Here is a 62287-nt window from a genome sequence, read left to right as displayed (position 1 = left end):
TCACGGTGTAGAATTCAACTTCCTGGTATTTTCCGGAAGAAACGAATTTTCCTGTCTACAAAAACCCAGGTGTTAGAATATGGACACAGATGGGTGGCGGGGGGTAGGGTGGGGTGGGGAGAAGGGGGTTCAAACCACAGGAATGTGTTCTCTCACAGGCCCACAGGCTAGAAGTCTGAGATCAAGGTGCTGAGTGGACAGGGCCTTTCTGAGGCCTTTCTCCTTGGTTTTGTAGGCAGCCATCTTGGCCCTCTGTTTTCACATGGTCCCTACAGAAGGACACCAGTCATCCAGTCATATGGGATTAGGGTCTCCCTGTATGACCTTATTTTAACCATTATTTCTGTAAAGGTCTGATCTCCAAATACACTCACATTCTGAGGTCCTTGGGTTCAGGCTTAAACATGAATTTCAGGGCCACACAATTCAGCCCATGGCACAACTCAGAAGTCTACCCACATATGAATGGATCGTCAAAGATAAGCTGTGGTCCGTCTCTCCAGTGAGGTACAATATAGCCAAAAAGTAGCGAACTAACACCCACAATGACAGGGGTGCGTATCCCAGACACAAAAGAAACTATTCCATAGGGTACCGTTTGTGGGAAATTCTCAAAACAGGCAAGACCAAACAATAATGAAATCAGAACTGAGATGATCTCTGAGGGTGGAGAGGTGCCAGCACCTTCCAGGGTGATGGGAATCTCCTACAAGTCCATCGGAGCCGTGGAGGACACCAGCAGGTGTAAAAGGCAACCCAACTGTACATCTATAAGATCTGTACCCTTTAATGAAATCTGGAGAGGAACAAAGCAAGGTTTGTTCACTCCATCTCAGTTCTATCCAAAGCACTTTTCTCTCTTTAAAAATCGCCTTGTTGGGGCACCTGGGTGGCTCAGTGGGTTAAAGCCTCTGCCTTCGGCTCAGGTCATGATCTCAGGGTCCTGGGATAGAGCCCTGCATCGGGCTCTCTGCTCGGCTGGGAGCCTGCTTCCCCCCTCTCCCCACCGCCTGCCTCTCTGCTTACTTGTGATCTCTATCTGTCAAATAAATAAATAAAATCTTAAAAAAAAAATCACCTTGTTCGTTGTGGATTTTGTCTGCCTGGTTTGGTCTCAGGGCAGGAAGGGACACTGTTGGTTTATCATCCCGCCATGTGCCCAGACTAGGCACCGGGTCTGGAATAGAGTCGGTGCGCAGCCAGTGGTTGTAGGACACTATCTACCTAAGTTTTCTAGTCACAGATGACCACATGAGAATGTGGACAAAGCTGACAGATGACGGCAGGATGTGGGGCATCGTCACGACTTAAAAAAGGGAAACAGGTGCTGACCATCCATTTTGGTGATTCTGGGATGCACTGCATTTTTTCTATAGCTTGCCTTTCTTCAAAAACTCCAAACATGGGGCGCCTGGGTGGCTCAGTGGGTTGGGCGACTGCCTTCGGTTTGGGTCCTGGGATCGAGCCCCACGTTGGGCTCCCTGCTTGGTGGAGAGCCTGCTTCTCCCTCTGCCTACTCGTGCTCTCTAGCTCTCTGTTAAATAAAGAAATATTAAAAAAAAATACAATAAGGGGCACCTGGGTGGCTCAGTGGGTTAAAGCCTCTGCTGTTGGCTCAGGTCATGAGCCCAGGGTTCTGGGATCGAGCCCCACATCAGGCTCTCTGCTCAGTAGGGAGCTTGCTTCCCCCTTCTCTCTCTCTGCCTGCCTCTCTGCCTACTTGTGATCTGACTGTCAAATAAATAAACAAAATCTAAAAAACAAAACAAAACACATCCCCACGGTTGTGCAGCCATCCCCACCATCCGTCTCCAGAACTTTCTCATCTTCCCAAGCAGAACTTCTGCCCCATGAAACACCCGACTGCCCATCCCCCTCCCCCAACCCTGGCTCCCACCACCTGCTTCCTGTCTCCGGGTAACTTGACTCTAGAGAGCCCCTATAAGTGGAATCCTGCAGTTTTTGTCCTTTGTGACTGGCTTGGTTCACTGAGCACAGTGGCCTTAAGGTTCTTCGGGGTCTTAGCAGGTGTCCGAAAGTCCTTCCTTTTTAAGGCTGAATAACGGTCCATTGGCTGGATGGACCACGTTTTGTGCGCCCATTCATCTGTCAACAGACACTGGGGCTGCTTCTGCTTTTTGCCAAAGTGATCGCTGCTACTTTGGGCACAGGTACAAATATCCGTGTGTGTCCCTGCTTTCAACTCCTTTGAGGGTGTGCCCAGAAGTGGGATCGCTGGATCACGTGCTGATTCTGTGTGGAGTTTTGTGTAGCAACTTCCCTGCTGTTTCCCACGGCATGACATAATGACAAATGACATAATGACATAAACATGCAAGGCACCGCTATAACCCTTTTGTGTGCCTCCCAGATCCCCCTCTGCGACTTCCCCAGACATAACCACTAGGAGAGCGTTGCTTGCCGTGTCTTCTTCCTGTTCAAGTTTTTCCCCCGCTCCCGCATTTGTGAGTCCATAAACCTCATGTGCTCTAGGCCTTTAAAAATATTTGGTTAGTGCTATCTTACTGCACATAGCTATCTGCAACCTGCTTTTCTCTCTCAAGCATGTTTGCAGGGGTTTTTTCATTGTTTTGTGGGTTTTTTTTAAGTTTTAAAGATTATTTATTTATTTATTTGACAGACAGAGATCACAGGTAGGCAGAGAGGCAGTCAGAGAGAGAGAGAGGAGGAAGCAGGCTCTCCGCTGAGCGGAGAGTCCGACGCGGGGCTCGATCCCAGGATCCTGGGATCATGACCTGAGCCGAAGGCAGAGGCTTTAACCCACTGAGCCACCCAGGCGCCCCAATAAATAAAATCTTTAAATTAAAAAAAATTGAGAGAAGGGACTCGGGTCCCCCTACACCAGTGCTCACGGGGCCATTGCTCACAATAGCACATGGAAACCACCAAGAGTTCCCTGATGGACACAGGAACGTGTGGTGTGTTGGACAATGAGGTGTTATTCAGCCTAAAAGATAATGAAGGTCTGGCACTTGCCACAACATGGATGAATGTCGAAAACATGCTAAGTGAGGGGCGCCTGGGTCCCTCAGTCGGTTAAGTGCCCAACTCTTGATTTTGGCTCAGGTCATGATCTCGGGGTCCTGGGATTGATCCCCGCATTTGGCTCCGTGCTCAGCGGGGGCATCTGCTTGAGAATCTCTCCCCCCCCCTCCCTCTGTCCCTTCCCCTGCTCTAATAAATTTAAGACTTCATTAAATGTAAGATTTAATAAATAAAGCCATAAAAAAAGCAAAACCATGCTCAGTGAAAGAAACCAGATACAGAAGGACGAACACAGGATTCCAATGGGAGGTGCCCGGAGAACACAAGCTCGGACAGAAAGGAGAGTAGAGGGGGTTGGTGGATAAGGAGTTAGTGTTTAACGACTCTGTCTGGGATAAAAATGTGCTGGAAAGTGCAGTGAGGGTTGCACAACAATGTGAATGCAGTTGAATGGGAACTGAATAATACACTTTTTTTTTTTTAAAGATTTTATTTATTTATTTGACAGAGCGAGATCACAAGTAGGCAGAGAGGCAGGCAGAGAGAGAGAGAGAGAGAGGAGGAAACAGGCTCCCTGCTGAGCAGAGAGCCCGATGCGGGACTCGATCCCAGGACCCTGAGATCATGACCTGAGCCAAAGGCAGCGGCTTAACCCACTGAGCCACTCAGGCGCCCTGAATAATACACTTTAAATGCTTTATAAAAAAACAAGCAAACAAAAACCACGTTAAAAAAAAAACCCAAACCCAGCCATGACTCTTGATTGAATAAATTAGATGAGGGGTTACAAAAATGAGCATCTAAATCTATTCTTTCAGCTGATTTACTAACAGCCATTCTGTTGGAGACAGGAGCTTTCTCACCAGCGGGCACCACCAGCTTCTCATTAAATATAGTTCTTGCCAGAAAGGCCTGCTTTCCCCCCTTTTAATGATTTCGAAGTACATGATCCTGTTTAACAGTCACCTCAAATGGTAACGAGACTCTGAGCCACCCGTGGATTTCATTGACTAGAGGCACACTAAAATCTACTACAACCCGTGTTCTTGTCAATTCTCCAAGTCCACGAGGTTTTTCTTCCTGGGAAAAGACTGAGTTGAACTCTGATGGAAGATTCCCTGCCAGGCAGCCCAAGAGGTAGAAGTTGCTGGAAGCCATGTCTCCTCCCTCAGCCCCAGGAGTGCCACAGGAGTGTGGTCCACAGCCTGGCTCAGACTGGTGCTCTTGGGGTACACGAAGGCAGATGTACCTGACAGGCAACCACACCCTTAGGCCACCCCGGAGGGACAGGCCACTGCCCAGCTCAGACCCCATCGCCAAGCCAGAGCACAAAACAGTTTCTATGCCTCACGCTAAAGTGAATCTTCAGGGGCGCCTGGGTGGCTCAGTGGGTTAAAGCCTCTGCCTTCGGCTCAGGTCATGATCCCAGGGTCCTGGGATCGAGCCCCGAATCAGGCTCTCTGATCAGCCGGGAGCCTGCTTCCCCCATCCCCCGCCTGCCTCTCTGCCTACTTATGATTTCTGTCTGTCATAAATCAATAAAATCTTAAAAAAAAAAAAAGTGAATCTTCACATTGTTCTTGGTATTGAGTTGTATACCTGAAGCAAAGACTTCAGCTGGAAAAGTATGATAATAAGGGAATTCAGCAGGTTGGCTAGATTAAAAAAAAGTAACAACAAAAAAACCCCACACAGTATACAAAGTCAATAATCAATACAAGGGGTGCCTGGGTGGCTCAGTGGGTTAACACTCTGCTTCGGCTCAGGTCATGATCTCAGGGTCCTGGGATTGAGCCCCCATGTTGGGCTCTCTGCATAGCGGGGAGCCTGCTTCCCCCTCCCCCTCTGGCTACTTGTCTGACTACTTGTGATCTCTGTCTGTCCAATAAATAAAAAATAATAATCAATACAAAGGGTGCTCAGGTGGCTCATTCGTTAACCGTCTACCTTCTGCTCAGGTCATGATCCCAGAGTCCTGGGATCGAGCCCCGCATCGGGCTCCATGCTCAGCAGGCAGCCTGCTTCTCCCTCTCCCCCTGCTCGTGTTCCCCCTCTCACTGTATCTCTGTCAAATAAATAAATTTAAAAAAAATAAAAATCAATACAAGTCAATCTTTCTATAGAGGCAAAGGACTACTACTTAGAAAATAACATCCTTCCCCTCCCCACCCCTCAAAAAAAAAAACCACCCAAAAAAGAAATCCCATTTATGTTGATGATGGAAGGATTAAATACCTAGGAATCAAGTTAAGAAATCTGCAGTATCGGGGCGCCTGGGTGGCTCAGTGGGTTAAGCCGCTGCCTTCGGCTCGGGTCATGATCTCAGAGTCCTGAGATCGAGTCCCGCATCGGGCTCTCTGCTCAGCAGGGAGCCTGCTTCCCTCTCTCTGCCTGCCTCTCCATCTACTTGTGATTTCTCTCTGTCAAATAAATAAATAAAATCTTTAAAAAAAAAAAAAGAAAAGAAAAGAAAGAAAGAATTGCTAAATTAAAAAAAAAAGAAATCTGCAGTATCAGGGCGCCTGGATAGCTCGGCTGGATAAGTGCCAGGGGGCTTGATTTCGGCTCAGGTCATGATCTGGGATCCTGAGTTCCAACCCCACCTCAGGCTCTGCACTTAGCGCAGAGGCGGCTTCGGATTCTTTCCCTCTTTCCTCCCCCTGCCCCTCCCACAACATACTCTCTCTCTCAAATAAATAAAATCTTAAAAAAAAAACAAAACAAAACCTTAAAAAAGGATCTGCAGTATCTATGTTAAGACTGAAATGTTGAGGGACCAAAATATCTGTAACCAGGGCAGACCCTATTTTTAGAAAGACAGGCTTGTCATTAGCTCAGTCTCCCCCAGAAGTCTGTACATTTAATGGGATCACTATAAAAATACCCAAAGGTTTTTAGAAGATATGCTAAATCTAAATTTTTTTTTTTTTAAGATTTTATTTACTTATTTGACAGAGAGAGACTCGGCGAGAGAGGGAACACAAGCAGGGGGAGTGGGAGAGGGAGAAGCAGACTCCCTGCTGAGCACGGAGCCTGAAGCAGGGCTCAATCCTGCGACCCTGGGATCATGACCTGAGCCAAAGGCATATGCTCAACTGTATGAGCCTCCCAGGTGCCCCAAATAAAATCTTAAAAAAAAAAAAAAAAGCAAAAAGAGTAGTAAAAGGGATGTGGGTTCATTTATCAAAATAAAAGCTGTATATGTTCAGGACTGGTTTCCTATTAGACCTCGACAGAATGAAGATAGAACCAGACCAGGGGCCCAGCAAGACATTCACAGGTAGAATAGCCTTTGAAGTGTAGTTCCAGTCAACGTTACTGTTCGTAGCAGGAAAAAATAAAATGCACACGCTGTACTTGGGCAGAGGAGGACTTCGGGAGGTAAGGATTCTATTGTCTTGATCAAAGGGTTTAGGAATGGGGAAAAAGGTTTAACATACTTCACTCTACTCACAATATACTTCTTTTTCCTTTTTTTAAGAAGGGGACAGAGGGAGAAAGAGAATCCTGAAGCAGACTCCCCACTCAGTGTGTCCTGACACGGGGCTCAATCCCAGGACCCTGAGATCAGGAGCTCAGCCAAGATCAAGAGGCAGATGCTTAACCAACTGAGCCACCCAGGCGCCCCTCACAATATACTTTCTAAATTAATTTTTAGTGTAAAAAAAGAAAAAAAAGAAAATTAGGTGGTCAAACTGAAGGTCTGACAGGAAATAAAATCTGATGGGGGAACTTAACCAAGCTGTTGTATTCACCATGTGCATTTGTTACCTGGTCAGTAAATAAGCTGAGGTGTTTATTTTCATCCTTACAGAAACAACATTAAAAACGAGGGACCTGGGGCACCTGGGTGGCTCAGTGGGTTAAACCTCTGCCTTCAGCTCGTGTCATGATCTCAGGGTCCTGGGATTGAGCCCCACATCAGGCTCTCTGCTCAGCAGGGAGCCTGCTTTGCCCCCCACCCCCGCCTGCCTCTCTGCCTACTTGTGATCTCTGTCAAATAAATAAGTACAATCTTTAAAAAAAAAGGGGGGGCAAACAAAACAAAATAAAACAAATAACGAGGGGCCATAGAAATACGGAAGAAAGCACTAGTTTCTGATCTGGGGGTAGGGAGGACCTTTACACTTTGCCTCTGAATAACAGAAAAGCAGACACATGTAAATCTAATCCCTAAAAATAAGATTCCTATACGGCAAAGATAGGACAACTCGATCCAAGTAACAAGCAAGGGGGAAAATCAAATGCCCAAAAGGCAATCAGCAAAGACCAACTCACGAGGCATCAGGGACAGGGAACACCTTCCAGTGGCCACCCGACACCTGAAAATGTTCAATCGCTCTTTAAAATGCTAACAAGCTTCTCTCTAGGTCACTGACGAGGACTAAAGAAGTAAAAGCCAGGGTAGGCTAAAGGGAAGTTCGCACTGTTCGCAATGTTTGCACGTTAAAACCTCTAGACGGGTAGGTTGGTCCCACGATCTGAAGTAGAAACAGGAAACACACTCAATGATCAGGCGCCCCCAGGTGTTTCCCTGGAGGAGACAGAAAAGCGCGCCCAGGGATGTTCAGCGCAGCGCTGTTTACAACAGGAAGGAAGCATCTAGGCCCTGAGCAGGAAGGTAGTTTTAAGTTTTACAGTTGAACTGGGTTTGGTCCTTCACTCTTATGAGCAGAGACTGTCACTCACTGAGGGGAAAGTGACAGCTAAAGGGCCACCAGGGGTGCCATTTACCGGTAGTGGTGGTAGGAGGGGCGTTCCTTACCCTAGCAGTGGTTCCCGGTGTCGTAAGCGCCGCTGACTAACCCTTCTTTGTCCCCTTCTGCTTTGTTGGCGTTTTTTGTTTTTTTTTTTTTAAAGATTTTATTTATTTATTTGACAGAGAGAGATCACAGTAGGCAGAGAGGCAGGCAGAGAGAGAGGAAGGGAAGCAGGCCCCCTGCTGAGCAGAGAGCCCGATGCGGGACTCAATCCCAGGACCCTGAGATCATGACCCGAGCCTAAGGCAGCGGCTTAACCCACTGAGCCACCCAGGCGCCCTTGTTGGCGTTTTATAGCAAGTCCTTTCCCAAAGACAAACCAAAGGAAAGGTCTGTCTTAGAATTGGGTAGGAGTGAATTAGGCTGAATGCCCAGGAAGCCTACCTAAAAAATTTAGTTTGTCTGTGGGCACCAGACCAGGGCTCCAAGCCACTCTTCTCCTTTCCTCCACCATCCACTACACAGGGCTTCTATCCTCATAGTCACAAGATGGCTGCTGTGCCACCAGGCATCCCCTTCCATTCCAGAGCAAAGAAAGGCTATGCTTGGGAAGGCCAATGAAGACTGCTCCCTTAAAAGGCTTTCCTGGAAGCCACACTAACAAATTCCACTTGCGTCTCCTTGGCCATACCTGTTGCAAGTTGACCCCCACCCCAAGCACGGACACTGCACCCTGGGAGTGATCTAACTTCCGCCTGACCACTCTGTGGAGTCCCCTTCAGCCCCAAGGAGCCCATGCACACCCAGATGCGGCTGCGAGTCAGCCGGAATCCCCTCGGAAATCACAAGTCACCAGCCAGGGTGGTTTATAGGAGAGATTTATTTGAAGAAATATTACAACATATAAAAACTACATAAAGTCTTAATTTCCACTCATACAGTGGTAGATTTGATACAACGCAGAATAAAAAACTTTTAAAATCCAGAATGCACAAAGTACGGCACACTTTGATCACTAAGTCATTAGTCGATAAGCAAACCTCACAGAACAGCTTCATGTCAGCCAAGGCCACAAACACCGTGAACGACACATTTGAACCGACAGATTGACATGTTAAAAATACAACATCAGTGCATGTTGGGGATCCCTGGTGCCAGAAACGAGGGCGACAGGAGGGCAAGACTAGTCCTTAGCAGACTCCTCTTCCTTGGTTTTAACTGAAGGGACATAAAAAGGGAAGTCACTGCAGAGGACACATGCGATGGACGCTAAGCAACACAGCAAACGGGCCGAAACCAAGGGCTATGACAGCAGCCAGGTGTCCCTGCTGATGGCGCACCACACAGGCAGCGGCAGCAGCTCGGAAGGGACATTCAGTGAGACTGCTCCCAGGGACTCCCAGGGATTCCCAGGCTGCCCTGGCCAGCGTCTGAGCCAGGCCACGGGGAGGCCCGAGGAAAGGGCCCAGAGCCAATCACACGGCCCCGCACCGTACCTGAGGCACTCTCTCGAGCTTTGGCCAACATACAGCGCTTGATCTCCAAGCCAATGGCTTTGGCCAGAGGCGGCGGCACAGCGTTACCCACCTGCAGGAGGGAAGGAGGGAGATGCCTGGCTTGGCACGACGGGGGTCAGCACCTGCCTCTTGTCAGAACAGTGACGAGGGCACGAAAGCCCAGGTCTCCTGCTCACATGGGCTTCCGAAGCCCTTCTACCATGATGGCTCTGGGACCCTCCAACCAGCCCATCTTCACACCTGAAACCCCACAGAAAAGGGGCCTTTAAAGGGCTTCAGAAAAACTCAGCCAGATGCGGATGCACCGTGCTCCACTTCCGGCCAAGAGGGGTTGTTTCTAGACAGCAGGACTTGGGTGGTGGGGGGAGGCAGGAGGTTTCTGCTAGAAGCGCAGGCGCTGTTGGCTTTGTGAGCAATGCACAGGCGTTTCTTAGACGAAAATCCATTTAAGAAACAGCTAGCTCAACACCCTGAGCATCAGTGAGGGACAGCGGGTTCCTTCCCACCCTTACTTAGCAAGTGTGGGTTTCCACCACTGCACGTTTCCTCCCTCTCCCTCACTGAATTTCAGTGCCCCGAACTTTCCTTTGGGCTAAACCTGCCTCAGAGCTGTAAACAGCAACCAACGTGCTCAACGAACAACAGCCTGGCCTGCGAGCACCCTGGGCCCTAGGGTCCCTCCGTCCTGGCATCCCCTGCTGCTCGGTGTCCCCTCAGAAGGGACCATGTGAGTCCTGCTCTCCACTCACATACCCTGCCCCCTGGTCAGACTGGCAGGCCTATGCCATCAGGGCCACGTGGTGTCATTCGGTCCCTGCTCAAGGCCAGAGGAAAAGCAGGTCCGGTCCCACTCCCCACTCCCCACTGACCTGCCGGTGCTTATCGAGGATGTTGCCGAACAGCCGGTAGGTGTCCGGGAAGCCCTGGGAGCGGGCACACTCCCGCACACTCACGACGCGGTGCTGCTCGGGGTGGAGAACGCGGCCCTGGGGGCGAGAGGTGAGGTGGGGAAGGGGAACAAGCCTGGGCCCACCCGCCCCATCGGAAACTCCAGCCTTAGGCTTGATGGCCGAGCCGGTCTCCGTCAGCACAGAGGCGGAGAGGAGCGCCAGCCTCCCTTGGGCCGCCCCCGCCCGCGAGCCCATGCCTCTGTCCCCTCCCAGCATGACCCGGGCACCCAGCCCTACCTGCTTGCCCATGGGCTCAGGGTTGGTGACAGTCGTGCTGAAGAAGCCGTCCCACTCCAGCCGTCCGTAGAGGCCGGCCCAGTGGTTGTGCCTGTTCCCGGTGTGGGGCAAGCACCAGGGGATGAGGGTGTTGAACTGTCTAGCTGCAGAGTCGCAGGCTTTGCCCGCTGGAAGAGAGGGCCGCGCGATGAGACTGCGGTTATGGAACGGGAGGGACAGAGCAGCGACAGTCCCCAGACACACAGCGTGCACTCAGCACCTATTTACAGCAGGGACGCCCAGGGCGGGGCTGTCTGTGCCTTGCCCAGGTCCGTGAGCGGCAGTCCCTGGCATCTCTGGCCGGGAGCCCCCAGACTGCTGCAGGCCATCAGAAGCTAAGGGGGCTGAGGGGTTGTGGTTCAAGGTCAAGGTAAACCCAAGGGAAGTCCCACCCTGGGCACCGGCAGGGTCCCGACCTTCCACGCAGGAGCAGACCCCGCGGAGGGCCCCGGTGCTGCTGCAGCCATTCTTCTTGTCGTGGTACGTGTAGCGCAGCTTCCTGGCCATGGTGCCGTCGGAGAGCCGCACCTCGATATTCGGCAGGTCGCGCCAGTCGGAGCCGGGCGCCAGAGGGATGTGCCGCATGCGGGCCGCCACCAACGCACTCATGTCCTGAAAAAGCGCAGCAGGGCCCAGCTGTCACTTCAGTCAGGGAGCATGAAGCACCCGTGGGAGACTGGATGCCATGATTCTCAGCGCTGGAAACACCACAGTGCCCGGGAACCCCCGAGGGGTCTGTATCCCTTCGTGGGAGAAAAACGGTAGCCCAAATCAACAGCCTGGGGACTGCACGTGCCATGGAGGTAGCAAAGCAGGGACGTGGAACAGCATGGGGGAGAACAGGTGAGGGACAGCTTAGGGCAAGCTGAGAGGGCTTCTGTGAGGTGGTGACAGGTGAGCAGGCCCCCGCATGATCAGAGAACCACCCAGAGGAAGAGCTGGTGTATCTGGGAGAACACACAGAACATGGGCAGAAGAGACGAGGTCAGTCCGAGGGGGCAGTGGTCGAGCCCTGCTGCAGGGCGCATGGACGGCAGGGGCAGGAAGAAAAGCAGGAGGCAGGAGAGGAGGGTGGGAACCAGCTGAGAGGACACGGATCTGGGCTGAACTGGAAGGGGTCAGGCTCAGACCCCGCCTCCCACCCCAAGCCCTCGCTGGGCTCCAAGCACACGTTCCACTCTCATGAGGCCACTGGTCCAACCAGGCTGGCCCTGCTCTGGCAGGGCGCTGTTACCTTACAGATGTGGTCCCTGAGGATGGGCTGGTACTGTGCGCCCCTGAGCTGCCTCTGGAACCAGGACTGAGGCTCCCCGTTGTACAAGATCTCAATGGACGAAGCTCCGTTCCGGACCTCAGGGAGGTCAGACATGGTGTCCCGCACGGTGATGGTCCGGAACGGGCCTGAGCTTAACCTGCAACAGCACAGCAGACCACTGACAACCTGGGAACCCAGGCCACGACTGTCCCTCACGTTATTGGTGCTATTTCCTGGGGGCTGGCACTGCCCCCTCCAGGGAGGACAACCTAGCTCAGAAGTCAGAGCTGCCCAAGGCCGCGAGCATACGAAGAGGATAAGCTGTACTACGAGTTCTGCTCCCGATGACAGCCAGGTCCGGCGGCTGCCCCGCGTGCAGCCCTCATCCCGAGGTCAGAGCAAGACCAGAGGAGATGAAGCGCTCGTGCGGGAGGCCGGCACCTCGCTGCCTGCGCTAACACATTCTCAGCTCAGGCCTCTTCAAAGACCCGCCAACACCCCACCGGCCAGGGAACAAGCACCGCGACACGGCGGGGCACGCGGGCTCCCACCTGGTGATGTTGCTGACGAACTTCTTGTCGTCCACCACGACGCTCAGCTGGCAGGCCCGCGGCGCGAACACGTGCAGCGGCTCTGGGAACAGGGGAAGCTGCTCTCCGGGGGCCGCAGCCAGGATGATGGCCCGCCTCCGCGTCTGGGCCACGCCGTACTGACCAGCCTGCAGAGCACGTGGGACACGCACACTCAGGCGGGCGCCTCCAACCAGCCCCTACTTAACTCAGCAGGTTTGCTCCCAACAAGAGTTAAGTAGGACCAGACGAAAGACAGGAGAGACCATGCCAAGGCCATTAGTCCCTGAAGACGGACGGGAGTAAAGCGTGCCAGCAACTACAGCCAGCTTTTCCGAGAGCTCTGCACAGGGTCCCGTGATCTCCACGCTCTGAGTTTGGTGGGTGAGCCCACGACCCACGGACGCTGGACACGGGGGGTGCGGGCCGGGGGCAGCCCAGCGCCTCGCTCATGCAGGCACTACCTCACTGCCTCCCAGCCAGACTTTCTCCCCATTTTTGAGCACTGCTTCGGCGGTCGTTATGCCGTCAGTTACTGAACAGGTACACACAGACTAGCCGCTTTTCAGATCAAGCGTAGTTCCCTCTGATCACCCACAGCCTCTGTCCGCGCAGACAAAGCTGCCCATCGCTCACTGGAGCACGACCTCTCCCTGCCCCTGCGGTTTGTACGCGCGCTCGTTCACCCGAGAGACCGCTGCGAGTGCTGGCGGTTTAGCTCTGCACTTCCAGCTTACCCACCCCCTACGGGGATCTAACTGCTCCCCAGAGCTCTGGGCTGGCCACCACCCTTCCCTCTCAAGAGAAAGGGGCTGGAGACACTCGCCCCCCGCCAAGGGCACCAGAGGACGCGACTCTCAAGGCCCTAAGAAGGAAGTGGACTTCCTTGGCGTGCCGGATCCGTGTCCCAACCGCCACCTTGCCCGCGCTCAGTGGCACGGGTCACCGTGTTACAGGCCTGTCCCGTTCAACTCTGCTTTCATTAGAAACCATCTGCCGCTGCCGCCGGGGACCCCCACGTGCCGCCCGCCCAGGCCGCCCACCTGCAGCACGCCGAAGGTGCACTGGTAGCCCATGCGGACCAGGCAGCGGAGAGTGAGCTTCAGGACCATGGAGCGCTTGAAGGAGACGAAGTTCCGCACGTTCTCCAGCAGGAAGTAGCGGGGCCGGTAGTAGTCACAGTAGCTGTGGGAGGTGGCAGAGACCACGGGGAGGTCATCCTCATGCACCAAAGAAGACCCCCTCTACCAGAAGCTACACCCGCCGACTCTCAAGTCTCTCTGCCGAGAAGCCAGTCACCAGCTCCCTGGAGGCAGAGGCTGGGCCCTCGCCCGTGCGGCCTGCAGCGGGCATGCCAGCCACCCTCAGGCAGTGCTGACCACAGGGGCTTCTACTCTGTTTACCTGAGAAAGGAAACCACCAGGGAGTTCTTGAACTTGGAGTAGGTCCGAGAGTTGAAGCGGTTCATGCCACTAAACCCTTGGCAAGGCGGCCCACCGCACAGCATCTCCACGTCTCCCTTCTGAGGCAGCTTCTGACCCCGGGAGTTGGTCGCCTCCCCGGCCATGACCAGCTTCAGCAGTACATTGCAGTCCTCCGTGAACACCGTGGACCCGGGATTGTTGAGCCGAAATGCCTGGGCCGCAGGATCCCACATCTCGATGGCCCACAGTGTTTCCGAGATGCCTGGGACATACAAGGACAAATGTGTGCGAAGCATCCCCTCGAATCACACTGGAGGCAGAACTGTGACCAGAGCCAGAAACGTCTTCCCGGTAGAACCTGCCTCATCCAGTTTGACTAGTTGTGCAAACAGACTCTCACGGTGCGTACCTGCTTGGTGGAAGCCTTCTGACAAGCCCCCACAGCCGGAAAACACATCCAAGGTCCGAAGCTTAGGCAGTTTAATTTCGGTCTCTGGCTCGCTCGGCTCACATGTCTGAGACTTTGCCCTGCCCTTCCCTGGAAGAGACAGGCCACAAATTAGGTCAGAGCCCTCACCTGCTCTCCTTAAACCCTCATTTTGAATTCACAGCAAAGAACAAGCTAACAGCAGAAGCTGTGTTTTCATACCAAAGGACTCATGAGTGCCCGAATTACGTAAGACAGACTCGAGATCCGTGTGGAATAATGACATACCTTTACCCTTCCCTTTCCCTTTATTTCCAGGGCTGCGGGCATGGTTTGGAGGATCTTCAAAGCTTTTGTTCTTCGCATTATAGGCCTAAGAAGGACAAAACCACAACCGTCTGGCAGAGAAATACACTGGTCCCTTTTCTAACGAAGGGAATTTAAGTTAATCTGATAAAGATCCACTTAATTTCTCCCTAATTACGGCCACAAGCAATTAGCCATTAATAAGAATACTTCGATTTTATTATGCTGGAAGCAGGGGGGGGAGGGGAGTTCTACGATATAAACATTTTATGGGGCCAACACTGGAACCCCTGCTACCCTAAGTACCCGGCCTACTCATTCTAAAAATAGGCAAAGTGACAACTGGGCCACCCACAGGGCCACCTGAAGGAAACAGGCGTGGACCAACTTCAGATGACCTAACGCAGGAAAAGGCACGCTCAAACAGCTCAAAAGCGATTAGCTTCATTGACAGACTCCCAGATCCCTTCTCGGTCACCAGTGCTCAGTGGTACACACCTCACCCGGCCACAGACCCCTGAATGAAGGGACTGAGGGGCAGGACTAAGTCCACCAGGCAAAGGGGCACCTTTCTGTAGCTCATATTAAGGCACTGACAGGGCTAGCACAGGCCACCTACTAGTCTCCAAATGCATTGTAGATGCATAAGGACTCTCAAACGTTACTTCTGGCTGAAAGATATGTAAGTTCCAGAAGAACTCGAACACCGCAGATTCATACTCTGAGTAATTCCATGGCATTCTTGGGGGCTGGGACTTTGACCTGAAGCCCCTCCCTCCAGCCAGTGCAGGGTACCACCTCAAGGAAGTAGAAGCGGTCCGGCCCCCCTGCGGAGAAGTCCTGGAGGCCCCCAGGCAGGTCCTCCCCGTACTCCACAGTGCAGCGGCCCTGCACGGCCTTGAAGTCCACGACCACCTCCTCATCGCTCCAGTAAAGCAGGTTGATGTCTGCGTGGTAGCTTGCTGGGGTAGACTTGTGGGTGTTCTCTGGCCTGAAAATGGAAGCGTCTTGGTTAGCAATTCTCTCTTGCTGTTAACTAACAAAGAATTAAACGGCACCACATTTCTGGGGGTGCTCAGAAAACCAACAGGTTAAGACCACAATCCCGTTAGTTCAGCTTGAGTTCTATCCCCCTTCATCGGCACGACCAACTGAGTGTGATTCCTTGCCATGACCTCAGGGAATGATGTGCTGGCTCCTTTACCATGAACAACAGCTGCCCGCTGCCCATTAAGCATCTAGAGCTTTCTTCTCTTATCCTAGCCAGACTTCTCGTTTCTTTTCTGCTAATATAAATGATTATTACAAAGACTTTAAAAAGTCTCTGATATACATTAATTAAGTGAAACAACCTTATACCCTGATTATTTTCAGGTTAGCTCCTAACCACTACGAGTTACTAGGATCCCAGAAGCAGACTTAGTGAAGCCAAGAACTTGGGAAAAGAACAGACAGCGGGAACCCCAGAAACAGGAAGGGGCACCTGGGAAGAACAGGAAGACAGAATGGGGAGGGGAGATGGGAAGGGGCAGAATTCAGACAATCCTAAATAGATGGCAGAGCCCAGGACATTCCATCCCTGACTTTGTCATACACTTGACTTCTGCGTAAGGATTTGGGGCAGAGAACTTTGTCACTGTAAAACAAAGGTCTAAAGCAAGGCTATGAAATAGAATTAAGTCACTGTCATCACCCACCAGATAAATAATCAGAAACACTTAGAGAAACAGCTACCTTTACCAAGGTCTTAAAATACCACTGTTATGACCCCATTTCAGACTTCTAGAAAGACTGCTGCCTCCCGGAAGAGCAGAGGCCTTCACCAACCTATAAAATTTGTTGATTCTGATCTTGATATCAGTCTCATTGGGCCTGCCATTGCTCTTCTTGATACAGAAGATTTCTTTTATTCGGCCAATTCGATATGGCTCAGGAGCATCCAGGTTACTGCCTTTGATGTAATCCGAGTACTTCCGGTAGTGTTCTGGATACAGATCTTCGTCCACAGGCTCCTTCCGCGGGCGTTTTACGGGACTGGACAGCTTGATGCTGCAGAGAAGCAAGGATTACGTGTAACTGAACGTGAGACCACAAAAAGCAATGACCTCGGCCTTCCTCAACAGCCAGTAACAACTACTACTTAGCTCAAACACCTTATAAAGTAATGCAGCTAGGTGCCCCGAGACTTAGAGAATGATTAAATCTCACCCATATAGTTTAAAATGAGCATCCTCGGGGCGCCTGGGTGGCTCAGTGGGTTAAAGCCTCAGCCTTCAGCTCAGGTCATGATCCCAGGGTCCTAGGATTGAGCCCCACATCAGGCTCCTTGCTCAGCGGGGAACCTACTTCTCCCTGACACCCACCCCATCTCACCTGCTCGTGTGGCTCTCAAATAAATGAAATCTTTAAAAAATAAAATAAACTGAGTCTTCTCCATCCGTGCACTACTTGCTACAATAGCTACTGACACTGTCGCAGTCTGCCCAGCTCCCGGCCACACAGCAGGACTGCACTTCCTGGCATGTGACTCATCCTGCTCAACAAGTGTGAGAACGGACATACAGGTACTTCCAGGCAGGAATATTTAATTGCCAGGAGAGCCTCTGGGGCGCTTTCCCTTGGCTCAAACTCTGAGAAGGCAACTCAAACTCAAACCGGCAACTCTGAGAAGGTAGTGGTTCCACCAGCTCAGCTCCGAGTGACCCAACTGGACAAGTGCCCTGCTGAACTATGATTGACACAGTGTGGGCAAGAAGGAAACCTCCCGTCTATTGGCTTGTTCCCAAGGCATAACCTGTGCTCTGCCGACTGAGGTTCTGACTGAGCAGCAAGGCAAAGGCATAGGGCGGAGACTCGCAGTCTGGGCAAGCCAGATGCAGCCTACTGGCCATCTGATCTGGCTGCACGCTGTCAAGGCTGCCATTCAGGACGGCAGCTGCCATGTTTTCCCACCAGGCCCCCTTAGTTGGACAGGCTCCAGGGGTGCCCCCAAGCACCTGTGGGGACACCTGTGCTGTGCAGCAGGCACCGGGACACACAGCACCTCAGGCACCTTCCCCTCTGCACCATGGACAGCGGGGCTGAAGGGGGCTCCAGGCGCCACTGCACAAGGCTGGAAGGCCCCTGCCCTGTGCTCCGTAATTCAGAGTAACTGAACGGAGGGGTGAAGACTGGGTTTCAGCTGGGACTTTAGAGAAATGCCACCGCAAGCCGGGAAACAGAGAAGCTTGGGAAGTGCTGGTTGTCAACGCAACCATGTGCTAATTCTTAGAACAAAGACTGGATCAAGTGTGGAAATGTCCCCAAAGAGCCCCAACCCCCGACCCAGAAAGAGGTCTTGCTCCTTCCTGGTCAATGGGCTTGCAACTCCTGTTTGTTCAGTTTTACTCTAGGCCAGGCACTGGGCTAAGTACTTTCCGTTCAACTCACTTCATCCTAAGAGCTCAGTGGGCGAGACCATCCTCCCATGGGACCGATAGGGCCCAAGAGGAGATGGTCTCATCTCCCAGGCAGGGCCCCAACGCACGCATCAGCGACCCCTTAGCCGGTGCATCCTTGGGCTTCCATCAGGCTTACAGCTTCACTCTGCCCTGGAGGGCTCGCCACTGCTGGTCACCACAGATACCACAGTGACAGTTTAGGCAGCAGCTAATCCTCGGGGTCCAGGCTGGGGGACATCGCGAAGCGAACCCTATACTGGTCCAGAGCTCACGGCCCTGCCCTGGGCAAAGCGGGTACTCACTTGAATGTGAAGGCCTCGGGGAGGAGGTACACGCCATCACCCACTCGATACTGGATGCCGTTCTTGGTGGCCGAGCTGTAGAGAACCCGGGTGTCCAGGTCCTCAAGCTGTTCCAGGACCCTGGGAATTTCTTTCTGCCTCATTTCAGCCAGTCGGGCACAGCTTACACAGAACCTGAAGCAGCAAAGGACAGAAACAAAGGCCCTGAGCTGCTCGGCAGCAGCTGCACGAGCAGCCAGAGGCCCAGAGACTCTGAAGACCAACAGAAAATATTGCAAATATTTGCAGGAAACAGCTTCCCTGTAGTTTATGTTCATGCTTTGAAAACACTTACTTGAGACCCAAGATATAACACAAGAAAGTGACAAGTCAATTCCACTTTTGAGTAGTTGATATAAAAAAGGCAAAACCAAACCAAACCAAACCCCTAAGACAAACAGAAAGGAGAGTACACCACAAGCAAGAACACAGAGTGGTTCAGTCAGAGCTCAAGTCAAAGGAGTCTCAGACCATTCTCTATCGGCTGAAAAGCCTGCTGGTAAAATTCAACATTATTTCTCATCCATAAACCCATAAAGGAGAGCTAGAAATGGCCCTCATTGGAGATCAAGTCACAAGGGAGCAGCAGGCTGACGGGACAAACACCAGAAGCATGCAAGGTGGCCCTCCCAGCCTCTGAGAGGCACCGGAGCCATGCTGCGTCCCAGCAAGCGAGGCACAGAGGCCATAAAGGAAGGTGTGGGGCACTGAGATGAGAAAATCTTAAAAAGCAAGCCTCCCTAAGAGCAGTCAGTCACCAGGTAGAATAAAGCAGCATCAAAGGGAGCACTCACGGAAGAAAACCTCTAAGAAACACGAGAAAACGTGCAAGGTCTGTAGCACAGATGCCGAGAAGTGCACAGAAGCACACATTCTGCTCCTGGACGGGAGAGCCTCTCATGAAGGGAACTCCACACCCAGGCCGTCCACACACTTAAAGCAACTGTGACCAAGTCAGGCCATCTTCGGTTGGTGGGGAAAAGGAAGCCTGGCAGACAGCAGCATGCGAGAGTCGGAGGGTCGCGCAGAGCCGCGCAGGCCCTGGAGCACCGCCGGCCGGGCCGGCACTCACTTGTACTTGTTCTCCTCGGTCGGCTGCGTTTTCGGAGGGGACTCAAATCTGGCGTAGTCTTGATCATACCACAGCTGGTAGAAGTAGGTCTTTCCGTCATCCTCTGCTATCATAGCCTCGGGATCCATGCCTCCCTTTGAGCACAAGGACCTGGTGTCAGCCACGACTCCACGCAGAGAGAGAAGGGCATGCGAGGGGCGCTGGGCACTCACCTCCAAGGCCCAGTTCTCCGACGGAGCTTTATAGACGACCTTCACCTTGCTGTGGATATACGAAAGCTGCATGTCCTCACATTCGTCCACCAGAAACAGCTCCAAGGGGTCCGACGTGGCTCCGAGGACCGTGTCTGTCCCGGCGCAGAACCAGTGGGCATGGAACATCTGCCCGTTGCTGCTGTCCTCCCACAGCGCAGTGACCCTGGAGCCCGAAAAAAGGCACGCACTTGACCAGCAAATCCAGACTGAATCCACTCAGGGTAACTTGTGTTTTCTTTCTGCAATTAGCCTAGCAAAGAGCCGCTGCTGCTCTCTGAACACGAGCATCTGCTAGTGGTCTAAGAACGTGTGCTGAAGTCAAGCAAAGGAAAAGACACAAACCTTGCCAAATACAGCGGTTTTGAGGAGTCATCTGGAATAACAGAGACACAGTCCCCCACTTCCAGGGTTTCTGAGTCGATGCACACCTTCTTAAAGTAACTCTTCTTCCCATCAGTCTGAAAACGAGAGCTTCATTTCAGGTGAGGATGGGTCTGAAGGTCCAGTCTCGGCTTGACCTACCTGTTCCTATTACTTTGCATAAAAGCCTAATTCCTAATAATTTTGTTAAGTCACGAGGCTCTACTGACCTGGTTACTACAGAAAACATCTGCCTCCCTTAGCTGGAAGTCTGCACAAAGAGCACTCGCCCTCATCAGCCCCTCCCTTCGGTGCCGGCAGCAGAGCAGATACCAGCCTTTGACTTTAAACGGCACCGGTCCCAGCTCCTCGTGCCAAGGTCCTAAGGCCACACCCTGCCCCCAACTCCTGCCAACCACGAGGACCTACTTCTCCCACCAGGAAAGCTAGTTTCCAACTCAGGGCCCCCGACCTGCCTCTGCCCCACATCTTTGTGAGACTGGCTCCTTGCCAACCTTCAGGGTCTCGCTCAGATGCTGCCTCCTCAGGAAGCCTCCAAGGCCCCAACCTCCCTCCAACTCTCTGCCCACTGGACAGTACATGCCCCTTTCCTATCCTGGAGGGAGGATCAGCACACAGGACAGAGGCTTAGCCGCATCCAGGCTTACAGCAGCATCTGGCAGGGGGAAGGCCCCATGCCACATATCAGATCTTTGGCTTACAGACATCAAGGAAGCAATGCTAAAGAAAAGGGAACCTCTCCAGCTTTGGTAAAAGTAGTGCCTTAGGGGAACCTGGGTGGCTCAGTGGGTTAAGCCTCTGCCTTCAGCTCATGATCTCAGGGTCCTGGGATTGAGCCCTTGCATCAGGCTCTCTGCTCAGCGGCAAGCCTGCTTCCCCCCGCCACCCCGCCTGCCTCTCTGCCTACTTGTGATCTCTGTCTAATAAATAAAATCTTAAAAAAAAAAAAAAAAAAAGTCATGCCTTAGACAATCACAGAACGACAGGGAGGCAATCTGCTAGTGTCACCAAACACCCACACCCAGGCCAGAGGGGGCAGTGGTGGCTCTCTTTGAAACAAGCTTTGATGGAGAATCAGCCTGACACTCCAGGACAGTGTCACATGCCCACTTTGAAATGTTAGGAAAACAGAGTTTGGGGCACACAAGCAAACAAAAACAAAAACAAAAAACCCCAAAAGACCATTTCTGGTGCATGGCCAAGGGCCCTGGCCTCTCCCACTGGCTGTGCTCCTCTCTGGGGCAAATGAGCAGGTTTCTCTCCTCCAGGACTCAGGCTGCTGAAGGGGTGTGGCAGTGACACACAGGGCGACAACTTTCTCAGAGCTGTGACAATAAGACCATCGTCTCCAGCATTACCTTGACAGCGTCTCCAACCCAAGAGATCCGGTTCTTGTTTTGTTTCTTTTTCTTCCCCTGATGCATTTTTTTGGGTGATGGCATCTCTGGAATATTGTCATCGACCTCTTCATCGTCATCTGCCTCCTTCATGGCCATGTTGGGGCACCTGTAAAGTCACTTGTTATAAGCTCATCTCCTTTATAAGTGAAACCTACTGGGGCTTTTGTAGTCAGATATATGGGACAGGCCTGGTGACAAAGATAGATAAGGGAAAGCTGCCTGCTCCGGATACCCTGGCCCACCTGTTCTGGGCCAAGCTCACTTGCCATCGACTGGCATTTTCCTCTGCCACAAGAGCAGCGTCAGCCAAACCTACCTCCTCTCTTGGCAAGCCTGTTTGCTCCGTCCGCTACCACCAAACTTAACCATATCTTTACAGGCTTTGCACTGTCCACATTCGGGCTGCTGACAAACCTAAAAATTTTTAAGAAGTGAATGAAATGGCCATTAGTAACTATTGGCAATCTTTTTTTTTTTTTTTTTTTTTTTGTGAATTACAATTTTAAGAAATTGTATTTAGCCTCATTAGGTTAAGTATGAGAAGGAAGTCCAGAGCAAGATCCCATTCATACCCTCCAGGCAAGCAAATTTAAAAAACAGGACATGTGTTGGGACAAGTGCAAAGAAAGCAATGCTCAAAGGGTAAGCCAGCACCACCACTCTGGAGTTTTCTAGACCGAAGTGAAACATAACCCACACCCCAGCAATTCTGCTCCTACATAGAGATGGTCACAAGAGACCTCACTCAAGGACACTGCCACAGCATTATAACAGGGATAATGCTGGGATGTTCATATAACGAAATGCCATTTAATAATCCAAGTGAGTCAACTAGACAGAACCACATCAACACGGAACAGGTGCAAACACCAGCTGTGTGTATTTAAGACGCTTTGAACATTGCACATACATGTGCTAGATGTAAAAGTAAAACCGAAAGAATGGTAAGAACGTGTGAATTCCTGTGAAACCAAAAAAAAAAAAGCGCAGTCCAGCAGACAGCATGAACAGAGGTTCTAAAGGCAGCTGTGGCATTTCACATTTGAGTTTTTGTCCAAAATAAGTCAAATACAGGTGGACCTCAACTCCAGGCCACCACAGTAACATAAGCCGAATGAAGTTTCTGGTTTCCCAATGCAGACGGAAGTTATGTTTACGCTACGGTGTAGTCTTTTAAATGTGTTATTAACTAGCTTTAGGTCTTAAAAAAAAAAGATAAAAGAAAGTATATTTTTAAAAAGTACTTTACTGCTAAATATATGTTAACTATCATCTGAGCTTTCAGCAAACGACAATCACTGGCCACAGGTCACCACACATATGACGAGTAAGTGTGAAACACTGTGGGAATTACCAAACTGTGACAAACTCAGGGAGCAAATACTATCGGGAAAATGGCACCAACAGACCGCTCAATGCAGGGTTCTCACAGAACTTGGATTGGTAAGAAAGAAAACAAACCCCTCAAATCAAAAATACACACAACCCACCGCCCAAATGCAATGTCTGCGGAGGACAGGAAGACAAGGGATACCCACATGACACCAAAACACCACCTCTCCACGTGACCCGAGAGATTCACCCCCAGCTCCTGAGTGAGGCAGATGTAAGAATTCGCAGAAGAGAGGGCTCTTAAAAGACCTCAAATCTCCACTTCCCTGGGAAAGTTACACTGGGAGACAAGGAAGGCTCCCGGCGGGGGGTGAGGGGGGTGTCCTCCCCGTCAGAAGCGGCAGCGCCTCCGTGTGGGGTAATCCCTTCCTCTGCACCCAGTGCGACCCAGGCGGAACAATGCCACAGGAGGCCAGACCCTTCGGTGACCGTGGCGTTAGCAGCAAAGTGCCCAAGCACCCCTCTTTCCACAGCTGTCTGGTCAATGTGTGTGTCCCGTGGGGCATGCAACCCCCCCCCAGATAACGGACTCTGGTTTAGGGGTGACGTCCGAGCAGGGAGAGTCTCAAGCTCCCGATTACTCAGGCAGCCTAGCCCGTGTGAGATTACCTCACAGACGCCGCACCGCCGGCGTTTGAAGGCGTTCTCCTTGTCCTCTTTGTCATCCTTTTCGATCTGCTCTGCGAAGAAAGTGTCGAAGATCTGGTAGACCAGCTTGGTCGTGGTGGCTTTAGTGGGACCTTTGTCCTTCTCTTTGGCAGAATGCCCAATGGTCCGACGTCTTTCAGCTCTCCTGGGACAGAGGTTTCCATCGTGTTAGGGGTTGGGAGAAGTGCCCAGGACACTGTACCTTCGCTGGTCTTGTGTCTTCAGTTTTATTCCTGCCGCATCCTTACCTTTTCCCAAGGGTGACCCCAGCCAACTTGATCAGGTCTCTCATGCAAGGGGTCAGAAAGATGGGCTGCTCGTCACTGTCCCCGGCCTCATCGTAACTCTCTACTTGTTCTACCACAAACTGGGCGTGTCGAAGGAGAGAGTCCTCTGTGAATCGATTCAGGTTGAGCACAGAAGGAGGAACAGTGGTCTTTAAGAAAAACATCAGAAGTTTCTCTTAGGCTTAAGCAAAACTGTTCTAATGAAACCGAAAGACAGTTTCTCATCTTAGATGTGAGTTTTCAAGCAAACGCCACGCAGCCCGTAAACAGGCGCGCAGCCCAGGTCACGAAGACCCTGCGCCTCTCACCTCAATCTTGTTGATCAAGTCTTCATAGGTGGAGTCTGGGTTGCCCTGCAGGAACTCAACCACAATCTTACTTATGTAGATCTTCTCCTGCATCACACTGAACAGCGGCGCGTACTCGGGGTTGGGGTCCATCAGAATGTACTCAGCAAAAGCTGCAGTAAGCGGAAATTTTAAAAAGTGGTTTGAGGGGTGCCTGGGTGGCTCCGTGGGTTAAAGCCTCTGCCTTTGGCTCAGGTCATGATCCCAGGGTCTGGGGATCGAGCCCCGCATGGTGGGGGGGTTTCTCTGCTCAGTAGGGAGCCTGCTTCCCTTCCTCTCTCCTGCCTACTTGTAATCTCTGTCAAATAAATAAATAAAATCTTAAAAAAAAAAAAAAAAAAAAGTGGTTAGAACCTAATGGCAATGGCAGCCAAAGAGCAGGGATGAGCCTGTGAAGACTGGAATAGTCTAAGTCGTTCCCTATGCAAAAGTCACCAAAATGCAAAGTCCATTCCGAGTCAACTCGTTCAGAAGTGGGTCTGAGACAGCCAGGGAACGGGGGCACCCAGCTGGCTCCCTCGGGAGAGCACACAACTCCACCTCAAGGTTATGAATTCAAACCCCACCTTGGGTATAGAGATTCCTTAAATAAAATCTTAAAGACACCTAGAGAATAGGAGACTGGCCAAGTGGCCTTATTTCGGCTCATCTTTGATTTTGGAATTCAGTTTGGGTTTGAGCTAAAGGGATAGGACCTGTTCTTTCAGCTAACTGGAGGCTCAGTTCCAGAGCCAGCTGGAAAAGTCATTCTGTTGGAACCCGACCTTGTTCCCACACAGTCACAAGTTAGTCAGCTGCTGCTCCCGTGAGCCTGAGGCATCCCACCAGAGCCCAGGAGAGCCCCAGGGAGGGTAGGAAAGAAGGCCCCTTCGGGTCCCGTTACAGTCCCCAAGCAGCCACATACTTACAAGTGCTGAAGCCAATGAGCGCCTTTTCACCCCCGTCAAAGCCAGTGATCCACCACTCGTTTATGGGGCCAAGATTTTTGCCATTAACACCACCTAAGAAAAAAAAAAGAAAGTTTCCTGAAAATGAACTAAGAGCCAGGACTCCCACCAAACCCCAGAAAGGCCAGTGGCACCGAGTGCCCCTGAGGTGACTGTTCCTGACAGATGAAGCGGGGAGCCCGCAGGGCCCACAGGCTGTGCTGGCAGCGGCCCGCAGCACGGTCCCCGGTCCCAACTTGAAGAGGGCAGAGCGCCAGCTGAGCACTGCTTTGGAGGCGAGCTTCATTTTTCAGATCTCAGTCCCACACAGAACCCGGAGCATTCCACTCACCTTCGAGAGATGGGTCATCATCATATATTGGCTTCGCGTAACCGGAGAAGAAGAGTTCAATGTTCTTCTCGATGAGGCCAGTGTCGATAGGGCACAGGTGACCGCGCTTGCAGTACACGCTAGACAGGCAACAGAGAGCTGTTACCAGCCCGCCGGAGAAGGCAGGTGGCCGTACAGAGTTCTGTGCAGACCCGAGGTGACGGGACCAGGCACGAGTCCTAGGCTCCTACCCTTCTGGTTGCCCGAACACTAGATCGCCACAGTGTCCTCACCCCAACTGTTCTACCGGACTCTCCCACCTGTGCATCAAAAGGACCTTGATGCCTGCAGGCCTAGGTGTCTACAGGGGTGACACCGGATCAGGGAGTTTTACAGCGGGAGGACAGGAAACCTCATAGGGGAGGAGTAACTCCGTCTTCCCTCAGCATATTGCTAACGTCTAGGGCCTGTTCCACTCAAGGTCGTGCAACACTTGCTTCCATTAGCTCCAAAATGTTCTTCACTGCCCCAGAGAGAGGCTCATCTCCGGTAAGCAGACACTACTTCTATTCCCTCCCTGCCCTGGCAACTCCCCACTCTGTTTGTCTGCACTTACGTATTCACAATATTTATACACGGTCAGTGCTACAGGAGTTTCACCTCCAAAAAAAAAAAAAAAAGTGTAATACAGCATACGACATTAACAACATAAAAGTAGTACAAATAATGGGAAGGACAGACTTTGGCTCACTCAGATGGTTAAATATCGAGCTTGAAAGCATCCACAGTCCTGTCACCCAAATGTCAAACTTCAGAAGAAATCAGGGTGTGTGTGTGTGGCGGGGGGTGGGGGTGGGAGGGTAGGTCTTTCTGCTCATGCCGGCCTCAGCGACTACTTTCTGCCCCAGAGGTACCATCTTGTTCCTCAAAGGCCCAGGCAGGCCACACGCCATCTGCGGCTCTGGGGAGAACCACCCTCCACCGCGATCCTGGAGCGTAGGCCCTTGGAGGCCAGAAACCCTCATCGTGAAATCTCACAGAACTTAAGAAGTGAAAACATGAACACCTTGAGCTGAACTCCACTACTACACGACAGGCATGACAGACAGACAGGAGCCATAGCTCTGCTCTCCGGACTTACAGCCCGGTGGGATGTGTGGAAACACATCAAGGGAGAGCGGGACACCGCGGACCTACAGAAGAGGAGGAAGTAATACCCAGCCAGACAAGCTTCCCATGGGTCCTCTTTTTTTTTTTTTTTTTTTTAAATTAAAAATTTTATTTGAGAGAGTGAGAGAGTGAGAGACAGCACAAGCAGGGGGAGCAGCAGGCAGAGAAGCAGGCTCTCCATCAAATCAGGAGCCCAATGTGGGGCTCGATCCCAGAACTCTGGGATCATAACCTGAACTGAAGGCAACCGCTTAACCGACTGAACCACTCATGGGGTTCTCCTGATAGAGGGGACATCAGGGAGAAGTTCTAAGTTCCAGGCAGGGGCAGGACCCACTAGTTCATAGTGCGGACCCCGCCCTGGACTTGTGTCCATTTGCCACTTTCAGCCCAAGTACCAGAGGTCACCAGAGTCCCTCAATACCCCAGGCAGTCTGGCTCCAATGGCCTGAGGCTAAAGAGCACATTATCCCTGAGAAGTATGTCTTTAGTGCCACCTCCCGCCGTGCAGGAAGGAGGCTGCAGCAGACCCCTCTCCAGGGGGCAGCCACAAGCCCCCAAGCTCTGACACTCCTGACTATAGCAGCGCAGGCTCCCTGAGCCCTGGTCTGCAGAGACACACGAGGGCACGAACGTCGGCAGTATCAACACAGCACGCTTCCGTGGCCGAGGTGAGGGCCAGGCCTAGAGATCACAGATCGACGGACAGCATCCTGACACAGATCAGGATCCTGATCGTGTTGGAGAGGAAGATACAGCCGACCACCGACCATAGGAAGCAAGGAATGTGCTGCAGAAGAAACATACTGGGGATCCTGTCCGAGGGCAGGAGAACCCCTAACAGGCTCGGGCTCACAGGTGTTATGGAAGTGATGCCCACTTGAGGCTCGCAACAGGTGTGACGGAGGCCACCCTCCAGCCCCCGCACCCCACAGGAAGGGGAAAAGCACCTGCCACAGCCGGAAAGAAATCCTGGGCTAGTCCTGGAATCAAGCCATTTCCCACAAAGCACAGCCTCAGAGTAGCTGCAGCGAGAAGGGGCCGAACGGAACACAGGGCGCTGAACACGGAGACTCCACATCCTCAAAGGTTTGTCTGAACCTTGCCAAAGGTGCAGTCCAGATGCCAACACCCTCACGCAGAAAACTCGGGGGTCACTGCCACAGCCTGCAAAGCCCTGCAGGATCTAGCGCCCTCCCTGACCCCCAGCTCCCTCAACTCCCACCACAGCAGCCTCAGGACGGCATCGTCCACAGCTAACAGGGGTCCACCTCGGAGTCGCACGCGCTGTGCCGTCCGCGTGCGCAGGCAGGGGTGGCCTTCCCGCCATCCCCCTAGCTCGGTCTCCAGCTCCCTAAGGGCTCTGCTCAAGTCAGGTACCCGCCGATCCAGACACGTTCCTTTCTCCCACGCCCCCTCTGCTCGCCACGCCTTTCCCATCTGCCGTAGCTGTCACTACCTGACAGGGAGGACATTGTTTCTGCCCCCAGGAAAGCAGGGACCTGCACAGCTCCATCCCTAACACCGAGATCAGTACCGGGCACATGGCTGGCCTGCATCTGAACGCGCTTCAGGACAGGTACAGACTGAGGATTGAACACGTATAGTCTTAACCAGCCACACGGCAACCCTACCACACTCCTGCCGTCTTTGTGGCTCTTACCCGTGAAGTGTTAGCAACTTAGGAAATGTTACAGGTTAAGTGTTGAAGAACTTCACTAGGATGGGGGAAGGGGGGAAAAACACAAAAACAGACAACTTCACAGGGACCTTAAGAAGTTCGGCATCATCAGGGAAGCACTGATTTGCTATGGAGCGGAAGCACATCGGTTACCTGAAGCAGGTCAGTTTGTGCTGGGGAAGAGCCTCGTAGCTCTCAAAGCCAGACTCGTTGGCATCGAAGATGGAGAGCTTCTCACTGGTCAGCAGCTGTGGCTCGTCCACCTGCGAGACAGCCCGCCGTTAGGCAGCAGCGGAGGCCAGCCCGGACCAAGGGGCGGAGCCGGAACTTACCGCGTCGGGAGGGTGCTGCTCGTACTTCAGATCGGCGTCGTCCAGGTACTGTCCGCACTGCACGCACCGCAGAGGGTTGGTCTGGGGCAGGGACACAAACAGAACTCAGAGGGCGGGCGCTGGGCAACCCCGCCACCGCTGGAGCACCGGTGTTACCCCTGGCTTCAGGTTTACCTTGGAGGTCACTACTGTTTTGGCTCGGGCCATTTTCTTCTCCATTCTGAGAATAAAGCACAAGATGGTTTGGTTTTTTAAATCCTTCCAGAACATGTGAGAATCTACCTAAGCTACACCTCATCTACCAACACCACCAGCATCGCTGCTGCCTTGGGGCAAAGTGCTGGGTCCCCTCCCCACCCTTCCCACCCAGAGGGCAGCTGCCTCGGCAGACTGGCAGGGCTCGGCTGGGGTCCAGAGCTCACAGAGCCAATCAGACACAAAGCTAAGCTAAGGCTGCTCTCGCAATTCACTAAAAGCCTCTTTATCTTTCCTTCTAGAAAAAGAATTTTAACAAGACCTGCTTTAACCAAGACAAAAACAAGTTCTTACGGTTCTTTGGATGTAGTTTTTCGTCTCTTCTCTTCCTAAACAGAGAGAACAAAAGAGGAGTGAAGGACACAACAAAGTATTTTCCATCTGAATAATGCGTCAGAGTTTTACATATGTTTATCACAAAACCTGGTCAGAGGCAGAGAGGTAAGTAGTCAAAGGACCAGTGAAGCCCTAGCCATCTGCCCTGTGTAAAGTCTTACATTCAAAATTCCAATAATGAAAGTCTTTTTTTTTTTTTTTAAAGATTTTATTTGAGGGGTGCCTGAGTGGCTCAGTCGTTGAGCATCTGCCTTCAGCTCAGTTGGTACTCGGGGCTCCAAGATCTCGGGGTACTCAGATTGAGCCCCACATCGCGCTCCCTGCTCCTTCCTCTCCCACTTCCCCTGCTTTTGTGCCCTCTCTTGCTTTGTCTCTCTCTGTCAAATCTTAAATCTGTAAAATCTTAAAAAAAAAAATTTTATTTGACACAGAAAGAGTGTGCACATGTGCAAGCAAGCGCACATAAGCACAGGGAGCAGGAATGGGGGCGGGAAGCAGGCTCCCCACGGAGCAGGGAGCCCGATGCGGGGCTTGATCCCAGGACCCTGAGATCATGACCCGAACCAAAGGCAGATGCTTAACCAACTGAGCGACCCAGGGGCCCAACAGAGACCACTTAAAAAAAAAAAAAAAAAAAAGTTTAGGGGAGCCTGGGTGGTTCAGTTAGTTAAGTGTCTGCCTTTGGCTTGGGCTGTGATCTCAGGTCCTGGGATTGAGCCCTGCCCCTTCCCCCACCTCCTGCTGGCTTTCCCAAAATCTTTAAAAAATAAAAATTTAAAAAAATTTAAAAAAATGTTTAGCTTTCTTGTACAAGCATACCTCATAAGCCAACAACTGATAGGGGGTGCTATGGAATGAATTAAGTCCCCCTCAAATTTCACGTTGAAGCCCTAACCCAGAACATGGCCATATTTGGAGGAGGCTTTTAAGGAAGTGGGAGGTGACCGAGGTTGTAAGGATGGTCATAAGGGTGGGTCCTAATCCAACAGGACTGTGCCCTTGTAAGAGACAGCAGGCTCCCACTCTCCCTCCGCGTTTGCACAGGGAAGAGCCTGTGAGGGCACAAAGAGAAGCCATTGGCAAGCCAGGAAGAAAGGCCTCACCAGAAACTAAATCCGTTGGCATTTGATCTTGGACTTTGAGTCTCCAGAACTTTGAAAATAAACATCTGTTGTTTAAACCACCCAGACTATGATATTATAGGAGTCTGCTCGGGCTGCCACAGAAAAAGGGAAAACCTAATTCTAGAATTATTTGGGGTAAATGAAGGAATGAGAAAACTGGACTATCACCACTCTGCAACTCCCAGTGATAAAACAGATTTACGCAGTAACTGCTAAAAACCTCCGTGAAAAGCTGAGAGGGACGTTATGAAGGATGGGTTGGATGACAACCCTTCAGACCAGGGGTCAATCTTAAAACCATAAACAGACAACTGTGCCTTCTGGGGTGATGCAACAGGAAGCGCCTGGCACCACCTCGGCTGTCCACTGGAAACAAAAGACCCGCTTCTGGGTAAGTCCCCAGACCTACCCCTCAGCCTGTAGGAGACAAGGCTGGAGAGAGATACTAAACACACGTGGGGGGGTGCAAACTTGACAAAAACCCAAACTGAGAAACCCTACAGGCAAGCCAGTTCCCTCCATAAACTGCAAGAGGAAGGGGCACAACTCTGGATGACACAGGACAAATGTCAACCAAATTCACCGGCCAGACCTTGTTTGGGTCCTAATTCAGTCTCCAGTGTTTGTTTCTTTGTTTTTAAAAATTTTATTTATTTATTTGACACAGAGAGAGAGAGATCAGAAGTAGGCAGAGAGGCAGGCAGAGAGAGAGGATGAAACAGGTTCCCTGCTGAGCAGAGACCAATGTGGGGCTCTATTCCAGGACCCTGGAATTATGACCCGAGCCCAAGGCAGAGGCTTTAACCAACTGAGCCACCCAGGCACCCCAGACTCCACTGTTTTTATAGGTAGGGAAATTTGAACAGACTAGACCTGGACATTGTGCTAATGGTGGTCTTGTGATCTTTAAGAAGAGTCCTTTCCTCTTATAGGTAGTTCTTCTGTAAGTATTTTAGTAACACATCTGGGATTTGTTCAGCATCACCCAGGGGAGAGCAAGGCTGGGAGAATGGGGAGGGATGGACAGAAAGACAAGACCCGAGCTGAGAGCTGTTGCAGGTAGATGAGAAGGCAAGGGGTCGCTACCCTATACTGCCTGCTTGGGGGTATGCACGAACGCCTTCATAATAAAAAGTTATCTTAAAAAAAAAAAAAAAATCGGAGGCATCAAGATGGTGGAGAAGTAGCAGGCTGAGACTACTTCAGCTAGCCGGAGATCAGCTAGATAGCTTATCTAAAGATTGCAAACACCTGCAAATCCATCGGCAGATGGAAGAGAAGAACAGCAATTCTGGAAACAGAAAAACAACCACTTTCTGAAAGGTAGGACCGGCGGAGAAGTGAATCCAAAGCAACAGGAAGACAGACCCCGGGGGGAGGCGCCGGCTCCCGGCAAGCGGCGGAGCAACGGCGCACAAAATCAGGACTTTTAAAGTTCTGTTCCACTGAGGGACATCGCTCCAGAGGCTAAACCGGGGCGAAGCCCACGCGGGGTCAGCGTGGCCTCAGGTCCCGCAGGGTCACAGAAGGATCGGGGGTGTCTGAGTGTCGCAGAACTTGCGGGAATTGGAACGGGAAAGCGGGCTACAGAGACAGAGCGGACAGTAAGCTCACAGCTCTCGGTGTTATCTTGAACCGGTCACAGCCGGAGGTCAGGCAGACGGGAGTAACTGGGCGCTGTTCTCTGAGGGCGCACTGAGGAGTGGGGCCCCGGGCTCTGGGCTCCTCCGGGCCGGAGACCAGGAGGCCGCCATTTGTATTCCCGTCCTCCGGAACTCTACGGAAAGCGCTCAGGGAACAAAAGCTCCTGAAAGCAAACCCGAGCGGATTACTCACCCCGGCCCTTAAGGCGGTGCAATTCCGCCTGGGGCAAAGACACTTGAGAATCACTACACCAGGCCCCTCCCCCAGAAGATCAAATCCAGCCGAGACCAAGTTCACCTACCAAGGAGTGCGGTTTCAATACCAAGGAGAGCAGCAGAATTCCAGAGGAGGAGAAAGCAAAGCACGGAACTCATGGCTTTCTCCCTGTGATATATTTTCTCTTTTCTTTTCTTTTTTTTTTTTCCCTGTGATTATTTTAGTCTTGCAGTTAATTTTTTCCTTTTTCATTTTTTTTCTCTTCCTCTGCTAAAATTTTTTTAAACTTTTACCTTTTTTAACGTTTTTTAAGTAGTTTATCTAATATATATATTTTTTCCTTTTTATATTTTTCTTTATTCGTTTTCGTTTTTTAAATACTTTTCTTTTTTTTTTCTCTTTCTTTCTTTCTTTCTTTTTGAACCTCTTTTTATCCCCTTTCTCCCCCCTCACAATTTGGGATCTCTTCTGATTTGGTTAAACCATATTTTCTTGGGGTTGTTGCCACACTTTTAGTATTTTACTTGCTCTTTCATATACTCTTATCTGGACAAAATGACAAGGCGGAAAAATTCACCACAAAAAAAAAGAATAAGAGGCAGTACTGAAGGCTAGGGACCTAATCAATACAAACATTGGTAATATGTCAGATCTAGAGTTTAGAATGACAATTCTCAAGGTTCTAGCCGGGCTCGAAAAAGGCATGGAAGATATTAGAGAAACCCTCTCGGGAGATATAAAAGCCGTTTCTGGAGAAATAAAAGAACTAAAACCTAACCAAGTTGAAATAAAAAAAGCAATTAATGAGGTGCAATCAAAAATGGAGGCTCTCACTGCTAGGATAAATGAGGCAGAAGAAAGAATTAGTGATATAGAAGACCAAATGACAGAGAATAAAGAAGCTGAGCAAAAGAGGGACAAACAGCTACTGGACCACGAGGGGAGAATTCGAGAGATAAGTGACACCATAAGACGAAACAACATTAGAATAATTGGGATTCCAGAAGAAGAAGAAAGAGAGAGGGGAGCAGAAGGTATATTGGAGAGAATTATTGGGGAGAATTTCCCCAATATGGCAAAGGGAACGAGCATCAAAATTCAGGAGGTTCAGAGAACGCCCCTCAAAATCAATAAGAATAGGCCCACACCCCGTCACCTTATAGTAAAATTTACAAGTCTTAGTGACAAAGAGAAAATCCTGAAAGCAGCCTGGGGAAAAGAGGTCTGTAACATATAATGGTAAAAATATTAGATTGGCAGCTGACTTATCCACAGAGACCTGGCAGGCCAGAAAGAGCTGGCATGATATTTTCAGAGCACTAAACGAGAAAAACATGCAGCCAAGAATACTATATCCAGCTAGGCTATCATTGAAAATAGAAGGAGAGATTAAAAGCTTCCAGGACAAACAAAAACTGAAATAATTTGCAAACACCAAACCAGCTCTACAGGAAATATTGAAAGGGGTCCTCTAAGCAAAGAGAGCCTACAAGTGGTAGATTAGTAAGGAACAGAGACAATATACAGTAACAGTCACCTTACAGGCAATACAATGGCACTAAATTCATATCTCTCAATAGTTACCCTGAATGTTAATGGGCTAAATGCCCCTGTCAAAAGACACAGGGTATCAGAATGGATAAAAAAACAAAATCCATCTATATGTTGCCTCCAAGAAACTCATTTTAAGCCCGAAGACACCTCCAGATTTAAAGTGAGGGGGTGGAAAAGAATTTACCATGCTAATGGACATCAGAAGAAAGCAGGAGTGGCAATCCTTATATTAGATCAATTAGATTTTAAGCCAAAGACTATAATAAGAGATGAGGAAGGACACTATATCATACTCAAAGGGTCTGTCCAACAAGAAGATCTAACAATTTTAAATATCTATGTCCCCAACGTGGAAGCAGCCAACTATATAAACCAATTAATAACAAAATCAAAGAAACACATCAACAATAATACAATAATAGTAGGGGACTTTAACACTCCCCTCACTGAAATGGACAGATCATCCAAGCAAAAGATCAGCAAGGAAATAAAGGCCTTAAACGACACACTGGACCAGATGGACATCACAGATATATTCAGAACATTTCATCCCAAAGCAACAGAATACACATTCTTCTCTAGTGCACATGGAACATTCTCCAGAATAGATCACATCCTCGGTCCTAAATCAAGACTCAACCTGTATCAAAAGATTGGCATCATTCCCTGCATATTTTCAGACCACAATGCTCTGAAGCTAGAACACAACCACAAGAGGAAATTTGGAAAGAACCCAAATACATGGAGACTAAACAGCATCCTTCTAAAGAATGAATGGGTCAACTGGGAAATTAAAGAAGAATTGAAACAAATGATAATGAAAATACAACAGTTCAAAATCTGTGGGACACAACAAAGGCAGTCCTGAGAGGAAAATATATAGCGGTACAAGCCTTCCTCGAGAAACAAGAAAGGTCTCAGGTACACAACCTAACCCTACACCTAAAGGAGCTGGAGAAAGAACAAGAAAGAAACCCTAAGCCCAGCAGGAGAAGAGAAATCATAAAGATCAGAGCAGAAATCAATGAAATAGAAACCAAAAAGACAATAGAGCAAATCAACGAAAGTAGGAGCTGGTTCTTTGAAAGAATTAATAAAATTGATAAACCCCTGGCCAGACTTATCAAAAAGAAAAGAGAAAGGACCCAAATAAATAAAATCATGAATGAAAGAGGAGGGATCACAACTAACACCAAAGAAATACAAACTATTATAAGAACATCCTATGAGCAACTCTACACCAACAAATTTGACAATCTGGAAGAAATGGATGCATTCCTAGAAACATATAAACTACCACAACTGAACCAGGAAGAAGTAGAAAGCCTGAACAGACCCATAACCAGTAAGGAGATTGAAACAGTCATTAAAAATCTCCAAACAAACAAAAGCCCAGGGCCAGACGGCTTCGCGGGGGAATTCTACCAAACATTTAAAGAACTAATTCCTATTCTCCTGAAACTGTTCCAAAAAATAGCAATGGAAGGAAAACTTCCAAACTCACTCACCTTGATCCCAAAACCAGACAAGGATCCCACCAAAAAGAGAGCTATAGACCAATATCCTTGATGAACACAGATGCGAAAATTCTCACCAAACTACTAGCCAATAGGATTCAACAGTACATTAAAAGGATTGATTATTCACCACGACCAAGTAGGATTTATTCCAGGGCTGCAAGGTTGGTTCAACATCCGCAAATCAGTCAATGTGATACAACACATCAATAAAAGAAAGAACAAGAACCATATGATACTCTCAATAGATGCTGAAAAAGCATTTGGCAAAGTACAGCATCCCTTCCTGATCAAAACTTCAAAGTGTAGGGATAGAGGGCACATACCTCAATATCAAAGCCATCTATGAAAAACCCACCACAAATATCATTCTCAATGGAGAAAAACTGAAAGCTTTTATGCTAAGGTCAGGAACACGGCAGGGATGTCCATTATCACCACTGCTATTCAACATAGTACTAGAGGTCCTAGCCTCAGCAATCAGACAACAAAAGGAAATTAAAGGCATCCAAATCGGCAAAGAAGAAGTCAAATTATCACTCTTCGCAGATGATATGATACTATATGTGGAAAACCCAAAAGACTCCACTCCAAAACTGCTAGAACGTATACAGGAATTCAGTAAAGTGTCAGGATATAAAATTAATGCACAGAAATCAGTTGCATTTCTCTACACCAACAGCAAGACAGAAGAAAGAGAAATTAAGGAGTCAATCCCATTTACAATTGCACCCAAAACCATAAGATACCTAGGAATAAACCTAACCAAAGAGACACAGAATCTATACTCAGAAAACTATAAAGTACTCATGAAAGAAATTGAGGAAGACACAAAGAAATGGAAAAATGTTCCATGCTCCTGGATTGGAAGAATAAATATTGTGAAAATGTCTATGCTACCTAAAGCAATCTACACATTTAATGCAATTCCTATGAAAGTACCATCCATCTTTTTCAAAGAAATGGAACAAATAATTCTAAAATTTATATGGAACCAGAAAAGACCTCGAATAGCCAAAGGGATATTGAAAAAGAAAGCCAACGTTGGTGGCATCACAATTCCAGACTTCAAGCTCTATTACAAAGCTGTCATCATCAAGACAGCATGGTACTGGCACAAAAACAGACACATAGATCAATGGAACAGAATAGAGAGCCCAGAAATAGACTCTCAACTCTATGGTCAACTAATCTTCGACAAAGCAGGAAAGAATGTCCAATGGAAAAAAGACAGCCTCTTCAATAAATGGTGTTGGGAAAATTGGACAGCCACATGCAGAAAAATGAAATTGGACCATTTCCTTACACCACACACGAAAATAGACTCAAAATGGATGAAGGACCTCAATGTGAGAAAGGAATCCATCAAAATCCTTGAGGAGAACACAGGCAGCAACCTCTTCGACCTCAGCCGCAGCAACATCTTCCTAGGAACAACGCCAAAGGCAAGGGAAGCAAGGGCAAAAATAAACTATTGGGATTTCATCAAGATCAAAAGCTTTTGCACAGCAAAGGAAACAGTTAACAAAATCAAAAGACAACTGACAGAATGGGAGAAGATATTAGCAAACGACCTATCAGATAAAGGACTAGTGTCCAAAATCTATAAAGAACTTAGCAAACTCAACACCCTAAGAACAAATAATCCAATCAAGAAATGGGCAGAGGACATGAACAGACATTTCTGCAAAGAAGACATCCAGATGGCCAACAGACACATGAAAAAGTGCTCCATATCACTCGGCATCAGGGAAATACAAATCAAAACCACAATGAGATACCACCTCACACCAGTCAGAATGGCTAAAATCAACAAGTCAGGAAATGACAGATGCTGGCGAGGATGCGGAGAAAGGGGAACCCTCCTACACTGTTGGTGGGAATGTAAGCTGGTGCAGCCACTCTGGAAAACAGCATGGAGGTTCCTCAAAATGTTGAAAATAGAACTGCCCTATGACCCAGCAATTGCACTACTGGGTATTTATCCTAAAGATACAAACGTAGTGATCCGAAGGGGCACGTGCACCCGAATGTTTATAGCAGCAATGTCCACAATAGCCAAACTATGGAAAGAACCTAGATGTCCATCAACAGATGAATGGATAAAGAAGATGTGGTATATATACACAATGAATACTATGCAGCCATCAAAAGAAATGAAATCTTGCCATTTGCGACGACATGGATGGAACTAGAGCGTATCATGCTTAGTGAAATAAGTCAAGCAGAGAAAGACAAGTATCATATGATCTCCCTGATATGAGGAAGTGGTGATGCAACATTGGGGCTTAAGTGGGTAGAGGAAGAATCAATGAAACAAGATGGGATTGGGAGGGAGACAAACCATAAGTGACTCTTAATCTTACAAAACAAACTCCATGTGCTTTGGTGAGTGCTGTGAAGTGTGTAAACCTGGCAATTCACAGACCTGTACCCCTGGGGATAAAAATACATGTTTATTAAAAAAAAATATATATGGGGCATCTGGGTGGCTCAGTGGGTTAAAGCCTCTGCCTTCGGCTCAGGTCATGATCCCAGGATCCTGGGATTGAGCCCCGCATCAGGCTCTCTGCTCAGAGGGGAGCCTGCTTCCTCCTCTCTCTCTGCCTGCCTCTCTGCCTACTTGTGATCTCTGTGTGTCAAATAAATAAATAAAATCTTTAAAAAAAAAATCACTTTGGGATGTAGGAAACACAGCAGGACTGAAAAACAAGAGCTTACCTTTTCATCCTCATCTTTTTCCTCAGAAACTTGTGGTTTTACTCTTTCAGGTTCTTTCTCCTCAGGTCTCCGTTTGGCAGCTCTATTAGGTAAAGAAATATATGCCAAATATTTGCTCAGAATAACTGAATTGCCAACTCACATAGAAAGTAACAAATTTGGGGCTCCTGGGTGGTTCAGTCTTAGTTAAGTGTCTGCCTTCGGCTCAGGTCATGATCCCAGGGTCTTGGGATCCAGCTCTGCACCAGGCTCTCTGTTCAGCGGGGAGCCTGCTTCTCCCTCTGCCCTCCCCCTGACTTGTGTTCTCTCTTTCTCACTCTCAAATAAAATCTTTAAAAAATAAATAAATAAAAACAAATTAATGCCTCCCTATTGAGAAGCAAAATATTTAGAATATATCTGGGCAACAGATTCTTTCTTCCCATCCAATGAAGAAAGCCCCTTGTGATGGTTGATGGTGGCTTTAAAAGGAGCATTGATAAGTTGTAGTAACCCTAAGAGAAGGCCCCCAGAAATCCCGTGACCCCAAATGGGGCCACATGAGAAGTGCTGGGAGCTAAGAGACACAGGAGATTGTGCAGGGCTGGGATGGCTACCCAAGTGGCAGAGGGTAAGGGGTAAGGAAGAGGCCCAGTGTAATTTCTTATCTAACCCTGCCTGAAAGGTTCCAATATTACAAGAGTATCATCAGCTCCCTGTAAACCACTACGTCGTCACAGATCTCTAGAACGATATTTTCAGTAAGGAAAATTTCACAAAGCACAGCACAAAGGCACAAGCATTTCAACCACTTACAGATCTTTGGGTTGACTTCTGGGTCTCTTTTCATCCTAAGAGGGTGAAGCAGGGAGGAGAGAGAAAGAGGGGAAAAGTTAGTTTTTGAGAAAAGAGCAAGACCAAACTGAAAGCATCAGTTAACAACCGCAGCACTGTGGAACCGGAGAACAGGAAAGTCTAGAAGGATCTACAGGGTAGAGTCAAAACTTCCAATTTTTAACTCCATTCCCTACCCCCTCCAAACAAGAGTGGACCAGGAGTTGGCAAACGGTTTCTATCAAGAGCCAGAAAACAAACATTTTCAGATTTTGTAAGCCACACGGTCTGTGTTGCAACTACTCAGCCCCATCATTACAGCATAAAAGCAACCAGAGACAATACAGAAGTGAAAAAGCATGACTCTGTTCCAGCAGAGCTTTATAAAAAGGAACATAGGCCAGATCTGGGCCATCATTAGCCAACCCAGTCCCAGGAAAGCTCATTGTAAAAGGGAATATTATAGCCATTTAGAATATGTTGTAAAAAATGCCTGTAGTTTGATCTCTCATCTGGTCAGAAGTGAAGAGGTCATACGGACAGCAGTGGAACAGCAGGAAAAAAACCAGGACAGAACTTAGCAATCCAGTATGGAAAATCAATAAAAGAATTCCCAGCAGTCACCAACTCCTTGTTATATACAATCTAGTACCTTCTGATCTTAGGTATTAAAAATACCTCTGCTAAATTTATTGAGCTCATTTTCATAGAGTAACAACTCTATTAGTGGATTTATTAAAACAGAAAAGCTAACAATATTAGAAGGAGTCACATGTGTATTCTCTTCAACCCCTTCCACCATGAGGCAAAAGCTCCTGTCAGTTTCTGTCTGCAGGGACTGGGTGTTCCAACACCATCCCAAAGGTCTCTCCAGAGGGTCTGGAAAGGGATTTGGGGCAAGCACCTTTAGTAAGAGAATTGGTATCTGGGCAGAAAAGGTGAGAGACAAGAAGATGGTAGAGCAAGCTGGAGGTGGCACCAAAAGTGTCAAAGGCCACAGAATGAGAATGGATGCCTAGTGCCAGCCAGGTCGGAAGGAAGTGCATGACCCAACAAGTCTGTGATCTGTCTCCACTGTTTAGATCTCAACAGACAAACGAACTAACAAAAAACCATGACAGAGACAATCCTGGGTTGGTCCTAGTTCAGCTTCTCTTAGAAGCGAGTACACGGCCTGAAGGGCTGGAGAGCCCGGTGCTGCAGCTCCCGGGGCAGCAGTACCCCTCCCCTGGAGCTCGGGTAGCAGGACCGCCCTGCAGCTGACCTCGCCAGCCTGTATTTTCATGAAGGCCCAGTCCTGCTCCACACATCACGTTTTAGAGTTTAAATGTGTTTACTTAGCTGAAATGGAGGGGCTGGCAAGATGGGGAGACCTAGACTGAGAACTCAGGAGGCCAGTAAAGCAGCACAGCGGTGGCCGATGTGTCTGAGGGGACACAGGTCAAGCCTTCTCATGGAGAAGCTGGAGAAGCCGACACACACCCCTTTGTCGAGGTGCACACAGGCCCCTCCCGCTGTGACAGGTAAACAGACAACTGCACGTTCACTGACATGCAGGGATAACCATCAATCCCCACCAGGGGGATAAGGTAACCTTCCCAGAGTCTCCCCATGGGTAGGTAGGGCTGGAGTTGAACCCAGAGCCCGGTCCCACCCTATGTGTCCCAACCACATGGGAAGAGATAAAAAGCGACATTTAAGAAACCAAGATTCAGTCTTTACCTTCTCGTCTCCTTCATTCATTTCAGCCTGCGCCCCCGCTCTCCCTTCTCGGTCTGGCTCCTCCTTAGGCTTCGGTTTAGGTGTTCTGTCACACAAACGGAATATACACACACAGGTCACCTCAGGGAGCCTGATGCCACTGCAAGCAGCCCCCGCGATGACTAGACAGTCTCCCCCCACGACTTAGAGCATGGGTTGCCTTTCCAGGCTGAAGGGCAAGCCTTCTCTGCAGGAAACCCGAAGGCATTTATTTATTTATTTATTTATTTATTTATTTAAAGATTTTATTTACTTGTCAGACAGAGATCACAAGTAGGCAGAGAGAGATGAGGAAACAGGCTCCCCGCTGAGCAGAGAGCCTGACTCGGGGCTTGATCCCAGGACCCTGGGATCGTGACCTGAGCTGAAAGCAGAGGCTTCAACCCACTGAGCCACCCAGGCGCCCCCCGAAGGCATTTATTACTTCAGAACTTGGGATCTTTAGAAATCCCATCAGCATTTCATACAGATGTTGCTGACATAGAGCAGTAGCTGGAGACAAAAACAAACCCCCCACCCCACCCCAATAGGACTCCAGTGATTTCCTGCAACCTGATGGAAACTCTGCCTGCAGTGGAAGAAGGCAAGCGTCTGGGCCTGAGGTCACCCCGGAGGGGTTCACAAGGGCCGGTCTGGTGTGCAGCCCGCCCCGCAACCACGGGACACCATCTCCGCATAGTACCTTGGCTGCAGGGCCCTGCTGCCCCGTTTGGCTGTTCCGCCCACCCCGAGAAAAAGGCCTAGCTGCAACGTTTACTTCAGCCAACTGGACGTCAACAGAGGCTTGAGGTGCTTTTCACCTCTGCCCTCACACTCTGGCACCGCCACGAAAGCACACCCCGGCTGGCCACGTCCCAGAGCAGAGGCAGATCATCCCCATCACCCCCATCACGCCCACCACCTCTGGCCAAGAGCAGCTGACAGTCACCAAGACGCAGACTCATAAGCTAAATAATGCTGTGTGAAGCCACTGGGCTTTAGCAAGAGTCTGCTACAGCGTCTTCAACAGCTGCCCTGAGGAACACAGCTGCTCGTCCAGTGCCCTTTACTGCCCCCTGACAAGCTGCTTGCTGCAGGACCGCCAGGAGGAAGGGGCTGGGGTCATGATCAGCTGACAGCGACTGAGCCCTGCGTTCGCTACGGTGGTCGGACCTCCCACAAGCACAACCAGCCACACACATGTATAACTTACACACCTAATGCCCTGTCTGGCCAGCTCTCTACCAGAGTGCTTATTTCAGCAACTAAGTTCGCAGTAGAAAGTGAAGACATGGTAGGCATACTTACGGTTCTTTGGCTTGACTTCTGAGCCTCTTTTCTTCCTGGGGGAGGAGAGGGGAGGAAGAGGGGAGAGAAAAAAAACTAGTTGATTTTCCTTCACTTAGACCTGATCTTTTTCAAGATTTTATTTGGGAGTGCACATGCAGAAGCAAACAAGCAAAGGAGGAGCAGAGGGAAATGGAGAGTCTCCAGCAGACCCTGGGCTGAGCGCAGAGCCCAACAGGGGGGCTCGATCCCAGGACCCTAAGATCACGACCTGAGCTCAGTCCAAGAGTCAGATGCTTAACTGACTGAGCCACAAAGGTGTCCCACATCCTGATCTTTCTGTAAGTGTTCTGTAGAAATAAACCTAAACCAATCCTATAGTCTAGCTGGTGGGAGTAAGATGGTCTTCAAGACAGCACGTTTAATTCTGGTGTGGTAAGCGGACAGAAGTGGCAGGATCTAAGAGTTCTATAATCCAAGTATTTTACCCCAAACTCCTCTACCGCCCATCATTTGGATGGAAGTGGACAACCTCACAGACAGCTAGCTATCAGAACAGGAACCATAATAGCGGCAGGAAGCAGGATGGCCTACTCGGCAAGTGTTCCACCTCAAACCCGTAACAGCACGTTGGTTTGCACCTGACTTTAAAGAGCTCAACACATCTCTGGAAAACATCGAGGTGTGCTCGGCCTCAAACTCCACATTTTGTGAAGAGACCACAAGGGCTGGTGATGTCGAGAACAAACATATCGCAGATGCTCTATCTCAAGAAGACCTCCTGGGAGCCCGACCACAGCTAAGGAACCTCAATCCTGCCCAAAAGCTCCTTCGGAGGGTGGTCAAGAAAGCCCCCTGGAATGGCCTGTGTTCAGATGAGCTTGGAGTGCTCTAACCATAACTGCTGTCTAGTTTTCACCAGTATCAAGGTAGGAAAGGGGATCAATTAAAGGCGAGCATTAAGGACCAAGTGGCTCAAGAATTACATCTCAGCTGCTCCCCCACTAGAGCAATAAAACACGCCCATCCTTTAAGAGATTCCCAGTCACACCAGTAACCCTTCCAGTTTGTAAGAAACTTTAAAAAAAATTTTATTTATTGACAGAGAAAGAGATCACAAGGAGACAGAGAGGCAGGTGGGAATGCGGAAGCAGGCTCCCTGCTGAGCAGAGACCCGGATGTGGGGCTCGATCCCAGGACCCTGAGATGATGACCTGAGTTGAAGGCACTTAACCCACTGAGCTGCCCAGGTGCCCCTTGTAAGGAACTTCTAGCCGATATCGTCACAGGACACAAATCAGGACCTAAAGTCGCTCCACCACCTGTGACCAATCAGTGTTAGCAGTATGTCACACAAGGAGTACCGTCCAATGGTAAGGCTTCTGGTATCAAACCCCTAGTCCCTTTCCTATCCCCTCCCTGAGGGGGTTCAGATGGCACATCTCTATTTCACAGAACCTTAAGATCTGATTTTACAAAGAAGCGGGAGGTCTGAGGAAGACCTGGGGGGGATCTGGTCTTATCTCAGTTAAGAATACAACTTAGGGGTGCCTGGTAGCTCAGTTGTTTCCGTGTCTGCCTTCAGCTCAGGTCATGATCCTGGGGTCCTGGGATCGAGCCCCGCATTAGACTGCCTACTCAGCTCAGCCGGGAGCCTGCTTCTCCCTCTCCTTCTGTCACTCCCCCTGCTTATGTTCTCTCACACCTTCTCTCTTTCGAATAGTTAAAAAAATAAGTATACAGCTTAAAGGGGGGCCCAGTCAGTTGAACGTCCAACTCAGTTTGGGTTCAGGTCATGAGCTCAGGGTCCTGGGTTCAAGCCCCACATCAGGCTCCATGCTCAGCGCAGAATCTGCCTGAGAGATTCTCTCCCTCCCTCTCCTTCTGCCCTTCCCCCAACTCACCTCTCTAAAATAAATAAAATCTTGGGGGGGGGGGGCGCACAACTTTATATCTGGATGCTGCCACAGAATTCTAGCACCAGAGGTGTTTGAGAATGAGATTTCTGCAAAGACTTGGTGAGTGAGGGAGGCAGATGGACAAGGGCAGGGACCAAAGTTCTGCAACTGAGGTGTGAGCACAAGGTCTAGCTGAGCCCAAGCCTAACACTGGTGTGCTTATCCCCACAGCCACATAACCCCCCGTCCAGGTAGAGAACCACAGAAAAAGGGAGTTTGAAACACATTTTGGCTAAAGTCAAGGTCATTTGACTAGAGAAAGTAATTTTGTTCCCCACTCCCCCGACCCCCTTCCTAAAACCAAATGGGGACTCAAATATTAAAAAGTACAATCGACAAACTTGATGGGACCAGGCTTTACTTTTTCATCTCTTTCTTCCTCTTCTTCCATGTGTGTTCCAGGTTTTACTCTTTCCGGTTCTTCTGCAGGGAGCGGTCTAGCAACTCTGTCAAGCAAAGTAGCACACACCCCGAGGGTGACTCTCCCAAACTCCTCCCCTGCAAGCAGTTGTCATCCGGTCCTTCTCTTCCTACCCAAGGAAGCAATCTTCATCCCAGAATCTCAAAAGGCACATACTACTTTAAGATTTAATAGGACCTTTAAATCTGGCTCTGACAACGGCCAGTTGCCCTCAATTCATTCTTTGCAATGAGAATTCTACATGAATTGAAGGTTAATAATCTAACCCCAAATTCAGCATTCTTAAGCCATCTATAGTCGCCATGGCAACTCACAATAAAGCTCCTTAAAACTCTTCAGAAAAGTCATTTCAGTAATGAAGATTGCACATTGTACAGAAAAGATGTATTAATTATTCTTACTGTTCTCTGGATGTAACTCTCCGTCTCTTTTCCTCCTGTGTGGAGAGAAGGGAAGAGGACATGAATATTCATTTCAAAGAAGATCAAAATGAAAAGCATGGGTGAGAAAGTGTTCAATACATTTGATACAGTTAAACACGGCAGAGGATCTGGGTTGGGGGAAAGATCTGGGCATCCATCAGTCTGGTAGTGATGTCCCCACTCCCTCAAAGCAAAGAAGAGGGCCAGGAGTTGGCCCAGCGCATGTCTGTATACCAGCTGGTCTAGTGAGGGTATGTAAAAGAATCAAAGATCCTCCACCTCCCGTCAGGAATCCTTTAGCATTAGAAAAAAATATATATATATAGTAATCTGAGATTCACATCAACAAGTAAGAATGACAACATCAACCAGATACCAGCTCTTCTTGGATAATACCCCAGTGCCCCGTTTCCCTAAGTTCACACTATTTGTCATCTCCAGGATATCTATATGTGTTTAAAAGGGATGAAATTATTGTGATAAAACAGATCTGTACCTTGTTTGAGGTGGCAGTTACAACAATAATCGACACATGTAAGTATATACACATAAATGAGAACTGGTAAAGTCTAATTGCACCAATATCAGTTCCTGGTTTTGCTGCTGTGTTAGTTATAGGACTGGTTCCCATCAGAGAAAGTTGGTTAAGTTACCCAGAACCTCACTGTAATCCATTATTTGAAACACATATGAAAGAAATCTGTATCTGTATCTATGGAACATCCTGCCTCCAGGCTACCTGCAGACTTGAGCTACATCCGCTCCTCCCAGAGTCTCCAGCCTGTTGGCCTGTCCTTCGTGTTTCACAATTGCCAGCCTTAAACCCATGAGCCAATTTCTTAAGATTCATCTTCTACATATACACAGCCTGTTGGTTGTTTCTCCAGCAAACCCTGACACAGATGGTACACTAGTATACTAATACATTCTCTCTCTCAATCAACATAGAAGAAACTGATAAATCCTAGCCCCCAAAGTTTAGGGAGAAGGGAGATCTATGCACCAAAACATCCTTTTGTACTACTTAGTTTTACTAAATGCATGTAATGCATTGGTTTTAAAACACAGTAAATTTTCAAAACTTTAAACTGACTAAAGAAAGATTATCTCTGTATGATGACTTACATGACCAATGCCATCTGATACCACTGTTTGGTACATGAAGCCTTCCTCTAGACTAGTGGAACAGATGGTACTTTTACAAGTGTTTCACCCACAGGGCCTCCAGGCCTTACACAAACTCAGAAACTGAAATACCCATTTAAGGGGCGCCTGGGTGGCTCAGTGGGTTAAAGCCTCTGCCTTCAACTCGGGTCATGATCCCAGAGTCCTGGGATAGAGCCCCGCATCGGGCTCTCTGCTCAGTGGGGAACCTGCTTCCTCCTCTCTCTCTCTGCCTGCCTCTGCCTATTTGTGATCTCTGTCTGCCAAATAAATAAAATCTTAAAAAAAAAAAAAAAAAAAGAAATCCCCATTTAAGAGGCCAGATGAGAAGGCTATGTAAGCCTTCCAAAAAGTTAGGGTGTGAAAAACCACTCTAAACGGAGGCATGTGGGAGCGAGCTATTGATATATGACAAGAGCCAGCCTGCTTCTGCCTATACTGCTTTTTCCTAGGAGACAAGAGGCTTGTCCACTGACTAGTGGTTCCCTCTGTGCCTCAGTTTCCCCTTGAGAGTGGGTAACCCAAGTAAACTGTTACTATCTGAATAAAGGTTATGAAGATTAACATCAAGTTCCTAAAACCAGAATCACTGTGTCTCACAACAGGATGTCAAACCTACCTCAATGCTAGAAATAACCCAGTGACACCTGAATGATCTCTCAGTCTGGTGCTTCTCACCCAGAGCAACTTTATCCCTCACCCCAAACTGGAAGTAACTGACGATGCTTGGGGTGGTCACAACTGAGGGGAGAAGGGGATTACTACTGGCATCTAGTAAGTAGAGGTCAGGATACTGCTGTGCTCCACAATCCACAGGGACGTCTTCCCCACCCCACCCCCCAGCAAAGGAGCAACTGGCCCCGAAAATCAATGGCAAGCTGGGAAACCCAGGCTTAAAGAGGAGTGTCTATAGTTTGCTCAGTAGCAATAAGGCATTTATTACCTGCACCCAAACCTATAGACTTCCCCACAACTTAAGCTAATCCCAAATCAAAATAAAAATGAAAATGAATGCGTGACCGCCTGGTTTTATCTAGGTATGGCCCTCAAGTCACAAGGAAAAAGTACCATCAGAGATTAACATTTTCTGTATCAAAGACCCTCAGTAAGCCACAGGCTTTCTAACCTAAGAGGTCCAAGCAGCAATGTTCTACTACACACAGAAGCTGTCCAACGCTCTGCTGTTAGACAAGCTAGATGTGAAAAGGAGACTTAGGAGAGCAGCAGTGAAGGCTGTAAACCTGTCACATTTGATTGCCAGTCTTGCCCGCTAGAGAAGTAGGAAGGTAGAGGGAACAGACTCTGAAGGTACAAGGCTGCCTTGTGAATAACAGGGGTCCATGGAGCCCCCAGGCCTAACGATGACATACTTCATACTGCCCGGGTACGGTGTCATGTTCTAACACCATCTTGGTGGCTTCAAGTCCATTTAGGTAGTCCTGACTTTATACATGGCCTATCAGCAAATGTACCTTGAAGGCGAGAGAAGAAAATGCCAGCCCTACCTGGTCTTTTTCTTCCTCAGGAGACTCATCCGATTTCGCTTTTTCCTGCTCTTCCTCAGGCTTCCGTTTGGCAGGGCTGTCAGCAACGGGAAAGCCAACTGTTAGCTCGGCAGGACGCCAGCGCTCCAACAAGCCCGGGAGGACTTGTAGCCCTCCCCACCAAAGGCAGCCTCTTTAGGACACATTCAGGTCATGGATGTCTTATTCCCTCCAAGGAAATGCCCTCACTGCTGGGATATTAAAAAAAAGGCTTCAAGTTTAATGTCTGAGTGACAGGTTACAATGTTGCCATTTTGCCAACCTAAGAAATTATGGATCTTGATGTCGATCAACAGCTGTTGGCATCACAGAAGAAACCTCACATGCCTCTAAGAACACACAGCACCATCTACGGAAGGGTCTCAAGAAATAATAGAGCTTGGGGGTGCCTGGGTGGCTTAGTGGGTTAAAGCCTCTGCCTTCGGCTCAGGTCATGATCCCAGGGTCCTGGGAACCAGCCCCACATCGGGCTCGCTGCTCAGCGGGGATCCTGCTTCCTCCTCTCTGTCTGCCTCTCTGCCTACTTGTGATTTCTGTGAAATAAATAAAATCTTTAAAAAAATAATAATACTAGAGCTGGAAGCTGATCAAGCTTCTAGAGCTAACTAACCAGTTTATAAGAAACACAAAACAAGGAAGACATTAACGAGGACGCAGTCAGCTGGACCTAGAAACTCTACCGGACAAATGAACTAATTTCTTCAAATAAATGGCAAGAAAAGAAAGGAATCTAATTAGAAAGGCTTAAAACAAATCAAGCTAACAAAATTTACCACACACGAGGAAACACAGACACTGGCTATGTGTTTCATAGTAAGGAATTATTATGCTTTATAAAGTATAAAAATATTAGACTTATATTTTGTCTTTTTAAAGAGACTGCTAGGATCGCCTAGGTGGCTCAGTGGATTAAGTCTCTGCCTTCGGCTTGGGTCATGATCTCAGGATCCCGGGATCGAGCCCTGCATCAGGCTCTCTGCTCAGAAGGGAGCCTGCTTCCCTCTCTCCCTGCCTGCCTCTCTGCCTACTTGTGATCTCTCTCTGTGTCAAATTAAAAAAAAAAAAAAAAGAGAGAGACTGTTAAATGTTAACATTTTTATTCACATTTTGCTGAATTGCTAAACAAAAAAAAAGAGAGAGAGAGAGAGAGCAATTTTATTATCTAGAAATATACTGAAGGGGTGCCTGGGTAACTCAGTTAAGCGTCTGCCTTCATGATCCCAGGGTCCTGGGATAGAGCCCCACGTCGGGCTCTCTGTTCAGCAAGAGTCTGCTTTTCCTTCTCCCTGCCACTCCCCCTGCTTGTACTCTCTCTGTCAAATGAATAAATAAAATCTTGGGGAGCGGGGGAAACCTTAAAAAAAGATAGAAATATATTGAAATGACATGTCTAGAAGGGTTTCAAAATAATCCAGTTGGGAGAGATTTATGGGGTTACAGATGAAAAGATGGCCAGCTGGTAACTGTTGACACTGGGTGACAGGTATCTGGGGCCGGGCAGCCAGGCGTGGGGGTGTGTGTGGTTCATTTTACTACCATGGCTAGTTTTGTATATATTTGAATGTTCCCAGAAGAGTAAGAACACAGGTGTTGAGAAACGCTTTTCATCAGTGTTTAACGAAGAAAACTGTAAGACGAAAACCTATGCAATGTGGAACTCAAAACTGCTAAATTATACCCTACTAATTCCATTCCTGTTTACCAAGAACGGTTTGCTCTGAGAAAAGATGGCTGTCAATTCATTATATACTGACCCCCTCGAGAAATGAGACAGGATGGTGGTCTGCCTGGTAGTTTGCCTTGTAATCCTGGGGCTAGAAGAAGCAGCTTCAGCTGTTTAAGGAAAAAAGAAAAAAAAAAAGCCACTATGAATAAAAAAGTTCACAAAGTGTAGTTCTTAAGCATTAGCAAGCTAGTGCGGAGAATCAGGTTCTGAAGATTAAGTACCCTTCTTTTTTTTCTCCAACCAATAATCTCGATAAAAGGTAGCAATTAGCACCTGCCAATTTGCTGAGCCATGGTACTGGAGCTCTTAATTGAGGGGCCATAGCCTGAACCAGAGAAGGAGACAACCTCCTCTGTGTCGTCAAAAGACGAAGTGGCCAAGAACCTGACCTGTGCTCAGCTCTCACACACTCGTGTGTTTTCACAAATTCCAGAAGAGTTACTTCGGCTACAAAGGAGACTATACATTGAGCTTAAATAGGCGTTTAACTTAGAAATAGTATTACTACTTCCTGTTACCTTATACATCACCAACTTAAGCTACGGTTTGGGACCTCCTGCTCCATATTTGGTCAAAGAACAAATCGTACATCCAAGCCAGTTAGGAAGTATGCGCAAGAAACAAACCAGGAGGTACTGTCCAGGGGGGACTGACAGCTCCAAGGCTGGTACCATGTAAGGGGACAGCTAATCTCCACCAAGATTAAATAAGTGGTCATACACTTGGTCTCTCCATCGGCCTTGCTTCGTCTGGGTGTGGGAAGTTTGGACACGGGTTTGGGAGATTTCTTTTCCTCTGCCATTCCCACTCTGCGGTCCTCGCCGCTTGTCTGGCTCCCGTTTTCTAGACGTCCGTTCACTTCCCGGCTGAAAGCATGAGCTCCGTTCTCCAAGGATAAATCTTTATTTAAAAGGGATTTGACTTTAGCCAGGTAGCCCTCCTACAGCAGGAAAGGATAATTTAAGTAGCAGTGAATGTAAACAAGTGGCAACAAGAGAATAAGGAAACACGCATTTCCTTTATAACTACTGGGTAACAAGGAGAGCTGGGGATGATTCTGCCTTCCTGGTCACACGGGAGTTATAGGGGAAGAGACACTTTCTAGACACCAGGATGCTGAGAACTGACTTACCTCTGATAATTCTTCTTTATGTAATTTGGTTTCCAAGTCACATAACTGATTTTTTATTTCTGTTTGCAGAAATTCATGCAAGAGATTCAGTTTCTCCTTCACACATTCCTAAGGGAAGGATACAGGTTTAGATGTCCCCAAACTCCCAAGTCACTAATGGGCTACTACACAGATAATTAGGCTGCCTGGTCATGAAATACCAACTGAATGGCAGGCAATGTTGACTCAGCCCGGAAAACTGCATATTCACAAGACACGTTTATGATGTTTCCCTTAAGATCACATCATACCATCTCCAGAGTGGTGAAAAATGGGAACATTAGGAGGTGGGATAGAGACATCTAACAGTGTATTAGAAAAAAACTATGCTTTTGAGAACTGTGACCAGGACAAGTTATAATCCAGAACCGATGGTGTGAACCCAGGTTGGGAGACTTATCAGTGAGTTACCAAGAGATCAGCAGCATGTTAACACAGAATAATATCTAAGCTATCCTCAACACTATGGAAAAAAGCCCAGGAGCCTGAATGGCGCAGTCGGTTGAACATCTGACCCTTGGTTTCAGCACCAGTCACGATCTCATGGGTCGTGGGAATCAAGCCCCAGGTCAGGGCATCTGCTTGAAGATTCTTTTCCTCTGCCTCTCCCCCCACCACTCGCACACATGCACACACTCTAAAATATTTTTCAAAATTACTATGAAAAAAAGCTGACTTCACTTAAACTTTTTATGAGTTACAAACTATCTGTAAAACAGTAACGTCTGGTAATAAAATTTAAGGTGGAGGTTACCTTTTCTGTTAGGCTATCTCTTTCCAAATCTTTGAGCCTGTGGGAAGAAAATGGAGAAAGGCAATTATGCAACTCTGTTTACTCTTTTTTTTTTTTTTTTAAAGATTTTATTTATTTATTTAACAGAGAGAGAGATCACAAATAGGCAGAGAGACAGACAGAGAGAGAGATGAGGAGAAGCAGGCTCCCTGCTGAGCAGAGAGCCCCATGCGGGACTCGATCCCAGGCCCCTGGGATCATGACCCGAGCCGAAGGTAGAGGCTTAACCCACTGAGCCACCCAGGCGCCCCAACTCTGTTTACTCTTGAGACTAAAACCACAGTTGTGTGTGTGTGTGGTTTTTTTTTTTAAAGATTTTATTTGTCAGAGAGAGAGCGAGCCAGCGAGCGCACAAGCAGGGGGAGCAGCAGGCAGGGGGAGAAGGAGGCTCCTCACCAAGCAAGGAGCCTGATGCAGAACTCGGTAACGGAATCCTGGGATCAATACCCAAGCCAAAGGCAGCCACTTAACTGACTGAGCCACCCAGGTATCCCTAAATCCAAATTTAAAGAACTTTGGAAATAAATTTGACATGTAGCAGTGTTAGGGAAAAAACAAACAAAACACCACAGTGGTTTTCGCCCGCCCAAGCTAGAAATCCTACTACAATGCCTGTAGTCGTCTTTAAGTCACTTGTGATCCGAATGAGGTCTCCCCTCCCACCCCCAGCCCCCTTGACGGTGCAGTTTTTCTGGTAGTGAGAGGATAGAGGAGCTCCATCACGGTATTATTTCCAAAGGAACTAGGGAAATAGAGGCAGGCCATATAGTTGGGGTGCACCTGTCAAATGACCTATAGGAGGTCTTCCTCCAGTTGGTCTGGCAAGACCCCATGAAAGAGCATACCACAGGGTGGCCAGTGTTAGAAGGAATGGGCCAGGGTCATAAGGTGCTGTGAGGGAACAGCCAGCTAACATTCCCAAAGGCCAGGGTGCGGGTGGCAGCATTCAAATGAGGAACATAAGAGAGGGAAGTAGGGGCACCAGAGTGGCTCAGTCGGTTAAGCATGCTACTCTCAATCTCAGCTCGGATCTTGCTCTCAGGGTCGTGTGTTCAAGTCCAGCACTGGGCGTGGAGCCTACTTTAAAAAAACAAAAAAACAAAAAATAAAAACCACATACAACAACAAAAAGGAAGTAAAGGCATCTGGTGCAGCAGTGGGTACCCACACTCAGGGGTGACAGATGAAGTGAGAAAAACTGTTGGCTGGCGCCTCACCAGAGAGCTCCTCCTTTGGAATGTTCATACCTAATCCTTCAGGAGTGCACAACGGTCATGAGTTTGGCGAGAAAAGCAGAGCCTGATCTGATCACTGAAGGTTAGCGTCTTGCCTCTTTTTCTGGGGGGAGTGGAAGGGGGCAGAAGACACTGAGGAAAGGGCGGTGAGTGGACAAGTTCCTAGGCTGGGTGCCACCTGTGGACAGTGCGGGAAGAACAGGTCTAACCAGCTGGGGTGGCATCGGTCACTGGAGAAGTGCCCTGGGCAGGGACCAGGCCTCTACCATCTCTGGACCCTCCTCCCAGCACCCATACAGACAACGTACTCTTACCATAAGCCCAAAGGGCAAGAACAGAGCTCGCCCAGCCTGGTTTATCCAAAGAGCCACGTGTGAGCGCAACACTGGGAATGCAAGCAACAGGCTTTGTGGGACTCCTGGCACACAGATGCTGCTCTGAGTGCGTGTGCCCCCCCCCAGCTTTGACCCCCACCACATCTGCAGGCACCTACTGCATGCCAGGCCCTGTTCCAGGCAACGAGTGGGTAATGGGATGCCGGGACTGCCGGGAAGGAACCTTCACACCTGGGTGGTCAGGAAAGGTCTTTCTGTAGAAGCCTCTGACTGGGGGAGCCTGGGTGGCCCAGTCGTTAAGCGCCAGCCTTCAGCTCAGGTCATAATCCCAGGCTCCTGGGATGGAGCCCCGCATCGGGCTCCCTGCTGCACAGAGAGCCTGCTTCTCCCTCAGCCACTACCCCCCACTTGTGTTCCCTCTCTCACTGCGGCTCTCTCTGTCACATAAATAAAATCTTTTTTTTTTTTTTTTAAGATTTTATTCATTTATTTGTCAGAGAGAGAGAGGGAGAGCGAGCGAGCACAGGCAGACAGAGTGGCAGGCAGAGGCAGAGGGAGAAGCAGGCTCCCCGCCAAGCAAGGAGCCCGAAGAGGGACTCGATCCCAGGACGCCAGGGTCATGACCTGAGCCGAAGGCAGCTGCTTAACCAACTGAGCCACCCAGGCGTCCCCACATAAATAAAATCTTAAAAAAAAAAAATCTGACTGCAGACACAGTGGTAGCATATACTATATCTCACACACACACACACAGACACACACACAGAGTACATGTAACCCCGTAACTCAGGTCGGGAAGAGCTGCAGAACTCTGTTCGCACAGCCAGAGGCACACATGAGGCTGCAGGGGCCTCACGCCGGGCTGCTCCGTCCTTCTACTCACAGAACCCTGGCGACAACACGGCCCCCTGACCCTGAAGCCACCTCAGGCCTTAAGGACGAGGCTCAGCTGGCGGTGAAGCCCCCCGAGTACCCTTTCCACAACGCCGACAACTACCTCAGGGCACAAATTCTGCTGACCTCTCCCACGACCTGGGATTGTTTAGCCTGGCGGAGAGGAACCAAATAAACTCTTCAGGGGACCTCAAATGCCTTGTCCTGTGAAGATGGACTGTCCCTTGCCTGGCCTCAGAGAGGAAAGGCGGAGCCCAGGACAGGCCGTGGGGAGCCAGAAGTGTGACAGGGACGAGGCTGGGCAGTGCACCTCCCGACACCCAGGCTTCCACGGAAGAGTCCTTCCCTTTCCCGGGAAAAGGGAGGGCGACACCATCTTGCATCTGCTTCGCATTCCGAGTGGGAAGGATTAGAACAGACGTGGAGGACCAGGCAGGATACTGAGACAGCAGCCATGTTAGGAGTATGAGGTAACACCTCAGCTCCCTTGCAGCCCTAGATCCCATGATTCATTCCTCGTTGCTTCCCTCACACAGTCCTACAAGGGAAATAAACTGTATCTGAAGGAATCAAGCAAATATTGTTCAAACCTGAGGGCTTCTGAAGAGCAAAGGTATAGAAAGCATCAGGAAGGACTAGACCGGGGGAACAGCTCAGCGGGGAGCAGAGCAGGGGAGCTGCCCAACAGGAGCCGTACAGTGGAGGAGCTGGCTCAGGACACCCAAGAAACCCACACAAGGCAGGCTGGGTGCCAGTCTGAGGGAGGTCAATAACATCAGGCTAAAAAATTGATTTTGTTCCACAGTTAAACCACTGAAGGAATCGTGGGGGGGAGGGGAGGGCAGGGAGGAAGAAACCAAGACACCAGAGCTGTGTTTTAGGAAAATTAATCTGGCAGAATTACATAATGTAGATAAGGCAGGAAGAGATTACCAAATGTCAAATCATTCTTTAACACGCTAGAAATGCTGGTCTGTAATGTGATTTACCAGGAATGGCGACCACTGCTAGAGAAGTTACAAAACTTCATGAACTCTGCCTCTTGGAACTGGCCGCATGGCAGATGGGACAGGGCTGGCTGTCTGAGATGGTATCTCAGACGGCCTGAGATGATATCCTGCCTTCGGGAGGCAGGATAATGAGCCCTTCCCAAAAAGAGATGTCCATGCCCTAATCCCCCAGAACCTGGGAGTACCTTTGTTGTCTCACTGGTAAAAGGGATTCTGCAGATGTGATTAAGGTTATAGCCCTTGAGATGGGCAGATTATCCTGGATTAGCCAGGTGGGCCCAATCTAATCACCTAAATCCTTAAAAGCAGAAAAACCTCCCAGCTGCATTTCAAGAGATGTGACTCAAGAAGGGTGAGAGAGATGTGGCACGAGGACTGGCTTTACTAACTTGAAACATAGAGGCAGTGGGCCAGGAGCCAAAGGGTACATCACCTCCAGAAGCTGGGCATGGTTAGAGCCAGCAAGAGAAGAGGGACCTCAATCTTACAACCACAAGGAACTGAATTCTGCCAACAATTTGAAAGAGTGAAGAAACATTCTCCCCAAGAGCCTCCAGGAAGGAATGTAGCCTGCTAACACTATTTCATCCAGATTTCATACCAGATTTCTGACCTACAGCATTGTTAGAACAAATTTAGGTTCTATTTAAACCACTAAGATAATTTGTTATGGATCCAATTAAAAACTAATGCATGGGACGCCTGGGTGGCTCAGTTGGTTAAGCCACTGCCTTTGGCTCAGGTCATGATCCTGGAGTTCCAGGATGGAGTCCACATCAGGCTCCCAGCTCCTTGGGGAGTCTGCTTCTCCCTTCTCATGCTCTCTCTCCTTCTCTCAAATAAATAAATAAAATCTTTAAAAACAAAAACAAAAAAATAACGCGGTATCAGAAATTCAGAACATTTTGGTAGAGAAAAAGTAAACAGGCCATGAGTGTGAAGAGTGACATTTCAGGGAACAGTGGCTCAGCAGCACTGGCTGGCTACCCGACAGCTAGAAATTAAAACTGGCTTTCCTGAGAGACCTCAAAACTGGAGTTAGTCCTGTCCAGCTGACAGGCCCAACCGCTGCAAGTCCTAGGACTGGGAGAGGTAAGGGCCCAGGAACGAAAGAAAATGATTGGCGGGGACAGAATATCAGGGGAGAGAGAGGCTCCCTGGTAGTAAACCGCACCACAAAAGCCAAGGATAGAAAGGATTAAAAAGCAAGAGATACTGAGAGATGAAAGAGGACAGAACACCACCTCAATCCTTGAGAAGAAAGCCTGAGCAAGAATAGGACTGGATACCTGGCACAGAAGCAAAGGCGGCAGTGGAAGGAACAAGCCCAGACCGTTCTACAAGAAGCCAAACGTGAAGGCTGGAATGATAAGCAGGAATATACATCATCTGTACATGGCCTACACTGAAATACTGACATCTGCCTCAATAGCAGATCTGCATGTTGTTACTCTAAATCATGCTCCTCTAATGGAAGTGAAATACACAGCGGATCGGGCGGTAAGTAGCACAGAAAGTTTTCTGGCAGGGGCTGCTTTACCACACATTTATACCCATCAGCTTAGTTGATCTTCATAACGCCCAGGTAGCATGGGCAACACCGTTCCATTTTACAGATAAAACACTAAGAGGTGGGGTGACTGGGTGGCTCAATCAGTTAAGTGTCTGCCTTCGGGTCAGGACATGACCCCAAGGTCCTGGTATCGACCCTGTTCAGAAAGGACTCTGCTTTTCCCTCTGCCCCTCCCCCTTCTTGTGCGGGTTCTCTCTAAAAAAAAAAAAAAAAGAAAAAAGAAAGACAGACAGACCGACCACCAAGAGGTTAAAAAACTTAGCCCTGGGGTGCCTGGGTGGCTCAGTGGGTTAAGCCTCTGCCTTCAGCTCAGGTCATGATCTCAGGGTCCTGGGATCGAGTCCTACATCAGGCTCTCTGCTTAGCAGGGGCCTGCTTCCCTTCCTCTCTCTCTGCCTGCCTCTCTGCCTACTTGTGATCTCTCTCTGTCAAGTAAATAAATAAAATTCTTAAAAAAACCCAAACAGGGCGCCTGGGTGGCTCAGTGGTTAAGCCACTGCCTTCGGCTCAGGTCATGATCTCAGGGTCCTGGGATGGAGTCGCATCGGGCTCTCTGCTCAGCAGGGAGCCTGCTTCCTCCTCTCTCTCTCTCTCTGCCTGCCTCTCTGCCTACTTGTGATTTCTCTCTGTCAAATAAATAAATAAAATCTTAAAAAAAAAAACACAAACAAACAAACACCAGGCAAACAATTAAAAAAAAACAAAACAAAACACCTTAGCCTTATAGCTATAGTAGGAAGGAATCTGAACCCCGGTGGTCTGCACCTCTAGAATATTCCTGCCAGGGAGAAATAGGAGAGTCAGTTTTGCCCTCTTCAATACCCAATCAGTTGGAGTCAGGGAACTAGAGCTAAGAACTTGAAACCCGACTTAATCTAATCACAGGACTAGCAGTTTAAAAAGCTGGCACAATTACTTAGGCTAATCAGAGTGGTACAAAGAAGGTTTGCTACAATCTGTGCTTGAATCCAGGCTTCCTTAGAGGGGAAAGTCTTGCATGCACGCCTTTCAGAGTCTACTCTACACCAAGCTACAGACAGAATAAGGCAAACAAATCACCCTCCACGCCAGGGTTGCAAAGGCAACATGCAGGGTGCTTGGGCAGAATTCAACACCCTTTCTGTCATGGGGAAGAGGGATGTTCTTTCTGAGCACAGTCTGAAGGATAAATGGACAGTAGCCAACTTAGGGAAGGGGTAGATAGGGAGCAGCTCAGCATCCCACTGGACGCTCTGCATGGTTTCAGGCCCTGAGAACCTGAGGTCTGTATGGCTTGTGAAAAGAACACACGATGAATCAGACAAGTGGACAGGGATACTGGACTTCAGGACCAGTGCACCCGGCAGTGTGTGGGGGGCAAGGAAACCATCAGATGCAACTTTTTAAGAGGATTCACAGTTGCACATGGAGAAAAGACCTGAGTAGCAACAGGAAGACCAGTGAGAGACATCGCTTTGTACAAATGGCAGCTTGGACAAAATAAGAAATATAAGTGGAAAAATATAGCTTTTCCCGAAAGGCATAATTTTTAGATTTTGGGTGCTTTACTTTATACAGTTTTTCAATTTGGACGCTACACTTTAAAAATGAAGTTAAAGACTTAAAAACCCGGGCACCTGGGTGGCTCAGTGGGTTAAGCCACTGCCTTCGGCTCAGGTCATGATCTCAGGGTCCTGGGATCAAGTCCCGAATCGGGCTCTCTGCTCAGCAGGGAGCCTGCTTCCCTCTCTCTCTCTCTCTCTCTCTCTCTCTCTCTGCCTGCCTCTCCGTCTACTTGTGATCTCTCTTTGTCAAATAAATAAATAAAATCTTTAAAAAAAAAAAAAAGACTTAAAAACCCAAACATGGAAAACTTTCTGATATTACTACATTATCTAATGGAACTACGTGTTTAAAAAAAAAGAAGCTAACATATATAGGTAAGCTAGCAAAAGTGACAAGAACGCATGAGGACCTGGCCTAGTTTTGTTCCTAGACTGTTCTACTGGACTTAAGTACCTCTTGTGTTATAAGTCATACCCCTTTAATTTTTGTAGATCAAGAAGTTATACTTCCATTTACAAATCTAAGGGAGTGTTGAATACCATGTTTATGTATTTTGTACAATGAAATTCAAAATGTAAGCCAAGACGTTGCTGAAGGTCCCATAAGCAGACAATTTCAATGTCCATCCCGTGGCCTAAAGCAGAATCCCAAAATTCTGCACCTACAGTAGGCAATTCTGGTTCAAAGTAATATGAAACCTAAGGTAACAGAGGATGGTAAAACTTACTTAAGAGTATTCAAATTCAGCCAAAGACTTACAGTGGCCCAAGAAAACCCCTAAGCTAAGCCAGTGGCCTATTCAAAACCCTAGATGAAAGGAAACGTTTTGGTAAGAAGCAGACATTAGCAGGAATCCTTGCTTCCTCACAGCAAACTCCTACAGCATTCACTCTTTTAAGAACTTTTGAGGATTAAATGAGGAACTGTCAAGTGCTTTCTATGATTAGGGACTGACTGGCAGAACTGACAAAAGGCTAGATTAGCCAATAAGAATGCTAACATGTGGGGCTTTATGTGCTGGGCATAGTCTCCTGTCATCCAGTGTCAGTTTAAAGCCCATGTTAAGGAGTCCATGGCCACAGCCTGTTTATGACACTTGCCCAAGGTCAAACAATCCAGAGGAGATGAGAGTTCTCACCATCAGAGTAAAGAAGACTGGGCCCAAACATCTGTTGGGTCTGTCATCACCAAGCCAGGGACTTCCATAATTCCATTTCAAGTTTTATCTTGGGAGGATAAAGATAGGGATTCTTCAGCAAGACACACCTCCTCTGTGATTAAGAAGCGGACTGAACCTTAAAACCCGTGGTAGGTACCCCCCAAATACAGCCCCTCCCATACACACACACACACACACACCAACTCCAAAAGCCCAAAAGATTGGCCTGGAACAACCATAGGAAAAGCACAGGGAAACAGGGAAATGGCAAAACCAGCTCACAAATCCGGGGGGGGGCGTTCCTGCCTGGTCAAGGTTCCAATGACTAGTGTTCCAAGGAGTGCCGATTTTCAGGAGTGAAAGTGGTGCCCTGTCACAAACAGGAGCCCAGTATTCTTGCCCGCGACCCACCTGCACAGAACTGCTACAGCCAGTCCGGACACTAACTGCTGTGCAACACACGCGTACACACACGAAACTGCGGCCACTTGTGTGAAGCACACACACACACACACACACACACACCCATGGCCACTGTGTCACGCGCGCATACGCGCACACAACGAAACTGCAGCCAGTTCTCCCTAGCGAGGCTTGACGCCCATGGCTCACAGGCACAGATTTACTGGGAAAGACCATCCAGCCTTCATGCTGCCCGAGCCCCTGGTCCTGCGCTGCACGGTACGAGCTCCTTCCAGATGCGACTTCCCCGCAGCAGTCCTAGATGAAGGAAGCCCCCCAAGGAAGACGGGGGTCGCAAACCTGAGCCGGCCGCGCCCGGGGCCCGAGCGGCGACGTCTGTCTCTGGAGGCCGCCATCGGGATGCGCTGCGCGGGGTGCCAAGGGGGGGCCCCCAAAATGCCCCCAGGGGCCGGACCAGCTCGACCCCCCCCCCAAGCGGGCCGGGCACCGGAAGTAGAGGCCGAAGTGCCCGGGCCGAGGGGTGTCCTGAGGCCGCGGGCTGCCCACTTCCTGCGCAACCAAACTGGCGGCAGGACCCAGGCCCGTGGCTCGTCCAGGAAGGGGATCCCCGAGGAGAACCCAAAGCTCACTCTACTTTGAGATCAGAAGTGACCCCAAGTTTCTAGTCACCAGGGAACTGTGAGGGGCCTCGGCCCATTTTGGCGCCAAACGGCCAGGGGTGCGCGCGACCGGAAGTGCCACCCTGCCCGCGCCAACCGCCGCCGCGCCGTCCCGCGCATGCGCGCCCGTCTGTCAGCGGCAGCCACGGGCTACCAAGAGGGGAAGCAACCCCCCACCCCCAACGCCGAGCCACTTCCCAACCCCCCCCAACCCCGCCTCATCGCCCCCAGCCCGAGTTCACAGACACCCCCCTGCGGCACCTACCGCCTACGGACATCATCGGGCAGGGAGATGGCTCGCGAGGCCAGCGTGGGCACCCGGGCCGGGGCAGTGCGGGCAGGCATCTTGGAAACTGCAGCAGAGACAGCGCCGGCGGCAAGGGAGCCCTGGCTTTTCGCGCGGAAACCGATGGGGAGGGGCGGTGAGCTAAGGCGGCATGTACCATCTCGGCCCCGACGTGGGGGAAGGCGGGACGTACCATAGGGAGAGAGGCCATTCCATGTGCGGGCAGATAGAGTGGAGCAGGTCGTGCACCGGGGCCGCGCAGGCGCGAGAAGGGAGCACACCCCCGCGTGGAGCTGTGGGCTCGCCCAAGCTCCCTGTTTGCTGGGAGCCTCGCCTGAGAGGTTCATTCATTCATTCTTCCTAGCATGCTGGGGACAAAACAAGGAGCATTCCTACAGGGCTCCAGCATGTGGGCTCTTGGGATTGTAACTGAGGACTTGAACTCCACTCCATCCATATGCTCATTATAATGACCTTGGATGGGTCATTTGGACCCAGGCCCCGTTTCATCTTTAAAAAGGTGCTAATCGCGGATAATCTTGAGGACGCACAAACTATGCAGCTAGCATCACAGATCTCGCAGTGTGGTGAGGCCCAGGCCACTTCCACAGACTGTGTGATTTAGAAAAGCACCAGAACTTGGGGAAAGGATAGTCTCTTCAAATGGCGTTGGGAAAATTGGGGAAATGTTTACGTGCCAACAAGTAAAGTTGGGTCCTTACCTACGGCATATAAAAATTAACTCAAAATGGATTAAAGACATAAAGGTAGACTTGAAATTATGCAACACTTTGAAGAAAAAAAGGGGGGTTCACAACATTGAATTTGGCAATGATTTACTGACTAGGACATGAAAGCACAGGTAATAGAAGCGAAAAGACAGATGGGACTACAGCAAACAATTTATGCACAGCAAAGGAGTCAACAAAGTGAAAAGGCAACATATAGAATGGGAAAAAAGATTGCAGACCATATATCTGATAAAATGTTAATATCCAGAATAAACAGCTACAACTCAACAAAGACGACAACCCGATTTTAAAGATGGGCAAAAGATTTGAATAAACCATTCCCTAAAAATACACAAATGGCCAATAGGCATATGAAAAGACACCCAACATCACTAATCAGGGAAATGCAAATCAAAACCACAATGATAGTGGCCACTCTAATTGGCATGCGATGAACTATCAAAAAATTATTATATGGGCCGCCTTGGTGGCTCAGTGGGTTAAAGCCTCTGCCTTGGGCTCAGGTCATGATCCCAGGGTCCTGGGATCAAGCCCTGCCATCGGGCTCTCTGCTCGGCAGGGAGCCTGCTTCCCCCTTTCTCTCTGCCTGCCTCTCTGCCTACTTGTGATCTCTGTCTGTCAAATAAATAAATAAAATCGTTTTTAAAAATTATTATATATATGTGTGTATATATGCAGTATACACACACACACACAAAATAAACACAGGTGCTGGCAGAAATGTGGAAATTAGGATCCATGTGTACTATCGGGGGGATGTAAAATAGTGCAGCCAGCACAGAAAAGAGTGGAAGTTCCACAAGAGATTTAAAAACGGAGGGACGTCTGCGTGGCTCAATGGTTAAGCAGCTGCCTTTGGCATAGGTCAGGATCCCAGGGTCCTGGGATGGAGTCCTGCATTGGGCTCCCTGCTTAGCAAGGAGTCTGCTTTTCCCTCTCCCCTGGCTCCTGCTCTGCTCTCTTTCTCTCTCTCCCAGATAAAATATTTATAAATAAATAAATATGGGATAACTATATGATCCAGCAATCCTACTTGTTATATATTCAAAAGAATTAAAAGAAGGATCTCTGGGATGCCTCGGTGGCTCAGTTGTTAAGCGTCTGCCTTCGGCTCATGTCCTGATCTCAGGGTCTTGGGATCGAGCCCCTGCATCAGGCTCCCTGTTCGGCAGGAAGCCTGCTTCTCCCTCTCCCACTGCCCCTGCTTGTGTTACCTCTCTCGCTGTGTCTCTGTCAAATAAATAAATAAAATCTTAAAAAAAAAAAAAAGAAAGATTTCAAAAAGATATTTGCACACCCTTCTTTGTCGCAGCTTTATTCAGAGTGGTCAAGAGATGGAAACGGGCACCTGGGTTAAAGCCTCTGCCTTCGGCTCAGGTCATGATCTCAGGGTCCTGGGATAGAGCCCCACATCGGGCTCTCTGCTCAGCTGGGAGCCTGCTTCCCACGCCCTCCGTCTGCCTCTCTGCCTACTTGTGATCTCTCTCTGTCAAATAAATAAATAAAAATCTTAAAAAAAAAAGAGAGAGAGAGAGATGGAAATAACCCAATGTTCTTGGAAAGATGAAGAGTTTCCAG

General features: G+C 49.1%; 1 protein-coding gene across 5 annotated transcripts; it reads right to left on the bottom strand.

The window, feature by feature from the left end:
* Positions 1 to 8568: 8568 nt before the first annotated feature.
* On the bottom strand, positions 8569 to 60224 carry DNMT1 (DNA methyltransferase 1). 5 transcript variants are annotated; one of them, XM_082697464.1, is made up of 40 exons: positions 59937 to 60224; positions 50800 to 50836; positions 50007 to 50114; positions 49595 to 49814; positions 48903 to 48981; positions 47110 to 47185; positions 44420 to 44454; positions 43959 to 44043; positions 41661 to 41695; positions 40335 to 40419; positions 38595 to 38629; positions 37800 to 37881; positions 28972 to 29016; positions 28607 to 28652; positions 28433 to 28513; positions 28254 to 28363; positions 25271 to 25389; positions 24901 to 24993; positions 23954 to 24105; positions 23607 to 23794; positions 23320 to 23503; positions 21635 to 21732; positions 21277 to 21424; positions 19880 to 19995; positions 19496 to 19700; positions 19284 to 19417; positions 18173 to 18346; positions 16258 to 16479; positions 15229 to 15421; positions 14413 to 14497; positions 14107 to 14235; positions 13677 to 13959; positions 13317 to 13458; positions 12256 to 12422; positions 11684 to 11861; positions 10866 to 11061; positions 10411 to 10577; positions 10093 to 10209; positions 9203 to 9293; positions 8569 to 8924 (listed from the first exon to the last, which is right to left on the bottom strand). In XM_082697464.1, the coding sequence occupies exons 12-40, from the start codon at positions 37811 to 37813 to the stop codon at positions 8890 to 8892; spliced, it is 3912 nt and encodes a 1303-aa protein (XP_082553590.1). In that variant the 5' UTR covers positions 37814 to 37881; positions 38595 to 38629; positions 40335 to 40419; positions 41661 to 41695; positions 43959 to 44043; positions 44420 to 44454; positions 47110 to 47185; positions 48903 to 48981; positions 49595 to 49814; positions 50007 to 50114; positions 50800 to 50836; positions 59937 to 60224; the 3' UTR covers positions 8569 to 8889. The 5 variants fall into 5 exon arrangements, with proteins under 5 accessions (XP_082553590.1, XP_082553594.1, XP_082553591.1 ...); XM_082697468.1 differs by having other exon boundaries at positions 28982 to 29016; positions 59937 to 60061; XM_082697465.1 differs by lacking the exon at positions 59937 to 60224 and adding an exon at positions 59352 to 59799.
* Between the last annotated feature and the right edge of the window lie 2063 nt (positions 60225 to 62287).

The sequence above is a fragment of the Mustela nivalis genome (genome assembly GCF_964662115.1).
Source record: "Mustela nivalis genome assembly, chromosome: 1".
Classification (NCBI taxonomy): Eukaryota; Metazoa; Chordata; class Mammalia; order Carnivora; family Mustelidae; genus Mustela; species Mustela nivalis.
Note: the sequence above shows the minus strand (reverse complement) of the source record. Positions and strands in the feature narration are given on the sequence as shown.

Coding starts and splice junctions, on each gene's coding strand:
- DNMT1 (XM_082697468.1), bottom strand. CDS start 60,016: ATGCCTGCCCGCACTGCCCCGGCCCGGGTGCCCACGCTGGCCTCGCGA. Junction 23,504..23,606: donor GGGGTCACCCTTGGGAAAAG/GTAAGGATGCGG, acceptor CCTCTGTCCCAG/GAGAGCTGAAAGACGTCGGA. Junction 14,236..14,412: donor AGGGAAAGGGAAGGGTAAAG/GTATGTCATTAT, acceptor TGTCTCTTCCAG/GGAAGGGCAGGGCAAAGTCT.